The sequence below is a fragment of the Carassius auratus genome, chromosome 26 (genome assembly GCF_003368295.1).
Source record: "Carassius auratus strain Wakin chromosome 26, ASM336829v1, whole genome shotgun sequence".
In the NCBI taxonomy this organism is placed as follows: Eukaryota; Metazoa; Chordata; class Actinopteri; order Cypriniformes; family Cyprinidae; genus Carassius; species Carassius auratus.
The window spans coordinates 2247748-2319836 of record NC_039268.1 but is presented as its reverse complement, the minus strand read 5'-3'; the positions used below and the strand labels follow the sequence as shown (position 1 = coordinate 2319836).

General features: G+C 37.3%; 3 protein-coding genes across 4 annotated transcripts; 1 reads left to right on the top strand and 2 right to left on the bottom strand.

Annotated features, from left to right (window-relative positions):
• Positions 1 to 19503: 19503 nt before the first annotated feature.
• On the bottom strand, positions 19504 to 22329 carry LOC113044068 (C-X-C motif chemokine 10-like). Its single transcript, XM_026203661.1, has 5 exons — positions 22138 to 22329; positions 21933 to 21965; positions 21635 to 21758; positions 21144 to 21242; positions 19504 to 20909 (listed from the first exon to the last, which is right to left on the bottom strand). The coding sequence occupies exons 1-5, from the start codon at positions 22202 to 22204 to the stop codon at positions 20849 to 20851; spliced, it is 384 nt and encodes a 127-aa protein (XP_026059446.1). The 5' UTR covers positions 22205 to 22329; the 3' UTR covers positions 19504 to 20848.
• A 7110-nt stretch (positions 22330 to 29439) lies between these two features.
• Positions 29440 to 30968, bottom strand: LOC113044067 (C-X-C motif chemokine 10-like). Its single transcript, XM_026203660.1, has 4 exons — positions 30776 to 30968; positions 30456 to 30579; positions 30224 to 30322; positions 29440 to 29994 (listed from the first exon to the last, which is right to left on the bottom strand). The coding sequence occupies exons 1-4, from the start codon at positions 30840 to 30842 to the stop codon at positions 29940 to 29942; spliced, it is 345 nt and encodes a 114-aa protein (XP_026059445.1). The 5' UTR covers positions 30843 to 30968; the 3' UTR covers positions 29440 to 29939.
• A 21287-nt stretch (positions 30969 to 52255) lies between these two features.
• On the top strand, positions 52256 to 60507 carry LOC113044066 (neuronal vesicle trafficking-associated protein 1-like). Of its 2 annotated transcripts, none has more exons than XM_026203659.1 (5): positions 52256 to 52363; positions 54554 to 54684; positions 56643 to 56759; positions 56889 to 57002; positions 59108 to 60507. In XM_026203659.1, exons 2-5 carry the CDS (start codon positions 54556 to 54558, stop codon positions 59276 to 59278), a joined length of 531 nt encoding a protein of 176 aa, XP_026059444.1. In that variant the 5' UTR covers positions 52256 to 52363; positions 54554 to 54555; the 3' UTR covers positions 59279 to 60507. The 2 variants fall into 2 exon arrangements, with proteins under 2 accessions (XP_026059444.1, XP_026059443.1); XM_026203658.1 differs by lacking the exon at positions 52256 to 52363 and adding an exon at positions 52472 to 52611.
• The last annotated feature ends 11582 nt before the right edge of the window (positions 60508 to 72089 follow it).

Sequence of the window (72089 nt, the reverse complement as noted above, 5' to 3'; positions counted from 1 at the left end):
AGTGCTTAACAATGTCTAGAAAAGAAAACTAGAGAGTCACATACAAATAAAACAAATACAGTAAAAACATACCAATGTCACAGCTCAGCTTGATATAAAAGCCAAGGAATACAAGTGTGTCTTAAGAAATGACTTAAAAATTCCAACAGTCTGAGCAGTTCTTATGTGTACAGGTAAACTATTCCACAAATTAGGTGCCACCACTGAAAAAGCCCGGTCACCTTTATTTTTTAACTTAGTTCTTGGAACACTGAGGAGCACCTGACTGGATGACCTCAATGCTTTAACGGGGGCATGGACATGTAAAAGCTCTGATAAATACGCAGGCGCCAACCCATTTAAGATCTTAAAAACAAACAATAAAATCTTAAAATCAATCCTGAAGCGGACAGGAAGCCAGTGTAGTGAAGCTAGGACAGGGCTAATGTGCTCATACTTTTTAGTCCCAGTCAAAAGCCGAGCTGCTGCATTTTGGACTAACTGTAAGCGTTGAAGAGATGACTTATCCAGACCAACATATAAAGAGTTACAGTAGTCTAGTCTTGATGTTATAAAAGCATGAATTACACTTTCAAACTCCTTACGTGGCAGGTAGGGCTTGACTTTAGCTAACAGTCTTAGTTGAAAGAAACTGGCTTTTACAACAGAACTAATCTGTTTTTCAAATTTAAAAGCACTGTCAAAAATCACACCGAGATTCTTGGTAAATGGACGAACAAATAACCCTAAATTACCAAGTGCATCTACACAAGCACTTAAATCCCCAGGACGACCAAACACAACAATCTCAGTCTTATTTTCATTAAGACAAAGAAAGTTCTGATCCAACCATATTTTTAAATCTTTCAGGCAATTCAGTAATGAAAGAAACGAAGCTTTGTTATTAGTATTGACAGGCAAATAAATCTGTACATCATCTGCATAACAGTGAAAAGTGATATTGTGCTTTCTAAAAATATACCCCAAGGGCAGCATATACAAAGAAAACAACATAGGGCCCAATACTGACCCTTGAGGGACGCCACAAAAAAGAGGGTGGGCAGATGATGAAAATTCACCAAGGTGAACAGAAAAACTTCTGTCTGTCAAATATGACTGAAACCATTTAAGGGCTATGCCCTTAATACCGACACAGTGTTCAAGTCTAGATAAAAGAATAGAATGATTGACCGTATCAAAGGCCGCAGTAAAATCCAAAAGGACTAAAACAGCAGAGTTACCAGAGTCCACAGTTAAAAGAAGATCATTAGAAACTCTTAAAAGAGCAGTTTCTGTACTGTGACGGGGCTTAAAACCAGACTGAAAATTTTCATATATACTAAATTCATCAATAAATGACTGAAGTTGATTAAAAACAACTCTCTCCAAGACTTTCGATAAAAAGGGGAGTTTAGATATAGGTCTAAAATATGATGGCAGAGATCAAAGGTCTATCTAGGCACTTTTTAGCATGCATGCATCTGGCGTTTCTCTGAAGTTTCCATTCTGTCAGACAAACTCTATTTTAAATGTTGGTTAAACTAATAAAGAAAAAGTTTAGCTAAAGCTGACTTTTAGGCCTTTGGTGTGAGCAATCGAAAATCGTAAACAGCAGGACCATGCCATATCAAGTTTGGTGGTGAAGGAAGAAGTGACAGGCGCTTGAGCGAGCTCAGTTTGATCACTGATTCTCAGTCTTTAAAATAAAACTTGAGGGAGAATAATTTCCCTCTTGCTTATCATAACCGGTATTGGGACTATCCAGGTTTGGATGGCTATCTGATTAATTACATGTTGGTATTTAATGCATAATGTAATTATGTTACTTTGTAAAAAAAAAAATTTTCACTGTCAAGTAAATTTCATTGTTTTTACTTTATTAGTGCAAGATTTTTTTTCTTGTATGTTCCCATTTTCCCAAAATATGAATTATATTGATGCTGGATGTATTATTGAATCATTTGTGTGTGATTCTCCCATGGCTTCAGTTCTCCCATCTTAAATGGCAAGAAAGAATGATTTTCTGAGGCAGTCTTGGAAGGCGTGAAGGCAAAATTTGAAAATCCTCAAATGACTTTTGGCCTAAAATGGATTGATCATTTATGCATCCTATATGTGATATATTTAAATCTGTAGTGTGTGTTTTAGTGTGTTTCTTATATGCCGTTTACATTGAAGGCATTATTGATTTCTCCAAACAAAACAAAAAAAATTCTGTTCCAGTGCACCTGTTTTATTGATTTCACATAATACTCTGTCCACATATCGTTTTATTAGTTCTTTTTCATAGCTTTTCTCTTTATATTGAGTATCCATGCAATGAAAGTTTATTGCCAACATTATTGTTAAAACTGTGTGTGTGGCTTCATCCACAAGTCTCATTTCACGATATGGTCAGTGACATCCTCTATTAATATCATGTCTTTCAGCCATCGTTAGCTTTTGATGCACTCATGGACTAAAGCCATGAGTTCATTGGGAGTTCTCAATGGCAACAAAGTGGAGACAGTGCGTACGCATTGTACCAAGTAATTGTTGGAACTCAAATGTGGCTGGAGCTGAAAGTCTAATGCAATTATTACATTATTTAAAGCATGAAGTGTTAAATGGAGTTGACCCCCAAGGGAACAGAGAGTGGCTAAGCAATTACATCTTAATTGAACATGATCTTGCACACATTAAACACATCAGCCAAGTGAATTACATCAATTTCTATTATTCTGACCTTAGAACTTCTGATTCACGAGTTTGATTGTAGAAAACCGTGCATGTGTCTAATTAAGTCTACAGAATGTGTAATACACCAAAATTACACATTTTTTATTCATTATATATATATTTCATCATATATATGTTTTTTCTGCTGTGTTTTGAAATGTATATGATGCATGCATATTTATTTAAAAGATAGATTTTGTATACATAAATGGAATTGTCTACATGGATGTGATACAACTAGCAAGATCACATTGACCGTTCTGATCCTAGCAAATGAGTTTGTAAATTAGCTAGTGTCAAGACAGTCAACAGATTCATTGGAATAGCAAACAGAGAAGCCTTATTTGTATGCTTGAAGGTATTTTCAAAGGATTATCATTTTAATAATGCCTCTCCGTCAAGGAGTTACAATCTGTAGTTACAGAGCCATGTGTCTAGTCTCCTGTGCGTCGTACTAATTTGCCACCGACAGGGATTAAAGCGTTCACCAATGAAAGAGCCTGTGGCCATTAGCTTAAAATGACCAATCAAGCGGATATTATCAGGTACAGAGGGTGTCTGACACATGCAGCCAGAATCAAAACAGTGACTCATAGATACACCAGGTGTCTGTTTGAAGTCTTTCTGCTTTTCATACATTCTAGAGTTGTTAAGAAGTCATTTTCTGTGAAGTCTAGTTTGAATAAATTGGTTTAGAGTTAGACATTCACTTGAAATTAACTGGATATTAATTTGTGATGGCATAGGTTTAATTTGTATGTTTCAAACATTAATTTGAAAATCTTACACCGGTGACTTCCACAAGATGCAACAAATGAGGTTGGTATATAAAAGCAGGAGTTTGTTCTGAAAGAAAGAGTGGCACAATAGTGCAGACACAACACTCAATTTTTTTTCATAGAAAGGAGCAAAAGATCTGAATGTTTAGTGAAAAAAAAACAGGGCATCCTCCAGTGAAAAAGTCCATCCCCTGCAAACCAAAATCCACCAACATATTTGTTAAAACTGTTTGCGACTGATTCATTAAAAAGATTGAAAGCAATATTATGGATAGAGGACTAGCATTTTTAATGATGGATTAGTTTCCAAAAAAAACACAGCTTTTCATTTCATAAGAAAATAAGTGGTGTGGATTATAGTGATGTGTTTTAATCAGCTGTTGGGACTCCTGGCACCCATTTCCTGCCAGGATTCATTTAAGGGCAAGTGATGTCATGCTAAATTTAACCAAATCCATTCCTATTAAGAAACAAAATCATCTTGGATGTGCCTGTTGGTGAGTATATTTTCAGCAAATATTCATTTTTGATTGAATTATTCCTTTCATGAGCAATTGCAATCCCTTTTTTGTTTTATATTCCAAGTGTTTTATTTTCAAGTTTTGTAAAAGTAAATTAAATTTAATTGAAGTTGAATGCATTTAAATATCAATTCCTTTCGAAACATCCTACTCGAATGGGTCAAAGTCAATTCAAATGTGGCCTTATATTTGTGTAGGCCATGTGGCTTCTTAACTTAAGTTTTGTGCTGAAGAAATAAAATCCACCTTTTGTCAGTCATTGATTGACTTGGTTCTGCTTTGTGGCCTTTTTTATTCAACAAGGTGGCACGAGCAACCTTCTGAGGTTCCTTTAGTGTCTCCTTTGGTTGTAAACTAGAGGGGGGAAAAGAATAAGCAGAGAAAGAAGGAATGAAACAAGTAAAGTTTTATATTGTGCCTTTTGTTAAAGTGCCAAAGCAGCCTCAGTTTTGAAAAGCCCAGCACAAAGCATATTCCTTTATAAACAATGCAAAGTATGCTGGGGTGAAGCAGAAAAGTGCTAAATCCTCTCAAAGAGGGGATGAATCTTTCATGAATGAGACACACTTCCCTTCTTAAAAGAGCAGAGTGGAACACGCTCACACATGAACACACACATCTGCGCACACTCGACACTTATAAATAAGACGCAACCCGCACTGCCACGCTCAGACAACAAAACGCGAAGCTGTTTGGATTTCTCCCACTAACGATGTGAATTATAAATGAGACTCTGTAATTTGGAGGAAGTTGTGAGCTTGTGATTGCTTATCAAGCCTCAGTTTCCACTGAACTCTTGAGTGAAAATAAAAGACTGTTTTAGGGGAAGGAGTCATTTTGATCTTTTATATTCAGTGTGGCATACACTCACTGGCCACAATATTATGTACACTTTCCTGGTACTGGGTTGGACCTGCTTCTTAACTCATTGTGGCATAGATTCAGCAAGGTGCTGGAAACAATCTTTAGAGATTTTAGTCCAAAGCATCACACAGTTGCTGCAGAATCGAGCGTTTCACAACATCCCAAAGGTGCTCTATTGGGTTGAGATCTAGCGACATGTTCAAGAAACCAGTCTGAGATGATTTGAGCTTTGTAAAAGCATGGTACATTATCCTGCTGGAATTAGCCACACTGTGATCATAAAGCAACGGAAAAGGTCAACAACAATACTCAGGTACGCTGTGGTGGTTAAACAATGCTCAGTTGGTACTGAAGGGCCAAAATGCGCCAAGAAAATATCCCCCACAACATTACACCACCAGCAGCAGCCTGATCCATTGATACAAAACAGGATGGATCCTTTCATGTTGTTTACTCCAAATTCTGCTCCTACCATCTGAATGTTGCAGCAGAAATCGAGACTCATTAGACCAGGGAACCATTTTCCAATCTCCTATTGTCCAATTTTGCTGAGCCCGTGCAATTTGTAGCCCCAGTTTCCTGTTCTTAGCTGACAGGAGCGGCACCCAGTGTGCTGCTGTAGCCCATCTGCTTCAAGATTAGACTTAAAAAACACATTTTTATATATGAAGGTAAGTAAATAATAATCTGTATACCATACGTACAATCAAAGCCATGACAGATTACTTGAGGAAAGCTTTATTCGTCTAATTTACGCCACCTGCAGAAGCACATTTGCTGTGCGCGACACCCACATCCACTGGAGCTGCGTAATTCTTATGAGGTGCTGTGGTAACCTTTTCTGTTTTCAGTATTTTTGTATGGTGCACTTACAGCTAATTTCACAGTTGCATGGATACGGGGGAATTTAATTTGAACAGGTAAATCAATTTCAACTCCCTGATCCACTGTATTTTAGAGTAGGACCATGAAAAAAGGCTTGATTTGACTCATGTCTTGGGGTGTCTGCAATGTTGTTATTATTTATTGAGATGGGGGGGGGGTGTTTGACTTAATGCCCTAGGTTAAATAACACATTTACATTAATTATTGTAAACATTGCAACTCACTGACTGATTAAAGAATTCTTTTTATCTGGTTTTGTCTGCTTATTAGGAGCAAATTGATTTCACAAGTGGAGGATTGTAATAATGTTCCTACCGAAAAAGATTAAGAAAAACGCTGCAGCAACAACCCAAAATAAAATGGCTGTCACAAGGTATTGTAGACACCCAACATCCACTAAGCAACCAAACTAATAAAGAAATGACAAAAAAAACACAGAAGACGTGAGGGATCAAAAGAAGGAAAATTATATTACCATATACCGCAGGGAGGAAAGATTCTTAGAGGACTATATTGCATGTGGTTAGCCAAGCCCTGCTGTGTTCTGAGTCTTCACACTAGCTCAAGAGATTTCCAACCAGCTTCTACAGCAGTACAGCTGAAAACAATCAGAACTGTACGCAGGTGATCCAAAGGTTTTTCAACTTTTGATGCCAGGGACCCCCAAATATGACGGCCCCTTTATTAAGCTAAAATGACAGCAATACTACCATTTATAAGTTTGGGTAAGTGAGATTTTTTAATGATTCTGAAAGATCTGATCTCATGCTTAGCAAAGCATTATATAATATAAATATATATAAATGCATCATGCATTCATTTGGGCAACTTTAAAGGTGATTTTCTCAATATCTTGAAATTTATTTATTTACACCCTCAGATTCCAGATTTTCAAATAGTTGTCCCTCAGCCAAATATTGTCCTGTTGTATCCTAACAAACCATACATCAATGGTAAGCTTATTTATTCATCTTTCAGAAAAATGTACCCTTATGACTGGTTTTATGCTCCTGTGTCACATGTTAGAAAGATATTTTGAAGCATTATCGCTATATATATATCAACTATATATATATATCAACAATACAGTTATCAAACTAAATGGTGTACATTTAAAAATATGAAAGCCTGATCATCAGTTCAAGCAATGTGGTATCCTCAAAAAGAGCAGATTTATTTCCTAAAAAGATTATTTAATAAGTACTCAATAAGTCAACTTATTGAATTTCATCATCAGTTGTATTTGTAAATGCATTTTCTGGCATATATTGCATGACCACGTTGATTCAGGAGGAGAGAGATAATGTCCAGCTGCAGAAAGCCATGTAAGAGGGGGAGCAGAAGAACCTGCTCAATGCAATCAAAATGTGGGCACTCTATCCCTGCCTCTTTCATTTTTTATTTGTCCCTACATGTATTTTGTCTCACAATTCCCACCTCTCTGGTTTGAAATTTACATTTCCTCTTGCCCACTGGGCTGCTGATGGATGCAAAGTGGCATCTGAAGACACCGGCGGCTCTGAGAGCTGCCCAACTAGAGAGCAGACAGTAGTGCAAGGCACTGAGCCATAGCTTGGAGAATCACTTCATGGAGAGAAACAGGTGGATTAATACAAATGCATTATTAATTATATAATAATCTAGATTTGTATAGGGATCAAATTGAAATTAAAGTCATTATTCAGAAGTAACATTTTCAACGGTAGCTCTTAAATGTCATTCATGTTTACTCATTTAAATTTGAAGAGCTGCAGGTATACAGTATGAGACGAGAACTATGTGTGTTTTGGGTTATTGACATAGTCAGTGCAAAAAAAGAAAATCACAGGGTTTGAAAAGTGTTATTTGATGTTATTGAAAATTTTCACTGTGAATATTTTAAATGTTTTTAAGAAATTTTAAGTTCTACATTTTGGGGGAGACATCGAGAAACACTGGATGCTGTAACTTGACACAAACAAAGAAAATTGTGAAAAAATATAGAATAAAAATATGGGCATAGATTAAATTGAACAAAGTTTACACTGTTACAGAATTTGTGTGTGTGTGTGTGTGTGTGTGTGTGTGTGTGTGTGTGTGTGTGTGCGCGCGTGTGTGTGTGTGTGTGTGTGTAGTTTTTAACATTTTATTCATCAATTAAACCTGCAATCAAATGTATAACAGTTTTAATCAAATATATGTTAAGCAGCCCAAGCATTTTTGACACTAATAATAAAAAGAAATCAAATCATCATAATAATGATTTCTGAAGGATCATGTTTCAGCTTTTTTATTGCAGCAATACATACAATTTAAAATATTTCCAAACAGAAAACACATCTTTTAAATTGTAATTATTTTCACAAAATGATTGTTTTTACTGTATATCTAACCATACATACAGTATGCAGCCCTTGGTGAGCATAAGAGACTTTAAAACATTACCTATCCAAACTTTTCAATAATAGTGTTTGGCTTCTGAAAGTATGGAATCTTCCACTGTCATAATGTCAAAATGAATCAACCAATGTATTTTGTGTTTTGTGAAGAAGAAGAAAAGAAACAACGTATGGGTTTGGAATGACATGCAGTTGAGTAAATAATGTGACCATTTTCATTCACTTAAGCAACATGAAGTTTAAGTATCTCCTTAAACAGGCTTGATAACCTCAATGGAGTGCAAACAGATAGAAGAGGCAATGGTTTTCATCAATTATACCATTAGGCTGCTAGTCTGACTACATCCTTTATGCTCTTTCCCAGGTACACAATTAGCACTGTTAGCTGTCCTACAAACATGCTCTAACACTAAGATACTTTACCCTCTGATGTATTGGTACTTGACTGAATAAAATCAACGGCAGCAGGTGCTTTGTGGTCAAAAGCATACAATCTTCCATTGTTTTACACAATTGTATGACTTTGGCAGCATTCTTTGAGGACATAATGAGGACAAGTGGGCTGTTTTATCAAACTATCACTTTGAAAGCTTTCAGCCTTGAAAAACTGGGAAGCCAATGTCCTGGCAACAACTTCAAATTACATCCATAACATTTTACATAAAGCGATAAGTCCCTTGAGATATTTCTTAAATATCTTTAAATTGGTCATTGAGTGATGTGTGCCATTTTCTCTGGCCCTATTCCCTTTCTCCGCTATAGCCATATTTTTCTGTGTTGTCTAAGTAGCATCTTCAGCAAAGTCTAGATGCAGTCGCCAGTGGAGCATTGCGAGTCGACAGCGGCATTCAGCCGAAACAATTAGAGGCCAGTATGTGACGATCTCCGCAACTCAGAGGAAAAAAATAACCAGAGCCAGTCCCACAGTGCACCAAAATAAGCTCAAAAGGGCCAGGCAATAAGCTACTGTATATCCCTTTATATTATGAAAATGGCATTCTCTCAGAACAGTTGTGTTGAAAAACTGAAATAAAAGCCAAGCTGTGTTTACTAGCTGTACACATTTTTGCTTTATAGCAGTGTGAGGTGTGTCCTGTTGAGGGAACAGAGGTGTTGTGAAACGGCTTTCACAGTGAAAATGATTTGCAAGCGATAAAGTCACTGGACATCATTTTTCAATGTAAGCACAATTTTATTTTATTTTTTACATTGGTTTCTAGATTGAGGATAAGCAACAAAAACACACACAATTGGAAAACATAATGTGTCAAGCCTTAAAGGGGGGGTGAAATGCTATTTCATGCATACTGAGTTTTTTACACTGTTGAAGAGTTGGATTCCCATGCTAAACATGGACAAAGTTTCAAAAATTAAGTTGTACGTTTGAAGGAGTATTTCGGTTCCAAAAAAACTCCTTCCGGCTTGTCACAAGTTTCTGAAAATTTTTTTCGAGTATGGGTCTGTGTGACGTTAGATGGAGCGGAATTTCCTTATATGGGTCCTAAGGGCACGTTTGCCGGAAGAGCGCGCGCTCCCGTATAGCAAAGTATTGAGAGGCTGAGCACAGACATTCACTGATCAGAGCGAGAGCATCGCGAAAAGTCACAAAAGGAGTGTGTTTTTGGTTGCCAGGGCAAGACAACCCTGCACAGATTACCAAAGAAAAAACAGCATTAAGGGACCAGTGGATGGAGTTTATTTTTACAGAGGATCAACGGAGTTGTGCAAGTGTTTTTGTTTGTTTCCTGCATTTCGAAGATGCTTGTTTTACAAACAAGGCCCAGTTTGACGACGGATTTGCACATCGTTTATTTCTTAAGGATAATGCAGTCCCAATGAAAAGGGTCGCGATCGTGTGTTGGAACCACATGCGGTGAGTAAAACTGCTTCAAATATCTCTGTGTTGTTAACTTAGCTATCGGCGTGTAAGCACATCAAGTAAACAACATGCGATGTTGTCATCAAACTGCACTTTCCACAGGTACAGCTTAAAAAAATAAAATAAAATAAAAAAGAAGACAAAGTGGAAATTAGTCATTTTCCAAAACCGCTAAGCAAATATATACAGTTTCAGTAACGTACATACCACATAGAGATGTCGTTGCTGATGCTGCTCTTGTTAAAGTTCAGCCTCTGGATCTGATTCTGGATCATAAATATACGCAGAATCTGACTGCTAGCCATGGTTTGTTTTGGACGCTCTCAACGCAAAAGCCTACTGGCGCTCGTGATTCTTTAGCTCCGCCCACACGTCACGCCTCCAGCCGGTCGTGTTTTTCCGGGAAAAATCGGTACAGACTATCTTTCTCTTATGAATATAATAAAACTAAAGACTTTTTGAAGTTATGAAGGATGCAGTACTACTCTACAGGTACTCAAGATTAACAGGATATTGAGTGAAAACGAGCATTTCACCCCCCCTTTAAGCCCTGTTTGCACCAAGGAAAATAACTATAAAGATAACGATAAATATATAGTTCTCTAAATCTCTCAATTTAAAAAAATTCCTAATTTAAAAAAATAGCAGAGTCCACACCACAGCGGGCACAGAGAAAAAATATCCCTGGACTCACTTTCGGTGTGATTTTTTTCCCAGCTGATGAACAATAAAAACATTGACAACCAATTAAAAAGAGACAAACCCATGTGCACTGTATGTGTATATACCTCTGGTGTGGACGCTAATATATGTTATCTTTATGGTTACACTGTTACACAAGTTGATGTGCTGATTTATCCATATTTTAATATGACTCTGGGCATAGAGTTATTTAGATGGATGCTTAAGTTTTTAAGTTAGGTAGAATTTGCAATCTCTGACCCTGGCTTCCATGTATGCAACAAGCTTCTTTTTCCAACAGCTTGCAACCCTGGTTTTTGAAATACTATTGGGTAAATTGGCAGTGGGTGGAATAATGTGAGCCAAAACAGAACTAGACATTCTGATACGAAACATACTTTTCAATGCAGAATATCAGGCTGTAGCATTGTTTTCAGAGGAAGAACTATGTGAACATTTTTTTTTATTTCAGTAATGTACTAGTAAATGTTGAAACATCAAAGTTAACATTAAAGTTGAAACATTAAAATGTATGCTTTAGAACTATGCTTTTGTTAGTTTGTTTACCAACTAATTTTAACAACTGAAACCAATATTTATTCTAGATATTAATTGTACTATTTTTACTAAAAACAGATCTGTGTTTGCATATTGCCATTTCAGCGTTATTTGCTAGCCCATCACTATGCTCTTGTAGAAAGAAATTGCCAGATGCTGTAATCAAGTGCTCCACACTCACTTTGACCCGGTCATTCACCAGATGCTGACAGTTTTCCACTTCACAGCTCCTAGCGTTCAAGCCTTCAGTCTTGCCTCATTGGACGGCAGATCAATATTGAGATTGTAGTCCTTCAGTGGTGATCGGCCTGTAAGTAAGGACAGTCTGGACACAGCCGCTGTCCTGCACATGCACTTGTGAAACTTAGGGCTCAACCAGCATCAAGTACTACGAGTCAGCATTATTCTGGTAAAATCTTCAGTAAATACCTGATTAAATGTTTAGATGTGAAAATTTAGTTTGATAAACAGTGTGTGTATACATACTGTATATACAGTGTGTGTGTGTGTGTGTGTGTGTGTGCTAATTTATTATATCTAAAATATATATGTATGTATATATATATATATATATATATATATATATATATATATATATATATATATTTTTTTTTTTTTTTTTTTTTTTTTTTAAGAATTTTAACTTGCACTTTATATTTCTGCTTTTAGATAAGCACCACCTACTCTCAAAATGAAATGGTATTTTCATTCAGCCTGTCAGCCATTTTTGTGCATAAACCGACAAATCACATGTAAAAAACAACACAATTTTCATGCTGAACGCATGTGTTGGATTGAACAGGCCTTAAAGTGCAGAAGAAATGTATAGACTATGTGATCATTGGGTATAAAATCACCACAAACCTTGCAAACTTACTACAAATTAAACTTTATTATAAACTTGGTATTTGGCAGAAAATGTGTTAATTTAAAATGGAAGCAAGCAAGCCAGCTCTTCTGATATTTCTCTGTTCAATGTCCAGTGTAATTTTGGTGGTCATATTGCGCCTCATTCAACATTCACCTGGCTTTGAATTAGTCTTCACCACTGCCACCCTGGGGCTGACCAGCACAACTGATGTAGAGAAAGCAAAGGCTGACACTGCTCAGATCTGACTCTTTGTCAGTTTCAACCCCAGTCGACAGAGGTCTGCACGTGCTACAGTGAGGCCAGAGCTAAATGTGCATCATTCAGGGATTGGAGACGTCAGTCCATGCATTTAATGCTGGACTAACCAGCTTTATGTCAGTTCTGCTTTGATCTTTTTTCTCTGGAGAACCCCCAAGGTAAAACTATGTTAGCAGAAACTTTCAGGGTCAATAGGAGACCTACAATAGCTTCAGGTGAGTTCTGACGTCCTGCTGGTGTTGAACATCACGTCCAACCGGCCTTTGACGTCAGTGGAGATTTTTGTCATTCTGAGACTGAAAATACCCTTCAGAGGTTCTTGTCTGAACAATAAAGTTAGTGCTTCTCTGCCCACCATGAACAGAACCACATGGTTAAAAACATTTAAAGGGGCCAGTAATCATTTATGTTTTCATTTCGACTCTTTCTCCGTCTCTTTCTCCAGTTTCTACCATTTGTTCATCCTATCGTAATCTAATTTGAATTCAATTTTAACTTCCTGTGGTGTCCATGTGCTACCTGCTTTAGTAGTATTGGTTTTAATGCTGATAACAGTCCTGCAGGTCACATTTGGGTTACCTAAGTAGGTGTTGATGGTTTGTTATTGGTCATGATCATTTGGTCAGATGTATTCAGTATTTCATTGCAGCTAAGTTTTAATGTTCTCTTCGGACAGTGGAGGAAGTTTTGAGTTCTGAAAGTTACGAAACGTGTTCACTGTATACTTTTATTTGAAAAGATCAAGGCAAATTTGATACCTCATATTGAAAAGATCAAGGCAAATTTGATACCTCACAATATGACCCCTTTAAGGTACGAAACCGGAGAAGGTCGAGATGCCCTGTATAACTTTACACCGGGTATCTCTCAGGTTGTTCTTTGACATTTCTCCTCCAGAGCTATTTAGCGCTCTCCAGGCACACCCCTATCTCAGTTCTCCTTATAAAAGTCGATTTCCTTCTGTCTCTCAGTGACCGTAAATCTCTGATCCAATGCCTTGGGTCATGTTGGTACATTCTCATTTTCCCTGACCCTTTCTTACCTTCATCTCCTGTCCGTTTCTTCCTTCCTCATTAGGGGCTTTCCATCTGCTGAAACAGGGCTTTGAGATCTCCGCTCTCCTGCCTTCGAAACTTCTCTCTCTCTCTCTCTTCTCTATTCCCTGTTGTGATGTTCAATCTCTCTCGTAGCTTGGTGAGGGCCTTCCTCCATCGGTACTATCTCCCTTTTTGCCCTTTTAATTCTCCTTGATCTGCCATCTCTCTGCTTTTAATAAGCATGATCACTCAATTTCTTATGGAAGAAAAACCTTGGAGTCATTTAAGAGTTACTCGACACTGGTGGGAGTATGTCACGGTTTGGCAGTGTTCAGCTTGTCATGTAGCGGTTTGGTTTCTGTTCCTTTTGTTGTGGTGGCTTGCGTCTTGTTTTCTCTCTCTTTTGGATCTTCAGAGCGCTCTAGAATTCTTTATGTTTGCTGAGGAGAAAGACGGTGGGGGAAGGTTTTCTGAAGGATGCATGTTGCAAACATTCACACACAAAAAAACATTCTCAGACTTCTTTGGTGTATTTTTGTGCACGACTTAAGATGTGAAAAGTCTGTGCCCGACAGTATATGTCAAACATCACCAGGAACAAAGACGCCGCTTTTGAAATCTGAACCTTATTTGGGAATCAAAGTAACGCTCCATGATGAATTGGACAGAGTTTTGTTCACAGTTTCATGTCATGCGACAATTGCATGTACAGATGCAACAATGCATGTTCCCTCAGGAATTTCCTATTTTATTTATCTATTTATTTATTTATTTTTCCGGCAACTAATGCAAGTGATTAAAATATCTATGAACAAATGTTCTATTATAGAGTCATGCAATATTGTTTTAACATGGTACCAGATACCAATTATTTTAGTATTTGGAGTTCAACCAATATGCAAAACATAATTTCATTTAATTTTTTTAAATTCTTTTTTTGTTACATATTTATATAATTTGCATACTTGTTGTATTGTTCTTTGCTTTTGGCATAGCAATGATAAATCATGATATTTTAATTCATTTTAATGTTTCTTTATTGTATTTAATCATACAAAATATTTTACATTGTGAAGATTTTTGATAATGTTCAGAGTTTCTTACTTGGGTTCTATTATAAATCAAATGTGATTTTCATATTATTCATTATAATAATGAATGCAACATTATTAAACCATATTTCAATGAATAATTTTAAATATTATTATTATTTGTAGTAGTGTTGTTTTTATTATTAGTATTAGTAGTAGTAGTAGTAGTAGTAGTAGTAGTAGTAGTATCAGTAATAATTCTAGTGTGTAAAAATAACAGAATTAAATAAAAATAACATTAGCTTTATTATTAAATTATTATTACTAGTAGTAGTAGTAATGTTAATAATATTTTAAATGGTTAATAAAAATAATAATAATAATAATAATAATAATAATAATAATAATAATAATAATAATAATAATAATAATAAATACTATGTGTGACAATTATAAAACATAAGACATATGACTGACGATAACATAATTATTTTATATTAAAAAAAAAAATATATATATATATATATATATATATATATATATATATATATATATATATATATATATATATATATATATATATATATATATATTTGCATTAATAATAATATATGATTAATTTATGGAAATAAAATGAAACACGTGACGTGATGACTTCCTGATGACTATATATAAATATTGTGCAAAAGCATTACTTTAATTAATAAATCAAATACATTGACTGTGAACCAGAAAAAAAAACTGTTATTTATGATAAACGACAAACTGATAATATAAAAGCTGAAAACATTCATTTATATAAAACTGCACAAGTGCAAAGTTCGACACATTAAATGCAGATTATACAATTTTATTCAGATAAAATATTAGAATGCCTTACAATACTGTTTCCAGACCTCTACTCCGTTGCATTACTTGAAAGCTCTTCTTTTTACTGGCACCAATGTCAGTAACAATGTGACACTGTGTGTTGCTCAATTTGAAAGTGAACTACAGGAGCCAGTTTTGACGCAAATCGCCTTTGAAAACTTACAAGAGCTGGAAAGCTATCAAAGGCCTCTGTGGCACATAATTGTCGCCATGCTCAAAAACTTTCATACAATTTGTCGCCTGTCCGGAACCGGGATATCAGTTTAGGGGTCACTCTGCAACAGTGTGCAGGGTGAAGCCCTTATAGGCTCTGAGTGGGCCTGTGAATAACTAAGAGTCTTATTCGCGATGACACCTCTTAGATGGGGACAAATGGGGGGCTGGGCCCTCCGCTTGCTTCCCCTGGCCCTTGACACAATTCCTTTTGTGGTGCTGCAAGGGGTGGGTCACCTGTGTTTTTTCAGAGGGAACCAGATTAAAAGGTTAATGGATTCAGTTCAGTAGAACTGCCAATCCTTTACAGTGGGCACACCAGGGAGAGAGCAGATTTGTTCGGCATATTGATGCAGCGGAGAACGGTTTTGAAGGTGCCTCTGCTGCCCCCTCTGGGCGATTAAGCATCATTACATGCTCAATACATTAAAATGGAGTTACAGATTTATTGTTACATTGTTCTTACATAGTTTAGTGGTTTATGGTTGACTTCTTGTTAAACCAGGATTTGTAAAAAATGTTAAAAGAAATGTTTCATTATATTGTGAAATATTATTTCAAAAAGTACCTTATTCCTGTGTAACAAAGTTGAATTTTCATCATCATTACTCTGTCTTCAGTGTCACATGATCCTTCAGAAATCATTTTTATATGCTGATTTGATGCAAAAGAAACATTTCTGATTATTATAAGTTTTAAAAATCAGTTAATATTTTTTGGGGAGAATGTGATACTTTTTTCAGGATTCTTTGATGGGGATTTACTAAAAAATAGATTTTTTTTACTGTCTTTGCTGTTACATTTAATCAAATAATTTCATCCTTACTGTATAAAAGTATTAATTACTGTATTTAAAATGACTAGTGTAGATGTGAAGGTGGTTCCTGTTTTAATAATACATCATAAATGTAACATGATTTTTGCAGAAGAATATATATTTTCTTCTCTAAAGCATAACAGGTGAAGAGATGGTTCACTACTAATATTGCTCATATTTATTATATTTTCAGCCCAAAGCTTAGTGATAAGACATATGGTTTTCACTGGAAAGACAATAAAATGGACATAAAATCCCATCAATTCCCACTGACACCCATATCTAGAGGATCAGATCATCACAGAGGCCTGAGGGTGGGCTCTTTCAACTCTGGACAGTAAGAAACCGCTCAGAACACCCGCTCTAGATACCACACATCAATGGATTAGCAAGTACTGGGAAAGTTTTCAGATAACATTTTTTAAGAATGTACTTTTCTAACAGGGTGTGTGTGTGTGTGTGTGTGTGTGTGTGTGTGTGTGTGTGTGTGTGTGTGTGTGTGTGTGTGTGTGTGTGTGTGTGTGTGCGTGTGTGCGCGTGCGCGTGTGTGTGTGCTTTTGTGTTTTTGTATGCGTAACAGTTCTCCATCTGAATGTCCACGTTGGGCATCTGGACTAAAGAACCCAAGTCAGTGACCAGAAACAATGTTCAGACTGTTCCAGCTTATTTCCTGCAGGCAATCTTTCACCTCAACACACAGCTGACTGGAGCGCTGCACAAGGCCACACTTAAGGTCTGCATCTTTTCAAAATTAGCAAGTAAAATTAGCAGTACGATTGTGTATTACTATGAATTTTTTTTTTTTAATGTTAATATTATATAAAAAAAAATTAAACAAAGAAACATAGCTTATAATAATAATCATAATCATATTCATAATTCATTGGGATATGTGATATCAAAAACTTCATAATGTACATCTGTTTTGCTGTAATTTATAATTACATGATGACTGTCTGTCAAGTTTAAAGCAGTAGTTTAGAAAACGTTACTTGAAATATTCAGTTTAATATATGAGTTGTATTATGTGATAGCTAGATATTTAAAAAGATATCTCCCCGTTAAGTTGCTTTAATGCATTGGCTTTGTTAATAGCTTGTAGCTTGTTCTTACTTTTTCCAAACAGCAGCTTGACTGTAGTTGATCTACTTTATGTCATGAACTCAATAAGCTTCGGTTTCAAAGTAACTTCCTGACATTGGTCCATGAGCGAGTGATTGGCAAGATGGGATATTATATCTCGCTTTAACCCAAGAGGATGTGTGAAACATAAAAAACATAGTCCTTCACTCGGAGATAAATCGGAGAGAGGTGTCACTGTAGAACCGTTTTCTGAGAGCCAGCCTCCTGATTGATGTAGCATGTTTTCCTGCCCTGTGAGGACTTTTTTTTTTTATTCTTGTCATCAGCTGCTTTAATTAAAGTCCAGCATTATTTACAGCTCGCCCCACTGAACCCTGCGGAGAGTGTGTGAAAGCGGTATAAACTGTGGCACATGAATATTGCATGAAAGTGGACGTGATATGATTTACTGTTTCCTTTGTTCTGACAGTGACATCAACGATAACTGGGTTCTGTTTCATCATCATAAATAAAATATTTGCAGATCTAACAAACAGTATGTGTTTGCGGGATGCATAGTTGCATGGGAGGGATATATTCAACGAGAAATCTCTAGAAGCTATATGTCAAATCACCAGGAGCATCATATAGGAGTAACTGACTTCAAAAGAGCTGCGTTTTCTGATAGCATGGTTTACTTGCATGATCTTTAGTGCATTGCTGTAGCTTTCGGTTCACTAAAGGAGTTAAACAAACACTGAACAGCACTCTGTAAGGCAGAAAAAAAAAAAATATATATATATATATAAATATTTTATTAATTTAATTTATTATTTATATGATATTAATGTATACATTTTTTATAATGTAACTTCATTTATTTATTAAATTGGTCGATATATGGGAAATATACAGTATATATATATATATATATATATATATATATATATATATATATATATATATATATATATATATTTAACGCGCACACAGTACTGTAATGCTTTATACTTGTGTTTGATTTATGATAGAAATTTGATGCTACATAGACATTTTTTAGCCCCAAACTTTAACATTAACCACTGTGTAGCAACATAAAATGACCCAGAATGCTCCAGGTTGTTTGCTCCTACACAGTGTACTAAAAGTCACTTTAGATAAAAGCATCTGCCAAGTAAACACAATTCTTAATATACCATCATTGAATTTCAGTAATCTGATAAGTCTTAAAAATATGGAAACTGTCCCCGGTGGCATGTTCAGGAGTGCTATTACTTTTTTGAAAGCCATTTTTTGTGCCATATTGCCAGCAACCGTCCATTGCTAGAGCTGCAGATTGACCTTTTGAAGAATTGAGTTAAGTAAGGAAGAGTAAATACTACATTATTGACAATTTGATATTTTTTGAGAGAACACAGAAGGACCACTGCAAGGTTTCTTTGCAAAGAGATGTTTTCATTTCAAAAAAAAAATTCACACATTCTGTGACTGAAGACAGGCAGCTTCAGCATTAACACTCCTTATGTGCAAGCTTACAAAAAAAACCTTCAGACTTCACTGAATGGACACATTAAAAGGGGTTCTGAGTGTTCAGGTATCATGCTGAGATCTCAGTTCATGAAAAATCTCTTTGATATTTTGTGCCCCTTTATTCGGCATTCTTCTATATGTGTATGCGTGAGAAGTTAAGGACATATTGTATATTTAAACTTCAACTATAAAAACAGAGACATAATATTTTATGGGCATTTTTCATTTTTATTTGTGAACTTATTTATTTACTTATTCATTTTTTTTTTGCATATATTCTTGACAATTAAGCACATTTCTGCCCTAACTCTCATCACTGTAACGGTAAAAAGAACAGAAAAAACTAACAAACAAACAAAGGAATAAATACATAAATAAATAGTTTTGTGGAAATGTTATTAAGGAAATTTATTTCGGAAAATAATGCAAAATATAATGTACAAATCAGGCAATTTGTATTTGACTGTTATTTGATTTATTTGTTTATTTATTCAGTCATTCATGTGTTATTGTTATTTTGCTGAGAATTATAACCTGAATATTCACCTGTGCATACATTTGTGTAGAATATTTTTTTATTTTTATTTTTATTTTCTTATCTAAATATAAATGGCTTAGGTTTAGGGATCTTTTTATTATTTAACTCTATTCAAGCCTCAAGCCATCCCTGTTTTGAGTTGAGGCGCAAAACTTAATTTTGCTGCTTCTCTGAAGAGATATGAATTAAAGGAAAGAGACAGAGGGAGACAAAGCGTTAACACGACTGACAGTGTGGAAATTTATTGAGTATCTATTCTTCTCTTGAAACCCTCTTAGTTAAACCCAGAGAAAAGCTTTGATTTCCCCTGAGACAAGGGAAAGGAGAACACACACACACACACACACACACACACACACACACACAGAGAGAGAAACCTTTCGGGCAAGTTTGCGTCCTCCCCGAGCAAAGACTTGCTCCGCTGAACTTTACAAAAGTAAAGTTACAGTATATGATAAAATGAATGATGGCATAATTGGATGAAAGCTAAACGAAAACACCTTTTAAAAAATATTTTATTACTTGTATATATTTTCTGCTTTCAAATAAATGACTTTTATTTTAAAATAAAATAAGCAATGTTTTTCCCCTGCTTATTTCATTCAGTTTTCTAACAGCATGTAAATATATATTGAGATGTGTGATGATGAATGAATTCAATTGTATTTTAATTTAATTCAGATGTATTTTAAATTCAATTCATTGACATAGGGGTAAAGGTCTGGGCTGGAAGCCAAAAAGGTTCGAAGCACACACCATTAAAAAAAGATAAACGCATCTGCTAAATAATTATTTTGTCAATCATTAAACTTTAAGGCATTTTTAGTGTACATTTATAGGCATGACCAGAAGATGGAGCTCATGTAAAATCTACACATAAAAAGTCTTGCAAATAGATCGACATCTATTATCTATGCAATACTGCTACATGTTTCCTATACAATTAACCATATCAAGAGGAAAATATAATGGATTTGGAAAATAAATGTGTAAAATAACATCACATGTTATATATGACATTAAAAGGCCTTGTCAGACAAAAATAATAAAACACATTTTAACTTTTGACATTATAAAATAAGATTCATTATAAAACCATTTAAATGTAGCCATTGAAACATTGGAGTAATCATTGGAGTAATGATACATGCAGTACTTCAGTTATACAGCAAGTGAATACTAATCCAAATGCTTTTGTCAACAACATCTGCGTCCGGCGGTTACTGGCAGTGCTCAGTGTGTTCTCAGCTCAGGTCTTCTGTGATTTCCCATCAGCTGTTTGAGGCCAAAATTCAAAACCCCGGATTCTGATTGGCCAGTGAATGTCCGCCCCCACCCCCCACCCCTTCTGTCCTCTTGTGCTTTTCTGCAACTTTCATTTATGGCTTTATCTGGAAGCAGCTGGATATCTTTAAAGTGGGACTGTTGTTGATGTTCTTGCTGTTGCAAATTAAACAACAAAAAAAAGTGCACACATTAATCTAATGCCTAATATCCAGTATTCTATGCATGAACATTATTTTGTGGATACAAGTGCATTAAGAAAATTAACTAATTAATTATTATGTTATTTTTATGTGTACCATAAAATATAAGATTTGTTGCTAACATTGTTTAGTATCAGTTCATTATTACTGATTGAGAAATGCAAGTGACATAATAAAATGTCCTTACTTTTTCCAGCAAGTCTGCAGGTTAATTCCTTGTTTTGTTTCTGGACTCAAGCAGCGCTGGATGCCTTCAGGTGAGTTATTCACAGGTTTTAGTGTCAGTCTGCAGACATTAAAAATGCATCAAATTAATTAGATTCAGTCTAGCTTATAGGACAAAGTTTGCATACAGAAACCATAAGTTTTAAATGAGTCTAACTGAGCCTTTTCTGTAGTGAAGTGTATTAAACATGTTAAAAACTCATAATATATTATGCAGTGTTGCTTCAAATGGAATAGAACTTAAAATAGACCTGTAATATATATAAAATATATGTATATATATATATATATATATATATATATATATATATATATATATATATATATCCTTGTTTTGTTTCTAGACTCAAACAAATACACACAGCCTGTTTACAGAATTATAGTGTCAAAGGATGTCACAATAAATATAATATGTAGTATTTATTATATGCAGATTAAGAGACTGACACTTACATGATTTCAACCTTGTCACAATTTGATCTTCGGGGGAAAATAGAGAACTCTTCAATTTCTTCTTTTGGGACATATCTGTTCAAACTGTTCAAACACCAGCACCTGTCAATTCCTTTATTACTGGCTGTTAACATAGAAAAGCATAGAAGGTTCATTTAAAATGCATGATTCTAACAAAAGATAGTAATAAATAAATAAAAAAACTATTTTTCACTTATATATATAGCCAGTTTGTAATAATGTCACTATAAATATAATATGTAACATTTTATATGCAGGTTAAGAGATTTACACTTACTTGATTCAAACAGTGTCACATCTGGTTCTTCAGCTAGTATTATTACCATAGAAAAGCATAGAAAGATTCATTTAAAATGTATGATTCTGACAGAAGATAGTTCACCAGCATAGAAAGCTCTCTGCATCATGTGAAAAAAGCATTCAAAAAAGCATCAAATTCCTGCAATACCTGACTATTAAAAGCAATGTTAAAGTGTCATTACCTCCACTCAGTTGAATACAAACTTCTGCAAGCAGCAGCAGAAGAAGGGCTCTGGGTAAAAATGCCATGACAAATTTGCTAGTGTAATAGGAAAGAAACACAAAAAGATCAGCTGCAGTGGTTTGCTGAGCTTTCAGAGAATGTAGTAAGTCCTAGTGGAGCTGTAGTGAAAGAGTGAGGAGCAAAGCCTCTCCTTAGTCTTTTATAGGGATCCGAAGACCCAAAACATTTCCCAGCAATCATGTCGTTTGCTACACTGGAATTTGAGATGGCTATAATGCGTGGTTTAAACCGCTATGAGAAAGTATGATGAGTCAGTTGTTATGACTTATTTTTGTGGAAGAAGTAAGAGACAAAAATGTGGAGAGGAGGCACATGTTGTCCTAAATTGCTGCAGTTGTCACTTAACACCATATACCACTTACTAATTGTTAGAACAACAAGCTTTATTTGTTGTTTCGTATTTATTTTTTGGTTACATTTCATTCATCTGTATAATTACACTATGGTTCAATAGTTTTTCTTTTTGAAAATTAGTTTTATTTACTAAATTGCTTTAAACTGATTAAAGTGACATTAAAGACATGTAGAATGTTACTGGATAGAGTGGTGTAAAAAAGGGTTTGGCCTCTTTCCATTTTTTTTCTTTTTTTTTTTTCTTTTGCATTTGCCACACTTGAATGATTCAGATCAAACTAATTTTAATATTGCACAAAGATAACCCAATTAAAACAAAATGCAGCTTTGAAATAATGATTTCATTTATTAAGGGGAAAAAAGCTCTCCAAACCTGCCTGGCACGGCGTGAAAAAGTAATTGCCCCCAGTCTAATAACTGGTTCTACTACCCTTAGCAGTAACAACTGCATTCAAGCGTTTGCAATACCTGGCAATGAGTCTCACATCGCTGTGGAGGAATTTTATCCCACTCTTCTTTGCAGAATTCTTTTAATTCAGCCACATTGGAGAGTTTGAGCTTGAATGGACTGTTCAAGGTCATGCCACAATATCTCAATCAGATTTAAGTCCAGACTTTGACTTGGCCACACCAAAACCTTAGATTTGTTTTTGAGCCGTTCAAAGGTGGACTTGCTGGTGTGTTTGGGATTATTGTCCTGCTGCAAAACCCAAGTGCGCTTGAGGCCACAAACTGACGGCTGGACATTCTCCTTCAGGATTTTGTGATTGAGTGCAGAATTCATTGTTCCATCAATTATGGCAAGACAGCCAGGTCCTGAAGCAGCCCCAGACCATCACACTACCACAATGTTTGACTGTTGGTATGATATTCTTTTTATGAAATGCTGTGTTGGTTTTACGCCAGAACACAGTACACACACTTTCCAAAAAGTTGAACTTTTGTTGCGTTCCATCAGTCCACAGAATATACTGAAGATGGACAAAATCTCTGATCTTTCTCCACGTCTATTATCTATGCAGTACTGCAACATGTTTCCTATACGATATGTCATACACATATTCCTATATCAAGAGGAAAAATAATGGATTTGAAAAATAAATGGGCAAAACTTGAAATTGGCTTTTATTACAAAACTGTATAAAGTAGCTTCCATTATGAAAATATGTTGTTTGGTAGCCTCAAAATGTATTGCATGTTTTATAAAATGTAATGTCAAAGGAACTTTTGACATTATAAAATAAGTTAAGTTATAAAACCATTTAAATATAGTAATTGAAATATGTTTGGAGTAATATTATAATTTGTGCTTCAGTTATACAGCAAGATAATTAATCCAAATGCTTTTGTTGACAACCCTGCTCCGGCTGTTACAGGCAGTGCTCAGGGTGTTTTTAGGTCTATATTTGCTCAAAAGTCTTGGGCATAATCAAGATTTTCTTTTGCAAATGTGAGACTAGCCCTTGTGTTATTTTTGGTCAGCAAAGGCTTGCCTTGGAACTCTCCCATGGATTGCCATTTTCTCTTTTTGATTGTTGAATCATGAACACTGACCTTAACTGATCACAGTTCTTTAGATGTTGTTTTGGGTTCTTTTATGACCCCCCTGGATGAGTTGTTGTTGCGCTCCTGGAGTCTTTTTGGTACTTCTGGGATAGTTCACCAGTGTTCCAGGATTTCTCCATTTGTGGATAATGGCTCTGAACGTGGTTTGCTCGAGTCCCAAAGCATTACATATGGCTTTAAGTCAAGTCAAGTCAAGTTGAGCTTTATTGTCATTCCGTTACATGTGTGGACATACAGGTTTATCTCAATTAATTAGAATGTCATGGAAAAGTTCATTTATTTCAGTAATTCAACTCAAATTGTGAAACTCATGTATTAAATCAATTAAATGCACACAGACTGAAGTAGTTTAAGTCTTTGGTTCTTTTAATTGTGATGATTTCGGTTCACATTTAACAATAACCTACCCATTCACTATCCCAGCAAATTAGAATATGACCAATCATGGAAATGAGGGAAACAAGTCGGTTCTGGGGCATTTTTAATTATTCACAGATTCTGAAAGTGTAGTCTCCAAGCTTTCCAACGATGTGTACCACATGGAAATCTGATAATATTTGAAGAAGTTGTGGCCATTTGTATGTAGGAACTCAAAAAAGCTCAAAAGGGAGAAAATGGCCTCTAAAGATTGTGCAGTTCCCTATCTGTCGGTCACTTAGTTATGTACTCACCCTCTGCCCCCTTCGGTACCAAGGTCAGTGAATTTGCGCTGGGGCTTTGGGAAGGTTACGACCTTAAGCGTAACTTTTGTGGCACGCCATGTCTTGCCGACAATTGCAGCGCCACAGGGTTATGACGGTGTTCAGGTTGTGGCGTATTCCATAGGACCCCATATGTCGTTCGACATAACTCGTAGGGACCGACAGATAGGGAACGTCTCGGTTACGTACGTAACCCTCATTCCATGATGGAGGGAACGGAGACGTTATGTCCCCATGCCACAACCTTGAACCGATCGCTGTTGTCGGGACATGTTCTCGGCTCTTCAGGGTAAAACCTAATGAGTGGATGCACCTGTCGCTCTATTTATAGCCGCTGGCACGGGGGGTGGCTCAGGTATGTTAAATCCACTAGTCAATTTTCATTGGCGTTTTCTTTAATATAATATATAATTTGCATGTCCCACCACTCTTATTCCGCAGCTAAAGAATCCAGCTGTATGTTGTACATAATGTCTGGAGAAAGCTTATGGCTACAGGACTTTCTCCTCTGATATCTTATGGCCCAACTCGTCTGACGCCAGTCCGATACATTCTTCCTCGTCTTCATCTTCACTCAGTTGTAGATTAGGGATATTATTCAGTCTTATTTGCCGCTTTCATCGTCGCTCAGATTGCCTTCAGAATCAGTGATCGTTTGTTCATAAGCATTCCGTTTGCTGGCTAGAGCGCTGAATAATAAGTAGCCACACTTCCCTTGGAGGGTGGGGGCAATAACAAAATACGGGTCATATATGTTGACATGCCAAACAGCTAATCAACTCAAAAGAGCTGTAAAGGTTTCCTGAACCTTCAAAATGTTCTCTCAGTTTGGTTCACTATGCTACACAATCATGGGGAAGACAGCTGATCTGACAGTTGTCCAGAAGACAATTGTTGACACCCTTCACAAGGAGGGTAAGCCACAGGCATTTATTGCAAAAGAAGCTGGCTGTTTACAGACTGCTGTATCCAAGCATGTTAACAGAAGGTTGAGTGGAAGGAAAAAGTGTGGAAAGTGTGGTCCAAAGTCCTCTTTTTAGATGAGAGCAAGTTTTGTATTTCATTTGGAAACCAAGGTCTTAGAGTCTGGGGCAGAGTATGTGAGCGGAGCGGAGTGGGAGTGGAGCGTGGAGTGGAGCGGTGTGATTTTGACATGAGCGAGGAGCGGATTTTTTAAAAGTCGGAGCGTTGTGGTTTTCACTCGCTCCAAGAGCGCTCCACCACTGCTCCATCACGAGTACAATTCATGCCAACGGCCCGTAATATAACTGCATATTTAGCAAGTATTCACGTTAAACATATCTGGTATCACTGAGCGCGGAGTGGAGCGGGAGCGGGAAATTGTGAACCCGGAGCGGAGCTGGAGCGGAGTGATTATTAAATGCTCTGAGCGCAGAGGGGAAATTGTTGCCGCTCCACTCCGCTCACATACTCTGGTCTGGGGAAAGGATGGAGAAACTCATAGTCCAAGTTGCTTGAAGTCAAGTGTTACATTTTCACAGTCTGTGATGATTTGTGGTGCAATGTCATCTGCTGGTGTTGATCCATTGCGTTTTTTGAAAACCGAAGTCATTGTACCCATTTACTAAGAAATTTTGGAGAACTTTATGCTTCCTTCTGCTGACCAACTTTTTGAAGATGCTGATTTCATTTTCCAGGATTTTGCCCCTCACCACACTGCCAAAAGCACCAAAAGTTGGTTAACTTGGTTAACTTGGTTGGTTAAGCTGTTAGGGTATTAGCAGTTGCATTTGGCAGTTGCAGTTGCTGCAGTTGGCAGCAACAAATTAAAAGTTATGGCCAATTTGAAAATTTATGTGCTCGAATCCCCAATGTCCAACTGCAGTGAATGAGTGTCACGCTGTCTGGTCTCTGTTTCCCTGAGTCTCCACTAGTGGTCTCACTTCCCCATAGGCACCTCACCGTAGGCACTACAATTCCCACAAAGCCTTGTCCCTTCATCACAGTAATAGCACTCCTGTTAATTGCACTCAGGTGTCTTCACTTGATAGTCATTACCCTGCCTATATTGACCGGTCTTTTTCTGTTTGTCTTCAGGGAGTCCTTTCATTCCGTCACCCAGTTTCCTCGCCTTCTTTGCCCCAGCCACTCCTGTCTCTCCAGGTGGGATGTCCGATTCTGGACCGGGGTCTGCTAACAGGAGGTCCGCCAACCCAGCACCACTGCACAGTATGGTCGCCAGCCCAGCGCCACAGCACAAGATGGCCGCCAGCCCAGCGCCACAGCACAAGGTGGTCACCAGCCCAGCACCACAGCACAAGTTGGCCACCAACCCAGCGCCACTGCACAAGATGGCCACCAGCCCTGTATCATGGCACAAGATGAAAGCCACAGTTGACCCTCCAGAGTCGAGTCAGGTTCCCGTTGATCTTTCTGAATCCAGTCTAAACACCACGGAATTACCAGAGTCTCTCCACGCCTCTGCGGAACTACCAGAGCCTCCCCATCTCTCTGCTGAACTACTAGAGCCTCTCCTCATCTCGGCTGAACTACCAGAGCCACTCCTCGTTTCTGCGGAACTTCCAGAGCCTCGTCACGTCTCAGCCGAACTCTACTGATCCTGTCGTGGCCATGGAGGCCACCCTTAACTTGTTCATGTTCTCTGTTTCAGACTTGCCTAACCAGAATTGCTCTCCTGTGTCATCGATCCCACTGTGGTGGTCTTCTGTGCTGCCCGGGTGGACTTCTGTCTCAACCGCACAGATGTGGTGGTCTTCTGCGCCGCCTGGGTGGGCTTCTGTCTCGACCGCACGGAGGCGGTGGTCTTGGCGGTGAAAGGGTGGAGAAACTCATAGTCTAAGTTGCTTGAAGTCAAGTGTTACATTTTCACAGTCTGTGACGATTTGTGGTGCAATGTCATCTGCTGGTGTTGATCCATTGCGTTTTTTGAAAACCGAAGTCATTGTACCCATTTACTAAGAAATTTTGGAGAACTTTATGCTTCCTTCTGCTGACCAACTTTTTGAAGATGCTGATTTCATTTTCCAGCAGGATTTTGCCCCTCACCACACTGCCAAAAGCACCAAAAGTTGGTTAACTTGGTTAACTTGGTTGGTTAAGCTGTTAGGGTATTAGCAGTTGCATTTGGCAGTTGCAGTTGCTGCAGTTGGCAGCAACAAATTAAAAGTTATGGCCAATTTGAAAAGCGCGAATCCCCAATGTCCAACTGCAGTGAATGAGTGTCATGCTGTCTGGAGACTCTGAGTCTCCACTAGTGGTCTCACTTCCCCATAGGCACCTCACCTTTAGGCACTACAATTCCCACAAAGCCTTGTCCCTTCATCACAGTAATAGCACTCCTGTTAATTGCACTCAGGTGTCTTCACTTGATAGTCATTACCCTGCCTATATTGACCGGTCTTTTCCTGTTTGTCTTCAGGGAGTCCTTTCATTCCGTCACCCAGTTTCCTCGCCTTCTGATTTTCCTCATCTTCCGAGTTTCCTGTTCCCGTTCCTGTTACTTTCCTGTTTGTTTGTTGTTGGATGGATTTATGGTTTTGACCCCTGCTTGTTGATTTCTGATTTGGATTACCCATTAAATACCACTCTCTCTCGTCTCCTGCATTTCTCTGGGTTCCAATCGTAACAATGAGCCAGCACGAGAGGACCCCAGAGCAGCAAGAGGCTGACTGGTTTAGAAAACTTTACAGTGGTGTAGTCTACTACGTGATACTACCCACTTTTAAAAAGCCTGAATGGCTTGCCACAGGCTCCTTGTGTCTCTGCTGTTTGTGAAGTGATTGTTGATTATTATTTGAGCAGATGACGGTTTTGCATTTTTTTTATTGCATAGGACAGATTGCTTTATCTCCTGACATGAATGTTTCATTTCTGGTCTTTAGCAGCCCACAAACCTCTGCTGTCATCCATGGCTTTTGGTTTGCATGTATAGGGATTTATAACCCTTTCCAAACTTATACGTGTCAACTATTTTGTTTCTCATCTTCTCTTGAGTTTCTTTATATTTTTGCATGATGTGTTGCTCTTTAAGCATGTTTAACTTTGTCAGACAGGTTCTGTTTAAGTGATTTCATGATTCAACAGGTCTAGCAGTAATCAGGCCTGGGTGTGTCTTGTGAAATTTCACTCAACTTTCTAAAATAATGTGGTTAATCACAGTTCATTCATGATTTAAAAGAAGTGGGCAATTAAATTCAGTATTCTAACAACACGTAAATAAATTAGCTGTAAGTTGTGTGATGATGTGAAATTGTGTGGTCATTGGCTTTCCTTGAATTTTTCCTCGGTATCTACTGTATATGAACATATTTTAAATTCAGTTCATTGACATAGGGATAAAGGTCTGGGCTGGAAGCAAAAAAAGTTTGAACCACAGACCCTTAAAGACACTTGGATGAATGCATCTGCTAAATAGACCTTTTTAGTGTAAATTTATAGACATGACCAGTAGATGGTGCTTATGTAAAATCTACATATAAAAAGTCTGCAAATAGTGTAAAGATACTAAAGAAGGAAAAAAAAACTCTGATCTTCCTTCACATCTATTATTTATGCAATACTGCTACATGTTTCCTATACAATTAATCATACAAATATTCCCATATCAAGAGGAAAATATAAAGGGTTTGGAAAATAAATGTGCAAAACTTTAAATTGGCTTTTATTACAAAACTGTACAATGAAATGTCCATTGTGAAAATGTTTCATGTGTTATAACATTTCATGTCAAAGAAACATTATATATTACATAAAAGGGCCTGGTCAGACAAAAATAGTAAAACACATTTTAACTTTTGACATTATAAAATAAGTTAAGTTATAAAACCATTTAAATATAGTATTTGAAATAAGTTTGGAGTAATAATACGTTCAGTGCTTCAGCTATACAACAAGTGAAATCTAATCCAAATGCTTTTGTCGACAACATCTGCGTCCGGCGGTTACTGGCAATGCTCGGGGTGTTTTCAGGTCTTCTGTGATTTCCCATGAGCTGTTTTAGGCAAAAATCAAAACCTAGGATTCTGATTGGCCAGTGAATGAGCATATGGCAGCATGCCATTCCACTCACAGGGTTTCTAGAGTTTCCAGATCCCCCCTTCTGTCCTCTCGTGCTCTTCTGCAACTTTCATTTATGGCTTTATATCTGGAAGCAGCTGGATATCTTTAAAGTGGGACTGTTGTTGATGTTCTTGCTGTTGCAAATCAAACGATAAAAAAAGTGCACACATTAATCTAATGCCTAATATTTACCTTGTGGATACAAGTGCATTAAGAAAATTAACAAATTGATTCTTATCCTTATTAAAAATAGTAGTTATTTTTATGTATACCATAAAATATAAGATTTGTGGCTAATATTGTTTAGTATGAGTTCATTATTACTGATTAAGAAATGCAAGAGACATAACAAAATGTCCTTACTTTTTCCAGCAAGTCTGCAGGTTAATTCCTTGTTTTGTTTCTGGACTCAAGCAGCGCTGGATGCCTTCAGGTGAGTTATTCACAGGTTTTAGTGTCAGTCTGCAGACATTAAAAATGCATCAGATGAATAAGATTCAGTCTAGCTTATAGGATTTCATGCAAACAAAGTTTACATACAGATGTATACAGATTTAACATGTTAAAAACTCATAATAAAAACTCATAAACTCACATGATTTCAACCTTTTCACACTTTGATCTTCGGGGGAAAATAGAGAACTCTTCAATTTCTTCTTTTGGGACATATCTGTTCAAACTGTTCAAACACCAGCACCTGTCAATTGCTTCACCTCTGGCTGTTAACATAGAAAAGCATAGAAAGATTTATTTAAAATGCATGATTCTGACAGAAGATATTAATTCTGCATAAAAATCTCTCTGCATCATGAAAAAATTACAATAATAATAATAATTTAAAAAACATAAAAAGCACCAAATTCCTGCAATATCTGACTATGAATAAGCAATATTAAAGTGTCACCAATGTCTTACCTCCACTCAGTTGAATACAAACTACTGCAGACAGCAGCAGAAGAATGGCTCTGGGTAAAAATGCCATTACTAATTTGCTATTGTAGTAAATATGTACAAAATACAAAAAGATCAGCTGCAGTGGTTTGCTGAGCTTTTAAGAAAGTAGTAAGTCCTAGTGGAGCTGTAGTGAAAGAGTGAGGAGCAAAGCCTCTCGTCTGTCTTTATATAGGGCAGGAAAGGGTCATTTCCCAGCAATCATGCTGTTTGGAATTTCCAAATATCTCCCTGTCGAGTAGAGGGAGGGGTGTAAGTAAAGGGAAAAGTAGGGAAAGTGAGAGAACTAAGTGAACTAAATAATTCCAAACAAATGCAGGCTAGTAATAAAATAAATAAATTGCTGACTGCACATATGTATTTAAAAAGTGAGATTTGACCAAATTATTTATTATATATTTACACAATAGCTCTGTGTGAAAATGTGTTATATGGCTATTTATGCTGAATTTTTGTTTCAAGTAAACAATTTGTCTTGTTCAAGTAAAAAAAAAAAAAAAAGTTCCCCTTAAAACATTTTTATACATATCACACGCATTATGCATTTAGTTAAACTCAAAATATATAGAAAATCTAATCTAAGTATTTGCATACAACCCTTTTAAATCAAAGGATTTTTAGATATTGCAAAAAAAACAAAAAAAAAAAACAGTCCAAACATTTGATTCATTGTGTCTCTTAGAGATAAGAAGGTTTATTTTCCCTGTATCACTTCTGTTATGTGCATCTCATTTACCAGAACCAGTGACTCAACATCCAAGCGGATAACATTCAGCAGCCCGATGATGCCTATCAATGTCAGAACATGCAACCGCTGCTACTGTCTGACATGTTGAGGCAGATCTCAATATCATCAAGTCTGACAGAAGTCTGGAGTCTGACCATTGCCCAATTTTCATGGGATTTTGTCATTTCTCCCTGTTTCATTAATGGCAAAATGCACATAGCCTATAGGGACACATTTAGTCCTGAATCAGTGTCTTTATTATGTCTTATGTTTCGGTATCATTGGCTCACTAGATCTTAGACCCTAGACAGGCTTTGCTAACATAATGGTAGTTAACTTTGTTGATATAATGTTAAATTGTGAATTGAAGGGATAATTACCCCAAAACCAAGTAGGTAATTTATCTTACTAACCAAATAGTTTCTGTTGCATTGAAAATACAGAAAAAAAATGTTCCGAACGAAATGAGGGTGAATAAATAAAATGACAATCTTTTTTTTTTTGGGGGGGGGGTGCTCATTTGAGAGAAACAGTGAAGAATGTTAATGCCGATGCCCAACAGAGATGGCTATAATGTGAGGTTTAAACCTCTATGAGAAAGCATGATGAGTCAGTTGTTTTGACCTATTTTCAAAATTTTTTGGGATGAAGTAAGAGACAGAAAAGCAGAGAGGAGGCACATGTTGTCCTACATTGCTGCAATTGTCACTTAAACCATATACAACTTTTTAATTGCTATTTTTTTCCCTTACATTTCTTTCCTCTGTAATTATACACCACAGTTCAATAGAATGTTTTTTGTTTTTTGGTGAAAGAATTACTTTTATCTATAAAATTGCATTAATAATAAAGTAATAATTACGAAATAATTTTACGTAAAGACGTAAAATGAAAATAGATAGGTGTGAAAGCTTTTGCCCCTTACTGTTTTTATACAATTTTTATAATTTAACTTTTTGCATGTTTGTCACAATTCTGATCAAACTAATTTTAATATTACACAAAGATAATCCAAATAAATAAAAATGCAGTTTTGAAATAATGATTTCATTTATTAAGGGCAAAAAAGCTGTCCAAACCTGCCTGACACGGCGTGAAAAAGTAATTGCCCCCAGTCTAATAACTGGTTCTACTACCCTTAGCAGTAACAACTGCACTCAAGCGTTTGCAATACCTGGCAATGAGTCTCACATCGCTGTGGAGGAATGTTATCCCACTCTTCTTTGCAGAATTATTTTAATTCAGCCACATTGGAGAGTTTGAGCTTGAATGGACTGTTCAAGGTCATGCCACAATATCTCAATCAGATTTAAGTCCAGACTTTGATTTGGCTACTCCAAAACTTTAGTTTGTTTTATCTTGAGCCATTCAAAGGTGGACTTGCAGGTGTGTTTGGGATTATTGTCCTGCTGCATAAGTGTGCTTTGAGGTAACAAACCAACGGCCGGACATTCTCCTTGAGGATTTTCTGATCAAGTGCAGAATACATGGTTCCATCAATCATGGCAAGTCATCCAGGTCCTGAAGCAGCAAGCCAGCCCCAGACCATCACACTACCACAATGTTTGACTGTTTACGAAATGCTGTGTTGGTTTAACATCAGAACACAGTGCACACACCTTCCAAAAAATTCATTTGCAAATTTTGTTGCATCAGTCCACAGAATATTTGCCCAGAAGTCTTGGGGATAATCCAGATATTTATTGTAAAATGTGAAACGAACCTTTGTGGGGTTTTTTGGTCAGCAATGGCTTTTTCAATGGAACCCTCCCACGGATACTGTTTTTGCTCAGTCTCTTTCTTATTGTTGAATCATGAACACTGATCTTAATTGAGGAAAGTGAGGTCTGGGTTCTTTTATGACCTCCTTGATGAATCGTCATTGCACCCTTGGAATAATTTTGGTAGGCTGGCCACTTCTGGGAAGGTTCACCACTGTTCCAAGTTTTCTCCATTTGTGGATAATGGCTCTGACCATGGTTAGCTGGAATCCCAAAGCCTTACAAATGGTTTCATAGCCATTTCCAGACTGATACGTTGACTATTTTGTTTCTCGTCTGTTCTTGAATTTCTTTAGATGGAGTTATGATGTGTTGATCTTTAAGCAAACTTGACTTTGTCAGACAATTTATTTTTAAGCGATTTCTTGATTCAACATCGCTGGCAGTAATCAAGCCTCTGTGTGGCTAGTGAATTTTCACTCAGCTTTCTAAAATAATGTGGTTAATCACAGTTCTTTCATGATTTAACAGAAGGGCTAATTAATTTTTCACATATGGCCAGGAAGGAAATTAAATCATCATTTAAAAACAGCATTTTATGTTTACTTGCATTATTTTTGTGTAATATTACATTTTGTTACATGATTTGAATCATTAAAGTGTGACAAATATGAAAAAAAGATAGATAGATAGATGGCCATTAAAAATTTCTATACTATACAAATTAATTTGCCCCCAAAAATAGTGGGGGACGAATTTTTGTCTTATTTTGACTTAACAAAGAGTTGTTTACTTAACTTTTTTAATAAGTCTTTCCATTAATGCCATTATTTTGTTCCTTCAGATTCGTGAATGTGCACAAACACAAGAGGCGAGATTTATCACATAAATAGGGGGTCTGTTCAAACTCAATGGGCTCAGGGTAGGCAAGAGAAATGCACAGTCCCACTGTAGCTTTACCTGATGATATAGCTGTTAATGTTTCCTTAGGAAAAAAAGAGTGAACTCAGGAACTCGTGCTGTGTCAGAAACGCTATGGGGAACGTGTTTAACATGAGCGACTCTGAATATCGTGTATAATCTGTCCAATGGAAGAGACGGTCCCGTCTTTCAGCAAGAGCTCTGTGTGTGAATGTTCTCAGTTTGTCTTGTGAGTCTTATTTACTGTTGTCTGTCCCAGTTAAAAGAGCAAGGTGAAAACCAAGCATTTAAAAGGCGAATCCAGATCACGTTTCAGGCTGTGTGTTCCTCCCTGCCCATGATATATAATGAATGGGGATACACACAGTCTCTCAGCATGCTGAGTCGGCTCTCGAGGGGGCCGACTGTCCGCATTGTGAATGATTGCCAATGCGGTTGCTTCGATCCCGAAGGGCTCTCTTCGAGGAGGGAGCCTTCGCAAGGTGCTGGCCCCGCTTCTGCTGAGGCAGAATGGCAGCTGCACTCATGAAAGTGAAAGTGAAAGTGAAGTGACATTCAGCCAAGTATGGTGACCCATACTCAGAATTTGTGCTCTGCATTTAACCCATCCGAAATGCACACACACAGAGCAGTGAACACACACACACACACTGTGAGCACACACCCGGAGCAGTGGGCAGCCATTTATGCTGCGGCGCCCGGGGAGCAGTTGGGGGTTCGATGCCTTGCTCAAGGGCACCTAAGTCGTGGTATTGAAGGTGGAGAGAGATCTGTACATGCACTCCCCCCACCCACAATTCCGTCCGGCCCGAGACTAGAACCCACAACCCTTCGATTGGGAGTCCAACCCTCTAACCATTAGGCCACGGGTTCACAAGTGGATCTGGCAGAGGGAGAGTCCCTATCTCCTTCAACTTCGGCCAGATCTGGTGCCCAATCCCAGAGAGAGGGATTGACACTCCGCCTCTCTTCCTCTGAGGAGGTTGACGTGGAGACTGTCGGCAGGGATTCGCCACCCCACTCACCACAATATGAGGAGATTTTAGAGGTGGTTACTCGCGCGATGGCCAAACTCAACATTGACTGGCCCGCCAGAAAACATCTGAACCACAGAAAAGCAAGCTTGATGAGTGCTTTCTGCGGGCGAGTTAACAACCTCCTAGCCAGGGCCTTCCCTTTTTTCCTGATCTGCACAAAGAAATAGCCAGATCGTGGAAACACCCGTTCTCACCCCGCCTTTACATCCCCTCTTCTGATTATTATGGCAACATGGTGGGGATGGGAGAGCATGGCTATAGAGCGATGCAACCGGTGGAACAGACGCTCGTGAGCTATCTGTTCCCAGGAGCTGCATTGTCTCTGAAGGCCCTGGTATTGCCCTCCAAGCCGTTTAGAACAACCTTGGCTTTGGTGGGCAAAGGGTATGCGGCAGCAGGTCAGGCTGGTGCATGTCTGCATGCGTTCCAAGCCAACCTGCTAAAAGAGCTAGATGAGGGAGAGGAGATCAAGTCCAAAGATATATAAGAGCTAAGGCGGACCGCTGATCTCTCCCTCCATGCCACCAAGAAGACTGACCGAGCGATTGGGCGGTCTATGGAAGCTATGGTGGCCACAGAGAAACATTTATGGTTGACCCTGTCCGAAATGAAAGAGAAGGACAGGTTCTGCCTTATGGATGCCATGCTTCAGCCTTCTGGCCTGTCTGATGACGCTGTCAACTCAGTCGCCGACAGGTTTCAGGAGGCATGTAAACAAGCTACAGCATTCCATAAGATCATCCCATGTCATTCTCTTGGGGAATCTGGGTGGTAGATTCCCCAGCTGCATGCCACCTCCTCATATAGAGAGGCTCAAAAACAGAGTTTTTGACTCTCGGTCGGGGACTTCTAAGTCCAAACAAGATCTTAGGGCAGTGATCGAAGTCCTCGGCCAAGAAGTCCTGATGCCAGGGGCAAGCTACTGCCAAATGTATCTCAATGGGTCTTGCGCAGAGTAGAGAAAGTCTACCATATTCAGTTCGGCTCTCCATCGCCGAGATTCAACAGGGTTACTCCGATGCTAGTCAGCCCCGAGCAGGCTCTGGTAATGGATTAAGAAGTGAATACACTATTAGGGAAGGAGGCTATCGAGATGATCCCTCCTCAAGACAAGGAGGTTTTACAGCCAGTATTTCATAGTTTCAAAGAAGGATTGGGGGTTGCGTCTGATCATATATCTACATGTTCTAATCAATCAGTTATGACACTGAAGTTCAAAATGCTCACAATCACGCATGTTGTAGCTCAAATCAGATCCGAGGACTGGTTTGTCACAATAGATCTCAAAGATGCATACTTCCACTTCTCCATCCTTTCACAACACAGGAAGTTTCTGAGGTTCGCTTTTGGGGGCGAAGCTTACCAATATGGAGTACTTCCCTTTGGCCTTGCACTGTCACCCCGCACGTTCATATGAATTGTGTAGATGCGGCTCTGGTTCCTCTGCGTATGGAGGGCATCCGCATTCTCAATTATATATGATCCGGTCTCTCAACCGAGGTTGTTGAAACCATCCTCCAATCCAGAGCTCCCTCAATGAGGAAACTGTACCCCCTGAGGTGGAAACTCTTCACCTCATGGTGCAGAGACCGTCAGCTTGACCCAGCTAACTGCCCATTTGGTACAGCTCTGGAGTTTCTGCAAGCCAGGTTTTATGCAGGGTTGACCCACTCCAGGCTGAAGGTTTACGTGGCAGCCATTGCGGCCTACCATGTCCCTCTCGGTGGTCAGTCTTTGGGAAGAAACCCCCAAGTTACACGTTTCCTGCACGGTGTGCTGAGGCCTCCAGTACGGTCCTGTTTTCCCCCCTGGGACTTTGTTGTGGTGTTAGAGGCTCTTCGTAAACCTCCATTTGAGCCAATACAATATATATCAGACAGACATCTGACCCTTAAAACTACCTTTCTGTTGGCTTTCACCTCTCTGAGGAGAGTTGGAGATCTTCATGCCCTCTCAGTGGCCCCTACTTATCTCAACTTTGCACCCATTATGGCCAAAGCGTTCATATACCCTCGAGCAGGTTATGTTCCTAAAGTTCCCTCTGTCATGCCACAACCTGTAGTGCTGCGGGCCTTCAGCCCTCCTCCCTCTTGGGAGCCTGACCAAGAGAAGCTAAATTATATGTGTCCAGTTCGAGCGAGTCCACAGAGCTGCCCTGTGGAGAAAATTGGACCAATTGCTAGTGTGCTATGGTCCCCCCAAAAGGGACTTTCCTGCATTTAAGGCAGACTCTTAGCCATTGGAGAGTCGGGGCTAACAACGTGTGTGTCCATGCTGGAAATCTGCAACGCTACATGGTGGTCCACGCCCTCCACATTTGCAAGATTATATGGCCTAGATGTGCCAGTTACTCCAGGCACTTCTGTTCTCTCCTCAAGTTGTGCTCTTCAGATAAACACTAGGCAGGGATTTGGTAGTCTGGCAGCATGGGCACCTCGTTTCCCCATAGCGTTTCCGACGCAGCTCGAGTTCCTTAAGAGGAACATCTCAAGGTTACTCATGTCATTCGATGCCATACCCCTGGCACACCTGTCCCTGACACCCCTGACACCAGCTGCGTGGCACATGCTCTTACAGCTTCCTGGTTGCTTACGCCACCCCGCATGTGACGTCAAGCTCTTCCATTGGACAGATTACACGTTATATTCAGAGTCGCTCACGCTAAATGCGTTCCCCATAGCATTTGGGATGTAGCGTCTCGTTCCCTTGAGGAACCATAGTTACATACGTAACCTTGAAACGTTGTTGTGCAACATTTATTTTTCTTTTGAGGAGGCACTGCCTCCCTTGTCTCTTTGGAGGAAACTCCCCTGATGTATATACAAAGACAAATAGATAGCCTACAGATACAGTAGATATGATATTTGTTTATTTATTTGTTTATTTTTTGTGTTTATTCATCAAGTATCCAAGGGAAAGTATCACAGATTCCACTAAAAACAAAGTTACATAGCAAATTGTTTTCAACAATGATAATAATAAGAAATGTTTCTTGAGCAGCATATCAGCATATTAGAATGATTTCTGAAGGATCATGTGACACTGAAGGATAGAGTAATGATGCTGAAAATTCAGCTTTGCATCACAGGAATGAAATACACCTAAAATATATATTTAAATAGAAAACATATATTTAAAATTATAGTAAGAAACCGCTTACTCAAAGCTACTCATCTACCCCTTTATGAAATGCACTGCTGCAGGAATTTCCCATTGCAGCGGTGTGGCATGGCGCTTAATGATCTGAATTTGTGCAGGAAAGTTTGTAAGGTTTAAGTGAAAGTCGTGACATGACCAGGGCCAGCGCTTCGCACACGCACATCACGCACTGCGCGTAGGGCACCAAGTGCTTGGGGGGGGCACCAAAAAATCTGGGTCGTGAAAAAATCATCACAGTAGGCTACTAGTATAAATAACAAATAAAATATTTCTAAAAGCATGTTAATATACAAAAGCAATACAAAAGTAATATAGGCCTAGACCAAATTAGTCGAGAAAAAGGTGAATCTCTGTGCTAGTCTCCCTCTGGTGCCCCCCCCCCCCCCCCCTTCCCCACCTCCCAGTGGTCTGTTCGATTATGCCTCAATCAATGTCAAATATGGCAGAAACCGACCTCAGACATGGCCTCGAAAAGGCACCAACAGTCGGGGGCGGAAAAAAGAAGAAACAGCGGGATGATGCTCGCGCGTCGCTTGCAGGTAAGACAATGTTTCAAATAAAAATTTTAGTTTTAAAAGAACGGCGTTAGGTAACGACGTTATTTTTTCAGTAACGCGGTAATCTAACTAATTACTTTTCCCGTCGTTACAATGCCGTTAACGTTACTGAACGTTAAATGCGGTGCGTTACTATGCATTCATTTAATAAACTATGCAATCCGAACGCACCCCTGGCTCACAGAGCGAGTGAGCAGGTGGGTTAATGACGAGATAAGCGGTTGTGATTGGCTAAGGCAGAGTCATGTGTCATGAAAAGTTGTCATTTTCAAGGTGAAGATATAAGCACTACTTCAAATTCATTGTGGTCAAAGGCAAGAACGTGCATGTAATGTGTACATGCAATGTGTGACATGCATCTACAAAGCTAGTGGCCAAAAACACCCTTTCTTACAAAGATAATACTTGAAGTGCAGGATAAAACTCTGCTGTCTGTTGACGTGCAATAATATTGAAAGTTATGTAGGCTACCTGTCTGTTCTACTCATTTCAACTGACTTGTGAAAACTGCAAAAAAAAAAAAAAAAGTACAAATTCTCTGACATGTAGCAACTTTTTTTCTTTTTTTACAGTAACGAGGTTTTTCCCTGGTAACGAGTTACTTTTATTATAGAGTAATTCAGTTACTAACTTTTTGGAACAAGTAGTGAGTAACTATAACTAATTACTTTTTTTAAGTAACGTTCCCAACACTGCTGATAGCTGATTTTGCAGCTAGGAAATGTAGGCGTGTGCCTCTGTAGGGCCTCTGACAACTGATGGTAGAGAAATGTTTAAAGGGGGGTGAAATGCTCGTTTTCACTCAATATCCTGTTAATCTTGAGTACCTATAGAGTAGTACTGTATCCTTCATAACTCCAAAAAGTCTTTAGTTTTATTATATTCATAAGAGAAAGATAGTCTGTATCGATTTTTCCCGGAAAAACACGACCGGCTGGAGGCGTGACATGTGGGCGGAGCTAAAGAATCACGAGCGCCAGTAGGCTTTTGCGTTGAGCGCGTCTGAAAGCTGTGACATTACCGTGAGGAAAAACAAACCAAAACAAAACCATGGCTAGCAGTCAGATTCTGCGTATATTTATGATCCAGAATCAGATCCAGAGGCTGAAATTGAACAAGAGCAGCATCAGCAATGACATCTCTATGTGGTACGTACTGAAACTGTATATATTTGCTTAGCGGTTTTGGAAAATGACTAAGTTACACTTTGTCGTCTTTTTTTTTTTTTTAAGCTGTACATGTGGAAAGTGCAGTTTGATGACAACATCGCATGTTGTTTACTTGATGTGCTTACGCGCCGATAGCTAAGTTAACAACACAGAGATATTTGAAGCAGTTTTACTCACCGCCTGCGGTTCCAACACACGATCGTGACCCTTTTTCGTTGGGACTGCATTATCCTTAAGAAATAAACGATGTGCAAATCCGGCGTCAAACTGGGCCTTGTTTGTAAAACAAGCATCTTCGAAATGCAGGGAACAAACACAAACACTTGCACAACTCTGTTGATGCTCTGTAAAAATAAACTCCATCCACTGGTCCCTTAATGCTGTTTCTCTTTTGGTAATCTGTGCAGGGTTGTCTTGCCCTGGCAACCAAAAACACACTCCTTTTGTGACATTTCGCGACGCTCTCGCTCTGATCAGTGATTGTCTGTGCTCAGCCTCTCAATGCTCTGCTATACGGGAGCGCGCGCTCTTCCGGCAAACGTGTCCTTAGGACCCATATAAGGAAATTCCGCTCCATCTAACGTCACACAGACCCATACTCGAAAAAAACTTTCCGAAACTTGTGACAAACTGGAAGGAGTATTTTTGGAACAGAAATACTCCTACAAAAGTACACCTTTTTTTTTGGAACTTTGTCCATGTTTAGCATGGGAATCCAACTCTTTAACAGTGTAAAAAACTCAGTATGCATGAAATAGCATTTCACCCCCCCTTTAATATAGTTCTATAGAATAGCAGAATGGTCTCTTTATAGAGATGTAGTCCCTCTGTTGAGTAATTTCTACTGTGCAGTTATGCATGGTTATTTGCAGTTTAAAATGTGCACTTTACAATTCATACTTCATAAAATTCATACAATTATACGGTTATTTGCACTAAACTTTTTTTGCACTTTTAACTTTCTGTGTTTACATTGTTCAGTTCCAATTATTAATTTGCAGCAGTTATTTTGGAAGTAAAGAGAACCTAACTAAGAAATTCTGAATGGTAGCTATTTCTTTGGTTGGTGGGTGGGTGGTTGGGGAGGGGCGGCACCGCCAAGCATTTGTGCATATGGGCACCCAAATGGCTAGCACCGGCCCTGGACATGACATTTGCCAATTATGGTTACCCATACTCGGAATTGGTGCTCTGCATTTAACCCATCCAAGTGCACACACACACAGCAGTGAGAAGTGAACACACACCCAGAGCAATGGGCAGCTATATATAAAGCATTCAGTGCCTTGCTCAAGGGCACTTCAGCCAAGGGTATTGAGGGTGGAAGAGAGCACTGTTCATTCACTCCCTATCACCTACAACTCCTGCCAGCACCAAGACTCGAACCAGCAACCTTCTGGTTACTTGTCCAGCTCTCTAACCATTAGGCTGCCCAACCCTGCTCCTGACGATCGACTGTCCTGCAAAGTTTGGCTCCGACCCTAATCAAAAAACACCTGCCTTTAATTTTTAAGTGAGCCTGAAGACCTTAATTAGTTGCTTCAAATGTGTTTGATTAGGATTGGAGCTAAACTTTCCAGAACAGTCGATCGCCAGAAGCAGGGTTGGGCACCCCTGCATAAGGCCATAGCTGCCCCCATTAAACCCATTAAGTGATCTGTTAGGTTTCATGGTTTTAATTAGCTTTAAATAAGTGCCTGTAAAATAACAATTATATCTGGAAAAGCCTTAGATGGAAAAGGAGGATTATGCCATTGCCACATCAAAATCAAGAACTGGGAAGGATGCCCTTTTTCAGACATACTGGATAAGTTGTCATCAACTCATTCGTCCAGTATGCAGACTTATTTTTTTATTTTATTTTTTGCCATTGATGCAGAGATCCAGTAAGTCAAAACAGAGATATCGATCGGCTGATAAAAGAAAAACTTAGCAAAAATGAGACCAGACCGACATGTTTGCAGCTAAATGTTTTGTATTTAGTTAGATTAAGGTTTTCTCTCCTCTTTGTTTTTTTGGAGCACAGCTCAACGGAAAGCACCAGATTGCGAAATATCTTGGCTGTCTAAATATTCTCTTTGACCTTTGAGCTCTATGATAGCAAGCTTAATTTACTTTAAAACCTTTTCTAAGAGAACTAAATTGTGTTTACATTATCAGTACCTTTATGCAAACTCGGAACTCTTAGCACTAGACAGTGTATTTGCAGTGTGTATTACAGTCATTTGCTCGAGCAGTTTTGTGCACGTTGTGTAAAGCTGTTTGGCAGCAAGACAACATTCTTTTTTGGTTAAGTAAATCATGCCCAGTGTGTCTGAGAACCTTAGTGGTTTAGAGGAAAACGAAACCTAACTATTTTTTTGTCTTCTGTTATTACGTTTAGTCCATTTAGTATTTTAATGCAAAGCTGCAATTATGTTTTATTTTTTTATTTTACATGCATCAGTATAGTCTTCAGATCATTCAACACATTTACATTTGTTAAACATAATATTAAATAGCATAATTCAAACAGAAAAACGATTTTTTTTAAGTCTGTTTCAATGCTGTATTTGTTTGACCAATAAATGCAATCAAAATCACTGTTTTTTTTATTTTAATACATTTTTAAATGTAATTAATTCCTCTTCTGCAAAGCTGATTGCCAAGCATCCCATCATTACTTCAGTCTTCAGTGTCATTTGATCCTTCAGATCTCATTTTAATATGCTGATTTGCTGCTCAGCAAGGATCTCTTTTATTATTAATGTTGTGCTGGTTAATGTTTTTTTGTGGAAAGCAGGACGCTTTTTTTCTCTCAGGAATATTTGATGAATAGAAATTCAAAACAATAGAAATCTTTGCTAAATAGAAGTATTAATTTATTTCAAGACATATTTCTAACCCCAAACATCAAACTCTGAATTGCTATAACAACAAAAACAGAAATGTCCATCCATTTGGATAAAATAGTCCCTGATATTCATTAAACCTATGTTTTTAGCCTGTGTGACAACTAGTCCCTATTTCTTATCTCAAAAATCATACTATTTAATACACTGGAAATAAAATAATTAATTGCAACGTTTATGATTATTGCAACATATTCCCGAGGCTGTTTGTCCTCATCATTTTTGTCTCCATCAGAGCCAGTACAGAGGGTCCTGATTTGAACATGCCGTGCTCTTCGAGTCTGTCGAGTTTAGTAATACATTGTCAGGTCCAGAGAGAGCCCTGGGCTTGTGTGCCAGGACTGAACCTGTGGTGGCCAAAGACATGCTGGGGTTTTTGGCCATGCGCAGCGGGGACAGATGGGAGCCCCGGAGGGGTCCACTAAAAGGGTAGGTGGGTTGGGACTCGTAGTCCAAGTAGTCATCCAGACTCTGACTCTCCTGGAGCTCGAGAATTGTAAGTGGGACGATCTACAGAGGTCAGAAGCCACCTCGGCTTCATGCTGGAACTGACAGAGTAAGAGATAAAAACACTTGATCCATCCCCGATTTATTTCAAATGAATCACATTTTCTTAAAACATTCTTATGGCATCAGTATTGAATCAAATCAGCTGTTAATATTCATATCACCAGTGTTTTGGTCTGTTCTATGCTCCTTGGAATTTAAGGCCTCTTATCTTTTTGTTTTAGCTTTTTTTATGATTTGATTTTGCCAAGTTATTTCTCTTTTATATGATTGTGTGTGTTTTGGTCAGAACATATTTATCTGTAAGTTACACAACCCTCTTATCTACTGTATTTATGCATGCATTTTATATAATTTTACTTGTACACTCAGTATTTAACTTCATATTAAGTGTTGTGCAATATTTGTTGAGACTTCAATCTTTAGATTTATAGTATGCTTGTTTCGAGTTACAGCTTGACATAACAGTTGACTGAACTTGGCTCTAGACTGAACAAATAAGATGGAAGATATTCATATTTTTACAGCGATTAACGAATTGCGAAACTCGCTCCTGAATTTGTGCCATCTCTCTTTCGTCACTCAGACATATTCCCACAGAGCAAACAATTGATCCTTGGTTCACATGATTAAAGACACGTGAGAGTTATCTATATTCCTTCATGGTTTCATACCTTTTGAATAAGTAAACAGATAAGGTTACAAGATTTCTCACACCCTTTACTCAAAAAAAAAAAAAAAAAAAAAAAAATATTTGATTGTTGCATAACATAAGCCATTAAGAAATGAGAGAAATAATAAAAATATATTCACTGCTCATGATCTTCAAAAAAAACTCATAACCATTGTTATGCAATGTGTCTTTTTATTTATCTATTATTTGCTTAGAACAAATGTCAATAGTACACAACGTTTAGTTAATTGTTTGAAAATTAATATCACTTATAGGGTTGTCAACTAATTAAAAAACGAACTGAATTAATTAAATTATATGCTAATTGAATGATTATTCATTAAAACTTACTTTTCAAGATATATTCTGTTTAATTTTTAAATGCTAGAATGCATCTTGTGGGTGCATCTTGTTCTTGTAATTGTACTCAATTAATGGTCATTTAAATTAATTAGTCATTTTTCTACTGTACTTATTATTTTACTTGTTATATGTATTTATAGTTGCACAGCCTATAGTTTATTTATATACTTTTTTAAATGCCTTGACAATTCAGTTTAATAATGGCTTGAGAGGTCAAAGAGCATAAAAATAATCTGTCTAGTGCTTAGTAACACAATAACTGTGACCTCTATACTTTATCTCTATTTGGACCGAATTGAGACAGGAAAAGGAAATTACCAATCCTGATTAGACCATGGATGATGAAAACATTCAAATATATGTACAGTCAAATGGAGAAATATTCAGAAACGGGAAGCAGACAAATGATTAATCCATGACACCTGGAACTGACGCAACACAGCATGCGCAGAGCCAAGATCTTTTCTTTTACTGTATCTTAAGAATGAGAGGGATGAGAATATCCAGTATTCTGTGGAAATTCACTGAGCTCAAGTCCCTGAACACTATACGCTTCTCGCTAAAGCTAAATCATGAAGAACCAGTCAGTAATGAGCAGGCAGCATTCCTCTGGTGAACATCTGGTAATTTACAGCAGGCCTTGGTGCTCATATTCCTTCCCTTTATTATGATTAATCTCCATGGAATGTTTTAGGGAAAGCATAACCTTCAACATACTTTCACAAGGAAACCTCACTCAGGCTACATAACTAAAATGTCATTTTGGGACTGCGGTTCAGCTTTTCATTCCAGAAGATTTAGTAATTCTAAAGCTACAATAATGTTTATAGTTGACATTTTAGGTTTATTTTATTATTCATTTATTTATTTCTTTTTTATGTATAATTTATATTATAATATATTGCATTTTATAAACAGCTTTATAATAATATAATATAATATAATATAATATAATATAATATAATATAATATAATATAATATAATAATTATCAGAACCACTTCTTGTGATATGAATCACAAGCATACTGGTCCTAAAATAATATAATATTTAACCAATATCAAGCAAATGTCAGCCAATTCAAAATACAGCATGAATGTATGATAACCCTTGTAAACAGCAGCTAAATGAACAAAAATTTAATACATATACATTTACATTTAGTTATTTTACAGATGCTTTTATCCAAAGTGACTTACAATTGGGGGATTCGTGAAGCGATTCTTCTTAAAGAGGCAAACAGACACATGAAGTGCTTGTAATACCAAGTTTTAGGCATTATTCGAATAAGTACAAGCTAGAAAGAGAAGGAATTAATAAAGGGAAAGGTTTTTTTATGATGAATTCAAGTAGCTTTGAAAAAGATGAGTTTTCAGCTGTCGCTTGAAAATTGCCAAGGATGCAGCATTCCGGATAGGGATTGGAAGATCATTCCACCAGCCAGGAATGGTGAACGAGAATGTTCTTGAAAGTGATTTTTAGCCTCTCCGTGATGGTACCACGACGTGTCGCTCACTAGCATATCTCGGAGGGGATGTAGATTTTCAAGTGACCACAACTAGGGAAGTCGTGGCCTAGTGGTTAGAGAGTTTGAATCCTAACCCTACGTTGTGGGTTCAAGTCTCGAGCTGGCAATTCCATGACTTAGGTGCCCTTGAGCAAGGCACTGAACTCCCAACTGCTCCCTGTGTGCATGTGTGCGTGTGTGCGTGCATGCGTCTGTGCACCTGGAGGCAGCTGTGGCCTAATGGTTAGAGAGCCGGACTAGTTACCAGAAAGGAGTGGTTCGAGTCTCGTGCTGGCAGGAGTTGTAGGTGGGAGGGAGTTAATGAACAGTGCTCTCTTCCACCCTCAATACCCTTCCTGGGCGCTGGATCTATAGCTGCTTACTGCTATGGGTGTGTTCACTTCTCACTGCTGTGTGTGTCCACTTGGATGGGTTAAATACAGATCACCAATTCCAAGTATGGGTAACCATACTTGGCAAATGTAATTACTTTTTCACTTTCACTTTGGATGGGTTAAATCCAGAGCACGAATTCTGAGTATGGGTCACCATACATGGCTGAACATCACGTCACTTTAAGACTCATAGTAGTGAGTGGAAGTAGGCAGGTGCTGAGCCTGTGGCTGTTCTATATCCAAGCATCAATGTCTTGAACTAAATGCGAGCCGCAACTGGAACCCAGCGCAAGGAGATAAAGAGAGGTGGAGACCAGTCGTGCCGCTGCATTCTGAATCATTTTTAGAGGTTTGATTGTGCTTGATGGAAGTCAAGCCAGAAGAGCATTGCAGTAGTCCAGCCTAGAAATGACATTGGCCTGGACAAAAAGTTGTGCAGCATGCTGCATTAGAAAGGGCATGATCTTCCTGATGTTAAGAAATTATGATTTAGAATCAACTTTTGCAACCTGTAGGGCTTCAGTGACTGACAGTAGCACAGTCTCACATGAATGAGCACTTCTGAAACTTGACCAGTTAGCATCCAGTTTGTTGTGCTGTGAAATAAACTATGATGGCTGGTTGAAAATAACTCTTTCGCTATGAATTGAAGGAGAGAGACAGGTCTGTAACTATCTGTAAGTGAAGTGTTAAATGTAGTTCCCTTTCGAAAGGGAACTCCATGCTGCATCCTCTAGAGGGCGTTTCCATAGCGCCCTCTAGAGGACGCAGCGTCTCGTTCCCTATTCTCAGGGAACCATGATTACATGCGTAACCTGAGAAATGTTTTTGAGCACTGGGGTTACACGAGCCTGGTTGAATGATGTGGGGAAGGTGCCTGTGAAGAGAGATGTGTTCATGATGTGTTAGAGTGCTGGTAAACGTGTAAGAGAGATTGCTTGGAGAAGGTGTGAGAAGATTGGATCTAGAGGGCATGTTGTTAAGATGGCAACAACTCAGCAATAATTCCCGGATCGCTAGATTTTGCACTTTCATACTGCCAGTGATTACCCGGAATATGTGCGTGCGTTCACACACAACCCGTAAAGGTCCCATAAAGACATGTGATGTCAGGATGTGACGTGTAATGTATGAGTCGAAAACGCTAGACACTTTAACTTTCACTTAAGCTGTCAAACGATCTCAGCCTCAGCGCGGAAAGTGAGGAACTAACTGATCTCTGCTTCATTACAGTTTTTAAAAAAAAAAATTTTGTTGCGAACATTTTGCAAACATCTTCCTTGAAAACACCTGGTAAAAGAGTTTCGCTATGACGTGCGTCATCACTATGACACGGCATGTGTTCTGGCTTTTCTTCACACAACGCTCGTTCCGGGACTGAACCCGGCAAAGTTAATAGGTCCCGGAATCAATCCCCGGGATGTGTTTGCATTCACACAGGAGAAGAATGCGGCAAAATCATCAGCTGTTGTAGAAGTGGTGGGAGGTGGTGGAGAGGGACATAGGAGATAATTTAATCATACTGAGTAACAAGTATTTCAGAAACAGTATAGTCAACTGCTTTTACTGGTTTTGCTACTGTAACAAAAGTAGCTCCAAACAAAGCCTTAGTAAAACCTGCCTCTTTCTACTTTGTTCCTAAGTCTATAGAGTTACTGAAATAATTGTTTGAGTAATTGAATGACTCACTAAATTGTTTCATTCTTATAGGAATGAGCATGTTTGAACAAATCAGTTGAAGGAATGATGCTTTAATCATAAAATCAGTCTAATGTTTCTTCCTGAATGAACCAGTCTTTGTGAACAAATTGTTTGAGTGAATGACTTAACGACTCACTAGCCTGCTTCTTCGAATTAGCATTTGTAACTAATTTAGTTCCAGAATGAGTGTTTTTGAATGAATTGTGGGCCTATCCAATTTTTTTTGCAATGTGAAAGTAAGGTAATGTGTCCCAGAAATAGGCACTGTTACCTTGTGTCAATACCATCATTTGGAACCCAAGGCCCGGAGTCTGTTTATAGTGACAGCTATGATATTAGTCCTGCCCAAACTCCCGCAAACTCAATCTCAAGCACACAAACACCACGCCACAGCCGATTTTTATAGCATAAAATAGCTAAAACAATAAAAAAAATGCTTGAACATACAATAGTATGATAATAACACAGAAACAACAACATTAATTTGATATTTTAGTTTGGCTCACATCCCATTCTTTTTTTACATGAGGGAGGGGTTTCTAACCTGTACTGCAGGCAGCCACCAGGGGGTGGAATGTTCTGGGATGCATTTCCCAAAAGCACTGTAAACCGATGGAGCGATGATCAACTACGGCTTACGATGCTTTTGGGAAGCGCAGCCCTGGTCACGCAGGACGCGTGCGGCTGGTGCGACCCACTTGTGATAGACAGTCAATTGCTGCCACCTACTGGCATAATATGTAAATTACAAAAAAATAGTATTATATAAAAAATATAGTATTATATTATCGTACTTCTGACATATAAACATAAACTTGCAGTTCGCACTTATTTATTTTTTATTTTCTTTAATTGGCACTCATGTAAAACATGATTGTTGATTGAATGATAGAATGAGCATACCCTACAGGGAGGAGAAGAAAGTGCAGGGTTGGAAGGAATGCCTACAGTTTTATCTTCACCATGTGGAGTTGTATAAACCTGGAACATTCAAATGGACAAATCAGTAGAGCAGAGAATACATAGACCAGTGTAGAATATAAATATTACATGAAGCAGCCAGCAACATACGAACATGTCAATCCACAGGCTTTGATCTCCATCTGCTGCTTTGTAGTAACAGAAATACCAAACGCTTTTGCTTAGACGGAGGAGGTTGTAACCGAAGGAGGAATACTTCTGATTTTATTCCTATCGCCACAGTCCAGACTCCATCTGCACGGAAAGAGATTTCGTTTCTGAGACATCATTAGACATAAAACGACTACTGCTATAATTGTGTGTTTGTGATTCATAAAACGACTACTGCTATAATTGTGTGTTTGTGATTCATAAAACGACTACTGCTATAATTGTGTGTTTGTGATTCTTGCACAGGCATTTGATGCGCAGATGAGATGAATGTGGCCTTTGTCTATCTAAGCAACATTAATCACAGACAAACAACACGGCTGCTGTTGCAACTGGTACTTTCCAAACTTTTACAGCTGAACTTATTCAAACATGTTTCTTTTTTAATGAGAAGGAGTTAAATGTTCATCCTAACTTAGGAACAATAATACTTCTGAAATGTTTAGTTGGACATTTGTCTAACATTTTTTTTTTTTTTATGTTAGGCTTAATTGTTTCAGAAAATACAGAGAACATTCAAAAGCAAGGTACCCGTAATGTTTGCAAAATTATAAAATGGCATGTTTCCTGAACTTTAATATAATTAAGATAAAAAAGTATATTAAAAAAAAACTAGACATTTTGACCATTCAAACAACATTCAGAAATAACTTTATAATATTTATGGTGTTACATAATTTATTATGTTTTTATTCCCTTTTATTTGGGGTGAGTGACTTTTGGAGTTTGGAAGTATCTTCAGTGTTGCTTATGTTTCTGCAGTCTGGAGTGTCAAAGGCCTCTCTGAATTCGTCCTTCCCACATCCCATAATTAACCAAACCACACCTGACCTTTAGAGTTACAGCAAAAGAGGGCAAATTAGTTCAGGTGATTATCTGATGCCAACATTTTCAGTAATTGGGAGTCTATTACATGAATGATGAGGAACAACTGTGAACAAACACACACACACACACTTACACACACACACTTAATTTGACATTATGCTCTTATCCTCACTGACCTTTATAATTACAGGAAAGTTTAGTTTTGATTTAATACCTCTAGATTAGACATGCTTTGTTGGGGTTTAGATAAAAAAAAGGGGTATTTTCTTTCACACTTTGCCAAGTATTCAGTGATGTGAACATAAATTTGATCATGTTTACATTGAGGAAGATACATGGAAAATTGCAAAATGTTGATTAATATTTCTTACCCGTTCATCTTGAGAAACAAGAATACTATTAAAAAACACATCATAAGCAATTCAAATGAGCATGTTTTGTTTTGGAAAAGAGTACATATTCACCCATCGTCCAGATGTTCCCAGCTTCCCACGTAGGAAATGAAAGTTAGGGTGCTTTGTGTGCTTGGGAAGGACAGTTTGGGAAGAAGCTGGCTCAAAAGCACTCAGTTCCAAAGAAAAACTATTTATCAGCTCTCAGGGGCGCACTCAAGGCTGTCAAATGATTTCTGTGCCTTACCAGCAGCTGTGGTTTTGTTTGAGCATGTGCTTGATATTAAAACATTTAATAGTTAACACAGTACTAAATACCAAAAACATCTACTAACTCATCTCTGTACATTTGGTAACTCTATATATTATAGTTTTCAGGCTTGTGTAAATATATATAAATGTTTAACATTTAGTGTTGCTTATAAATTTATCCCGTGACTGGCATTTCCCAACATAGGCTTCCTTTAGATTACTTGTGGCATTAAAGCAGTCACCAGCAGGATAAGGGTCACTTCAGTCCCAGTTACTGTAAATACTGTAAGTGGTGGAAAGTTTCCAGGACTGACCTGGGATTATCCCCTCAACATCCGTGATAAATCTGGAAAGAGCAGTTCAGTAGTTTGGCATGTGGCCTTTCATTTCGTGTGGAATTTGGGGTAGGAATAAGATGGAGAGTCGTGTTTAAAACAAATTAATTATTTTAAAAGCCACACTGCCATCTAGTGACAACTTAGACACAGTGAAATCCTGAATACATAAAATGGCCGAAAAATAAAATGGTAAAAATAAAAAGGATTTGTTCAGCTGTCTTAAAGTTTAGTCAGACTTGGCCAGATGACCTTTGACGTCTGAATTAAAAAAAAAAAAAAAATCATCATCCACTTGAATACTACAACTATATATACACTCAGAAAATATTCATAATCATAAGGAATCAAACTACAGTAAACCTGGTATAAATATGCAGATCTGAAGGACTAGATGAATGAGTTGGCAAAATAAATTCATTAAGTTTGGTAAATTCACAGCACGTCTCCTGCAGAGAGGTGGTAAAATGTTCAGGGTTGAGTCTGATAGCAGAGAGAATTAATGTACTAAATAACCAAAGTGTGTGTGTGTGTGTGTGTGTGTGTGTGTGTGTGTGTGTGTGTGTGTGTGTGTGTGTGTGTGTGTGTGTGTGTGTGTGTGTGTGTGTGTGTGTGTGTGTGTGTTTGTGTGTGTTTGTGTGTGTGTGTGTGTGTGTGTGTGTGGAGAGTCCCCACAAGTATAGCTGACCAGACATGTGTGTGTGTGTGTGTGTTTGGTCTGACCTAAAGAAAAGACATCTTGGTTATTTAGTTTACTTTAATGTAAATCTTTGTAAAACTTTTGCTTCTTAATTAACTTTTTTGTGACAAGTAGCACCATATGTACGTTTAACTAATTTGCCTTTAATCTAACATCTAATAGGCTAAAAAAAATTCAACGTTGATATTCTAGATGAGACGTACTCAATTACTGCTAAATATCACTTTTGTCTCAAACGTAGCTACTTTACACATATTGTCACAATTAATAATGTAGGCTAATTTAAATTCCACTTGCTTTAAAAAAATCGTTTTGATCCGCGTAAGCACGAAGGATTATTTTTGCTGCATATCTGACATTTTTACTGTCCTTTCCTTCACATAAATCACCGAGCACACATGCTCAAAGTAATTGTGGATATGTGTAGAATGGGATTTGTCACATTGATCAGCCAGTTATCTGCTGCGATACCGCTGACATCAAACAGCAGCGACGGGAGCGCGCTTCAGTCAATCACACACACACACACACCGCCATAATAACAGTAGCTCTCCATCAGCATCAACAACACATCCGCAGGGGAAGCAGTGAGTATCTCTTCTGCATTCATTTCCGACGGAAAAAAAATCGTATGCTGTGTTATTCAAAACTGTATATCGTTTATTCTCTGCCGTTTCCAAGCGGATAAGACAAGAGAAATGCGAGATAGAAACGTAGAATTGATCGAAAATTCGCTTTATCCCTCAGTACATCATAAGAAAGAAAAACATCCATCATTATTTTGACGTATGATGCCTCACTGAAACGCACAGCTGTTGCGTAATAATGGTACAAGGTGAGCGCGTAATGACGTGTGATGAATTACAAATTACGCTGAAATGCTTACGTTTGTCTTGTCCGTGTGTTTGATAATGAATTCTGATTTGATAAGCGTCCAGTGATGCTGTATTGGTCTGTGGACAGCGCAGACATCATCTGGACGCCTCACACATGCTGATGTGCTGCTGTTCAATGTGGGCATCTCGGATAACCTTGATAGAGCAAATAAGGTGTTCTGTGGAAGAGCCAATGAAACACGCCTGTTCCGTGGCCTCCGGTGTCTTCCACGTGAAGTGATTGTATCTGAAAAGGAACGTGCAATTATTTATTTTAATACAGCTTCAAATATAATGCATTGTCAAAATAGCATTAATGGCGTCTTTAACAATAATAATAATAAATAAATAATAAAAAAGGGCTTATTACATTTACATCATTTGGTATTAAAACTACAAATAGATACACATTTCAACAACCAAAATGTCAAATACAAAAAAGCAAGTGATCCATGATTAGTGAGTTAATGTCTATCAGACAGCCTTTTCACATCTAAATCAGCTGTTTTTGTTTGAGTAATCTCTAGGCCTATATGAAGATTTTTTGATTTGCAAAGAACAGTCTGTTTTAAAGAACATTTTCAAAAATCATGTTTTTTTTTTTTTTAATCCTGCATTCCAATATCAATCAAACTCCAGTTGGGTATTTTGATTAAATAATAATAACTAATATATATATATATATATATATATATATATATATATATATATATATATATATATATATATATATATATATATATATATATATATATATATGATAAAAAAAAATGATTTATGCAAACTGACTTTTGCAAATAAACTCATCATAATGCACCAAAAAAAAAAAAAAAATAACTTGCTATTCGGAGCTGATCTCCACCTAAAATCCACTCAAAAATCATTTTAAATAAGAATAGCTGCAATTATGGAAATGTCTAATCAGTTAAGCTTTTATTGGCCGGTGCCGACAATCTCAAAATGGCTTAATGTGGGCTGAGGTGTCCATCTATCACTAGTGATTGTTGTGTTTATGTGTTTTGTATTCTGGAGAGGGCTCTGTAATAGCCTATTAGCTTGGAGAAAGATAATTAGAGAGAGCTGTAACCTATCAGATGTTTTCCTTAGTCGGCTAATGAGTAAGACATGAGACAGTGTGTGTGTTGGTGAATTAGCATGCACAGACGCGAGTGTGTGTACACGCACACTCAGTCATAATGACATGGAGAGAGATTCACAGTAACTGAGTAACAACATCAGAACCCTCAGAGACAGACTTAATGGAGAGATATTTACTGTCTAACTAGTTCTAAATGGAAAACATCAACCAACAGATGCATTATTATCAGAGTTACAAATCCTCTCTGGTGAACGATGGCATGGAATGATGAAATTATGCAATAACATCAATTAGTAACTGTGACTCTTAATTTCTCTTAAGAAATATATTTAGTTCAACCGAAATACATATACACACACACACACACTTGTGTGTATGTGTGTGTATGTATATATATTATGTAAAATAAGTGTGTTTATATATGTGTGTGTGTGTGTGTGTGTGTGTGTGTATACATACGTATATTACATTAAATTATATTGCACCAATAATATAAAAACTGTCACAAACTACTTAGAAAAAACACAGCAAAAGGATAGGAATCCAGGTCCAAAAACCTCTCCAAGCAAGTAATTCAAATGATTTATTGAACATAAAAACTGCTTTCAGATGCAAACATCACAATAAACCAAAATAAAAATAAAAAATCCTGTTATAACACAAAATTGCTAAGTAATGAAAAGTAAGACACTTAATGAAAGGAAATTGTTTAAGTATTTGTTTGAATATATTGAGGTCATTTGCATTTTTTTTTTTTTTTTTTTTTGCTGAATGTAGGATCTAATCATTCATGTTTGCTTCAGATATGGTGAAATTAGGCAGTAACCTGGTGGACAAGATGGAGAGACAGCCGTCGGAGGAGGACGGTTTTGACAACATCCCCCTCATCACTCCACTGGAGGTGGGCCAGTTACAGCAGCCTTTCCCTGATAAGGTAATTACCATTCATGCATTAGAGAGCAGAACCCACACATAGCACCATATTAAAGACAGCAGCGCACCTCTGTTACTCATTACTCTGCATAAAACTTCATTAAGGGGAAGAATGTCATAGGAGACCGGAGGTGGACCGGCAGACATCCAGTACCACTGATACCATCAAAGACATTGTGGAAACCAACCCGATAGATCCCAGCGGATAGCCTGGCATGAAAGAAAGAATTCATGTGACACCATCAAGATTCGTTGTCACCGAAAGTCTTTGCAAAAACCATCTGATCTTGCAAATGCACGCAAGCTAATTTCAGGACTCTCACAGATGGCTTATATCGATTCTAAGCTCTGTAAGAGGAAAGTGCAACGGATGGAAACGCACAGCAGAGTTTGGATTTAACTTTGCAGTGACTCATCTAAAAGATGACTAATGATATAGTAGTATGTGTTTGCTCTCTGCATTTTTAATGTGCTGAAGTAACATCTTGTGTATCCTACAACCTACACTGTTTGAAAAACCTGCTTCTACCTATGTTTTTCCCAAACATATCTATACACACAATTCACTGTGGTTTCCAGCAGAAATGACCACTAGTGGCAGAAAAGCATTGATTTGTATTCCTTTTCATGCAAATTATGATTACAAGGGCAGAGCGTTCATTGATAAGACTCATTATCCCACATCTCTTTGCACAATACTATGTTATAACCTCAACAAACAGCCAAGTGCATGATTTGTAAACTAGCATAATACATTTTGATGTTTGCATCACATTACCAGCTCTACAATTATGGCTTTTCTGACATAGTAAACTTGCTCGGTAGCACACCTGGTACAACACTGCACTTTCAGCGAGGAGCTAAAATGTCAAGGTTGCTTAAGCAAATGTGTTTTATCTTATGTTTGCTTTTGTTAAAGCTAGGGCTGTGCAAAATATCGAATGCGATTTTCATGCACATCTCATCAGTAAAGACGCTCCTGTATTAGAAGTATCATCTCCAGCACGTGTGTTCAGATCAGGGTTGCCAGGTTTTCACAACAAATCCTGCCATTAGTTCAGGTGGAGCGGCAGTTACTACACAAGAGTCGTAGTCTACTGACAACTAACACAAAATCGCTTTCAAAATCGACAAAGAATCGCCACCGATTTTAAAATCGATTTTGTGTAGATTGTCAGTGAATTACGGCTCTGTGTAGTAAATGCCAACCAATGTTGCCAAGTCTGTGGTTATTTTTCATGTCCGTGGGTCGAATCGACAATACCAATAACGTGATATTTAGACCCTAAAATGCGAATTTTACCAAGGCAACCATGCCATAAAACTTACATTTTAACCCCGGAAAGCAATTTTTATCGGGGAACCTCCTGGAAACGCGATTTTGGACTAGTTTCGAGAAGCAACTTGGCAGGATTTGTTGTGAAAACCAGGCAACCCTGATCTGAACGCACATGCTGGAGATATACTTCTAATTACAGGAGCGTCTTTACTGATGAGATGTGCATGAAAATCGCGTTCAATTTTTTTTTGCACAGCCCTAGTTAAAGCTATCGGTTAGGTTTAGGAGTGGGTCCTACATTTCTAAATCCTAAATTGGGCTTCAATCAGAGCACATAAGACTTGGTTGGGATGTAATGTTGACTTGACTTGACTGTCCCAATAATTCCAAAAAGCCTCATTGTTGTGTGTCACTCAGTTGTGCGCAAACTGGTAGACCATATTGGACTAACAACAATCCACCTTAACATAGTCAAGATGTTCCTTGGAACATAATATCTTGTCGACCATTTAGAAACTTTTGAAAACACAGCTACTTGCTTCAGCTTGTTTTCCATTAGGGTTTCTAATGCTAACTCTGAAAGCAGCGAGCCCATTCTTGTGGTTTCTACCCAGCCCCCTCTCATCTTGTTCTTAGTTTGGACTATTTTAATAGTTCATTCTTTCTCTGTGACTCTATAGGTGATTGTGAAAACCACAGCGGAGTATCAGCTGAAGGAGAAGAAGAGGAAGCTGTACGTTCCGAGCATCAAGAAGCTAAACATAAACCTTTACGATGAGATGTCCGAGAAGCTGAAGGTAAATAAAGACGAGGCCAGATTGCCCAGCCTACTTAGATCTTGCATTTGTCTCTGTTAGTGAGGGAAATGCAAGTATGAATAAAAAATGGAAGGCATAAATAGGTGTGTGAATGTCTGTGTTTTCCAGCTGACTGGGTTGATTATTATCACCTTGGCGTTCCTGGCGTGTCTGCTGCTGTTGGTCATGTATAAAGCGCTGTGGTACGATCAGCTCGGCTGCCCTGAGGGCTTCGTTCTCCAGGTACTCCGTATAGCACAAACACACCATGCTGAGAACATTTGTGGGCTACTTTACAAACCGTTTTATCTCTGAAATGTAGATGAGAAATCACACTTCTGTAAACAAATGTCTCATTTGTGGCTCTAGTGAAAATTAGCCAGTGGTTGCCACCGGTATGACATCTCAAAATCATTTTCACCTCAAAACATATCCTTCTTTCTTTCATTGTGAATGAATCATCTGTGAATGGTGGTAGATAGCCACTAGATGAATAATAGTTTATACAGCAGCCTGTTTATTAGTAGTTTTGATTTTTAAGTTGCGTTGTAACTCCGGCAAGTGGTGCCAAGTGACTTATGAGTGACTTTATGCATGACTCACTGAATCATTCATTCAACTCATTTGTTCAAAATTGCTGATTCATCCAGGAACAAAACATTTGAATTCAGTCAAATGATGATTCAAATTTAATTCACAATGTATTGAATTAAATTTGATTTGAAATTGAATTCAATACATTTCAGTTGATTTTTCCTTGTGCTCCATGTCAGGAACTTAATTAGTTTGATGCACAATGTTTTTGTTTCAAGTTACCCACCTATGAAAGTCTTATTTCTGTTAGGATAGGCAGCAGGGCAGCTTACTAGGTTTTGGAGCCGAGCAATTAAGTATTAACTGCATCTTTTGTTGGTGTGGTATTCGTTTAAATGTACTTTGTTTGCAGCTCAGCAAAGCTTAGCTGCAGATCTTCAGTCTGCGGACAGCATCTGAAGCGGTGCATTAGCTTTGGTGGAGTGTGAGAATGTCTTTAATTAGTCTTAACCATGACTAAACTGTGATTAAGGCCTGCAGGGGTTTCCACCTCACCCCCTTTGATGCAGATACCACTGCCATAATTAGCATGCCACAGTAATGTAGCCTTGCTAACTTGAAGAGCGGGAAAATTGCCTCTTGTTAAGATGGAATGAGGTTTATGGAAGCTTTGGCATGTTGACGTCCCTTGATTGACGTCTTTCAGTCGCAAAACACTTTTTTTTTTTTGTCTTTTTTCTTTTTTGTGGTATGTGTAAAGTGTCACTGTTTTACAAATTGGAAAAATAATAAATATTTCATAGTTTGCATTCCTAAAATAGTTTATCACTGTTTACGCTATGTAATCAGTTTTCATTTAAATTTAAGAACGTTGGCATTTTAAGATATATCGCTACAGGTTCTGTAAGTTTACATTTGTTTTATATAAATTGTGCTTATGTAACTTTCCAAATAAATATATACTAAGATGTTATTCTAACTAGAAATACTTCTTTCTACATTTTGCTTAAAACTTAACGTGTTTGTTCCATGCATAATATTATGTAGATGGTACATTTCTTTTTTTCTGTATTGTATAAGATGATTAGGTTGTTTACATGCTCTTGTTAAGAATAACATATTACCACAGCAATCTTAATTTTGTGGCAGAATATAGTATGTGTATATTTTGCAGAGTATACAAACTGTCTATATGAAATTTACTCAAATGAGAATTTTGCACCAGAGCACATTACATATTCATTGCATATTGATGGATTAAAATAGTTAATATCATCTATTATATTATTATTATTATTATTATTTATTTGATATACACTAACAGAAACAATTTTATATTTTTGTTTTTATGATTATAAATGACCACTCATTTAATTAAACATGCACCATAATGAGATTTCGTCAAAAATCGTACTTTTGTTGTTGTTTGTTTTGCTTGCTACACACACACACACACACACACACATATAACGAACAATATATTTTAACACTTCAGGTCATTGATTTTTACAGACATGTATTTTTTGTTGATGTTTGCTGACAATGTGCTAAGCTTCACGTCATCTCAACACATTTAGTTAAAATATTGATTTCCCTAATTTATGCTTGTGCGTAAATGGAAGTGGCAGGATTGTTGTTTCAGAGGCAGTTTTCAGCAGTTTGGCCGCTCTACCGATGCTATATCAACAGGAATGCAGCGCTGCATGACATTCACCTTTATGTTTGATTTATTACAGAACCTGCCTGACCTTCTCCATTCTAGTTAATGTATTCCTATATAACCTTTATTTGCAAACGTCTGCTTTCTAATCTAGCACAGACACTGCACCCCGTCGGCTCTGGAGATGTACTACCCTGAGCAGAACTCCAGGGGCAGCTTGTACACCGCCATGACCCACCTCAACCAGGCCAAGAAGAACATCCCAGACCTGTCTCCTCCCTGGCTGCCAGTCATGAAGGACAAGGTGAACCACTCCGAGAAATAAGGGCGAGAAGGGGTCACTGTATTTTCCCTTTAGAGAGTTTGAGGATGAAATTCAGATAATGTTGATGGTCAAGTCAATCGGAAGGCATTTATGTGTGTATTTCGTGTTTAAAATGGGAATTTTGATGGGAAAGGTTCTTCTGCAATACAAATGCTTTAAAAGAAATCTACTCCATACTTGACTAGAAGAGATCTAGACTCTGAAGCTCATCCGAACGTGTTATAAATGTCACCACGCTGCTTTTCGACGGCACGTCTCACTGTGGCATTGCAGAATTAGTCGTGCTGCTTGTAATTCTGCAAAATTTGTTCACCGTTAGTTCTCACTTATGGTTTCATATGAAGTCATTTAGCTTAGTGTAATGAAGTGCGTGTCGGCTGTGAATTGTGTTCTAATGAACTGCAATGCAACTGAGAAATGAATGCATTTACTAGAAAAACTATTCCAAAAACTCTGATCATTTTCCCTTAAATAAACTCTAACTACTGATTGTTGTCTTAAAGCAATGTGTATTTGATTTACAAAGAGAAAAGCGATTATTACACTTTTTCTGTACATTTTACTAAATGAGGTAATCTGATATTTTTTTTTCTTTTGGTTTAAAAAGTACATTTTATACACATTTGCATGCTTGAAAATATCCTAGAATTGAAATTAAAGATGTGAAAACCAATTCATTTGAATGTAAATAGGAGTAACAGTAAACTATTTTAGGTATTAGAAACAGTCATTTGTGTTTGTTTGTGTGCTGAAACATTTACACACAAAGCACCAGCAGCCATTTAAATGTTTATTAATGTTGTGGATCGTTTAAAAAGTTTGAGAATGTGATAACACCTCGTGAAGGTGAGTGACCTTTGAATTTTTTTTGTGGACATTTATCACTTCTACAGCAAATCTGTCCCAGCTGAAGGTATAAACTTTCAAACGCAGATTGAAACATGTTTCCCACTTTATGTTGCCAGTTTTTATTTATTATTATTATTGTGCTTTATATATATTTATTGTGATCTGATTTTTATTTTCAATTGCTAAATGTAAAGTTCTAATGTGCATTAATTTATGTATTTCTCTTATTCATTTGACTGGTGCTGGAAGTGAGAATTGAAGTTCTTGTAAGGTGCTGCAGGTGAAATCCTAAAGCCTGCAGTATTAGTTATTTCTGTGTGTGACAAACATTTGTTCATCCTCAGTGGATAATGACACAATAAAGGTTTCAGTATTCACCAGCGTGGGGTTCTATCATTGCGCTGGAGTTTCTACAACTGCAGTTGGAGTCCATATAATGATGAATAGGTTGTATTATTCAGAAAAATCCAGAGCGGTGGTGCTGTAAATTTATAACACTTAATTCATAAACATTTAATTTATTATTTGTAGTGTTAATATTATTTAAAAATGGTGATGATGATGATAGCAATAATAACGATTATTATAGAACATAAATTAAATAAATAGGATTGAATAAAAACGTATTTACACTGGAATAATAAACTAATAATAATAATAATAGCAATCATGTGTTATAAGTTTGAAAAGGATTGAATAAAATTGTAGTTAAATAAAAAATGGCAATAATGATGACAATTAGATCATAAATTCATTAAAACTGGTTGGATTAAAAACTTAAGTTGGATTCTAGAATTATTATTATAGATCATAAATTCATTAAAAAGCATGGAGTTAAATTATATGAACAATTTTATGAAAGAGAAAACAACCAAATTAGATGTAAAAGTTAAATTGATTATGCATGCTACATTTGTGAAGTATTAGTCTAAATATAAATATGACTAATATTCAACTGAGAATATTTAATCTATAGGTAAACATTTTCACACAATCACACAAACAGGATTTCACACCATGTTCCTTCTAGTCCTCTGTGTAATTAATATAATATCCATTCCTTGCATTGTTCTGTACTGTATGTCAGGCACTGAACCCAATAAAGTGTTAAAGTAATTATTAGAGAACAGCACAGTCAGCTCACAGCAGGTGTTGTCAGAGGAAAGGGCGTTCATTTGAGTGAGGGTGGAAAGTGGTTGTGGGTCAAGCCCTGTTTGAGGGGTGTGTGTGTGTGTGTGTGTGCGCGCACGTCTCAGTAGGATCTCCTGAATACTGGCGCCAGCAGAGAATGCCTTTCATTACAGATACCCCCCTCTCTCTCTCTCTCTCTCTCTCTCTCTCTCTCTCTCACACACACACACACACACACTCTCACACACACACACTGTATCTCTTTTACTCTCTCTCTCACACACACACAGACACAGATACAGATTAAATAAAGTGTCTCAATTCAGCTCGACTCAGATTGACAGCCGACCCAGTGGACTCTCTAAACAAACGTTCTTCTGAATCCTGCACAGATACCTCTCAATGCAAACAAGGACATCCCCACTCATTCTTTATTATTACTACTTTTACAATAATAGTAAAGTGGTGAAAACTATGAAATACCAGCAAGAACATTTTGAACATTTGCATCGCTTATATAGTGAGTGAGTAATTTTACTGATATGTTACTTTCACTGAATGAAAAGAATGACTTGCTTATACTTGATTTGACTGTTCCTCACTACTACAACATTACTGTGGCCTGTTATATGTTACACAGCTCAGAAAGATAAATCAGACAACCTTCACAAAGATAGTCACTGTGAAAACTCGCTTTTTTTTCTCTCAAAGGAGTGTATACAGTGCCACCGTCAGGTCACTATACTAAGGCCTTCAGCTATTGCACTGTATTAGCGGACATGCTTGTTTTTTTTTTCTTCTTCTTTTCAATTACTTCTTTTTTTTCACCCCAGCATTTTTTTTTCTTTTCTTTATCTGGTTTTGAGAACAATCCTTTTTGTTTTGTGCTTGTTTTATGGTCTGTTTTTGTCGTGACCATGAGAGTTTCTTTAATGAACTTCTGTCATTGTATTAGCTGACTTGTTATGGATTTATTCTGCTTGGGATTTGACATGGCAGTTTCTTCAATTGAGTACATTTTTCTCACCCCATTATTTTTGTGTGTGTTTAAAGAACAGTCCTCCTTTTCATTTTGTGTATTGTGCTTGTTTTATGTTTTGTTTGAATTCTTTTTATGTATTTATTTATTTATTTATTTATTGGTTTGTTTTTATTTTATTTTTATTTATTTAGTTTACTATGAGAGTTTGTGCATTTACGTTTCAAAGTATGCCTTTGTTTTTGTTTGTTTTTTTGTCCCCTTTTTAATTTCTCAGATTTATGCTTAATAATAAGAAACTGCATTGGCTAATAAAAATCGACTTAAATCTAGATATATTCTCTGAAGATGAAAACATATATAAAAAAGGCTTTTCTGCACATACATTCTGCAAAAGCAGTAGTCGCATATGATAATCGTGGTTTTGAAAGAGTCATTAAAAATAAACCAAATACATTCGTTTTAATTTACAATACAACTAAGTGTATAAATAAACGTCCCCATCCTGTGTGTAGCATCTATGTTTAAGTGAGGCTGTAAAACCACTTTAAATTGAGAAGTGTTGACAGCCTCTGGTTTTTCGTTGACTTTCTGCTTCTATAAATGTTCAAACTGCGTAAAAAGTGTGTTCTCGTTTTAGCACTACGACGGGGAGTTTATTGCTATAACACAAGAACCTCCTGACCCTTACAGGCCAAGAAAAAACTCTGTCATACGTCATTTACTTACCTAGTCCTCTGTGTTTGATCATTTGCCCTTCATGTTAATAAGGCCATATTGCAGTCATAAAGGGATCAATGAGAAATCAAGTGACTTACAACTGTCAAAGCATAATAACAGCTGGCAGGCCTTCCGTGACGCTGGGCAAGAGCCAGTGTACAGTGTGTGTGCTCTGTGTTTTTATTGAATGTAGGATCTGTTTTGAATGACTGTCTGAATGAATGTATTTAGCTGTTTAAGGGCAGCGTTTAGTCCTTGATTTATTCGTTTAGGAACCGCTTGGCGTGGAATCTTTTTCCAAGCTCTGTAGTTTGCAGCAATTTATGCTTCAATGAGGGAGAAACCCGCAGAAACAAATATTTGAGTGTGCTCCGTAATGAAATGGCTATATTTTTTACGGATTAAATTGAGTCATAAGCCCGTTTAAACAAAGCCTGGCTACACAGGCAACAATTTCTATTAAACATCAGACTGGGACTGTCCTAAGGCCAGGATTTGGTCGGCCGTCTAACCTGCGGTCAATGATGTGTGTTTGATCTTTAGTTTGTGATGCTTATATTCAACATGATCCCTTTGTGATGGTTTTTATTTAGTATAATGAATGTAGAGAAGGCATGAGGAGCATGAATTATAGTTTATTTGTTTGTTTTGTCCTGGTGACTTATTTTGTTAAATAATGATTTCATTTCAATTCTTATTCAGTTTTTAAACCAGTTAACGTCATAATTATAGTGTCACCCAGAATCACTGGAGCCATAACGTCATTTTCTTCTTAAAAAATGCAGAATTCAAGGGCAAAATTAGAGGGTAAAAAATGTTAATGACTTACAAATGGGTATGTATCAGGACTTCACATCCACTTACAACCTGTCCCCAATCTCTAATCCAAATTTATGGCAATTACACATGGTGGGGCAAATTCTTAGACGAGTGAATTAGAGGAAGTCTGAAGTCCGGGAATCATGTGTAGTTACCGCATTCACTCTTTTTACATTGTGAGTAATAGATGCCAATTTACAGCCTCACAGACAGAGGAAGTTGTTGTTATTGTATCAAAGTCTTAATTGCATGAACACGAACCATGTGTCTCATGGACAGAATAATTATATGAACAATACTCTGTGAGCGATATGACTCAGAAGACTTTTATGATACATGTGACCTTTTCCATTTCACGAAATTGATTTTGCTATTTTTTTTTAAATAAAGTGAAAGCAGCACACATTATAAAATTATGGTAACTTTGAAAAAGATATAGCATAATCAATTAATTATTAATATTTTATATATATAATGATCACCGGTGTTTATTTTTAGTAGATTTGTGACTTAAAAAAACAAAAATAAAAATGTATCATATTAACTGTTATTGGCCAGAACAATACTATTTTGTTTCAAATACACTATACCGTTCAAAAAATTGGAATAATTAAGATTTAAAATGTTTTGGAAAGTCTCTTATGCTCTCCATGGATGCCTATTTGATGAATACATAACATTTGAAAAACATCTTAACGTTAATTTTACATTTTTACTACTTTTTTTTTTTTTTACTGTTTTTTTCTGTATTTTATATTAAATAAGTTCAGCCTTGGTGAGCATCAGAGATTTATTTAAAGCCTTTATGTGCCTATAATGCATAATAAAAGTAGTTTTAATGCATTAATTATGCACAGCAATACATTGTACAGTCTCATGAACAATTGTAACCACAGTTAACGCATGATAGCACTTATCAATTGATTGTTATGCTATGCATTTTAAATTCAGTTATAATTATTTACAACAAGATTTAATGTATTGCAATGCACATTATGAATAAATATAATGCATTTGCATTATACCCTTTGATAACTTGTTATAATGCTGTAAAGTTTTTCTGAGAATTCTTTCAAAAACATGATATATATATATATATATATATATATATATATATATATATATATATATATATATATATATATATATATATATATTGTAAACGTTTGATTGATAATATATATTAGCCTCTTCTGGCAACATACCCCATCACAGGAGACACTGGCCAAAATATTTTTTTTATTAAGCTTATACAATTATGAAGCATGAAACACCAGAAAATACAGAAGAGGTAATGAATAATAACTAAATAAAAAATGGCAAAATGTAAAAAAAAGTGTGACAACTTGCCCCAGACACCACTATTGTTTCAATAAAAAATGTCCAATACTAAGTTGTGAACTATTTCCTGTTGTCTGAGACAAATCATTTTGTTTTTACCAACTTCTAAATGTTGTCAATCAGGTAATATTAGCATACTCTTCAGGAAGACCTGCAATTCATAACCAACCCAGAGATAAGGTCACAAAGTCCCAGTGGAGATCTCATAATACTTCTAGTCCTCCATCATATCCATCATTTCCCAGGCTCTCTCCACCCCACCCCCCCCCCCCCCTCACACTCTTCTCTCTCGCTCTCTCTATTATGTCAGTGTCACCGCAGTCATTGTTCCTCTGTGTTGAAACTGAAGAAAGCTTGGGGAGTGTTTCTGATGTTGGCACCAGCTCTTGCCTGCTCAGCAGGTTTGTGTGTATGTGTGATGGCCCTCTCCCGCTAAGAAACACTGAGTACTCACTGACAGCTCTATCACTCGTCCTCAATGGGGTGTAATTTGTGAGAGCCTGGCTGTGCAGGGGATGATGGGTAATTAAGAAGGTGAGTCAGGCCACTGAGGCCGAGCGTTGACAGCGTTTAGCCAACTGCTAAAGTTCACTGTGTTCAGAGTGTCTCCAAGGGTCTGGCATACAAAGTGTCCCAAAACAAGATGTTTTAATGGACTCAGAAGAGCTCAGGAGGTCAGAAGAGAATGACATGAACAACAATCTCAGCATTATTCAGGTTATATTAAATCATCATTTATTATTGTGTTTGATGGGTTAAATGCAGAGCATGAATTCTGAGTATGGGTCACCATACTTGGCTGAATGTCACGTCAATATCAATTTGCCTCAGCCATTTTTCTCTTCCTGACATGCTTAAAAACTAGAAAGTCTGGATTTCTTACTCATGGAGGTGGTGTTGGAATGAACTCATCTTATCATTCTGACATGATTAAGGCAGCATTAATGAGATTTTTTGTCTTCGATGAGCCCAGTTTCATCTTTTCAGTGTGACATCTGGTTGTCTCTTTGAACGTGTCAAATTTTTTTGTTAAACAAACCAGTGTCAGGTTATATTTTGAATGCTTAAGATGCCTTGTAAATTAAGTGCACTGGTGACTCCAATAAAATTACTTAAAAGCAACATGCATGTAAAATCATCTTGACAGCAGACTATAAATTTAGTCAGTTTCTGAAAGCATTATTAATATAAATCAAAGTTGTCACTCTCGGAAATCAGTTGCAAGTTTTATATTCCTTCATCTTTTTACATTGTTCACTTCGGGGCCCCAAAGTTCTCTAATAATGCTTATTATGTATTTTTATGCAATCATGGACATTCAGGTCATTTATTGGAGGCAAGCCTTTGTTTATTTCTTAGCATGACCTCATGTTTTCATCATGTACTGGAGCTTAGTCGGCACTGCCACTCCAACCAACTACAATCAGCTTATAATACTGTTTTAGTTAAATAGATAAAAAATGATAATAATATGAAGCCTATTTACTCTCCTTCATGTCATTCCAAACCCATAGGCTATTTAAAAATAGAGAAAATAGAGAGACTGAGAATAAAAGCAATTAAAAGTTTTCTGAAGTGCAATATTTACGCTAACCGTCAGATCAAATATAGAATAGATATTTCAAATACGTCAAATGTCATAACACTTGTTGCTACAAGAGTCCAATTGAGGAGCGAGTTCATCCGTCAAATTTTAATTAACCGACAAAGCCATTAATAGTGGAGACCGGGGTCACGCACGCGTGATTGAATTGCACAAGCTTCAGTCTGGATCCAGCTCTTATAAAAACCTGAGATGAACGAACACCCGAGAAGAGATGATACTAACCTCCCAGAAGCCATCAGATGTTGCCAATCCTCAGACATCATACAAAACTTTGCATCGTGAAAAGCGCTATACAAATAAACTTGAATTGAATTAAATATAACAAGACAAACAACTTTTTTCTTGTACATTCACGTAGACACTTGTCACATATTGTTATCACTCTATAACCGAACGGTGTGTGAACGTAAGAACAGGACCCCAAAACAACATGACTGACCCGGAAGACCAGTCCCACTCCACTGACAGACCTCTCACAAGAACTGTGTTCACTTGTGTCTTTTTCTTTTCTTTTTTCAATGGTGCATGAGCCTTGTGGTCCTTTTATTTGCTTTTTCCATTAATTGACGCACACCTCCATTTATGTCAAAAAAAAAAAATTCATATAAAGTCCATGTAGCATATAGCGTAACATATGTGATCATTATAAACTAATGTTGTTGTAAGAAAAAGAAAAGCGCTATTTGGAATTTGTCTTTCTGAACTGCAGAAAAAAACTGCGTATGGGCTGGAATGTCATGAGAGTGAGTAGATAATGATAGAAACTATCCCGACATAAGATAAGATCTTTTTGTTGCATGTACTATCGACTCACATCTGTAGACTGAAAGTCATCAGAAAAGAAAATACCAAAATGTTCCTTTTCCATGGTGAACTAATTTGTTCATATTAAATGTGAAGCAGCGGTTCTCTTTCCTTCTCTCAGTTCATCTATCTATGCCATGCTCATGAGCCGACAGCAAGAGAAAGAAAGATATGAACGTCTCTCTCTAATTGATAAAACCATAATATGAGCCATTTCTCCACCATCTGCTAATTAGAACCATGAAGGGGAAGAGATTGGATGTCTGGAGACGGGGTCTGTCGTCTGAGGGGGTCTTTGATCTTCTGACTTGTCTGCCATGCTGTTTTCCTTCAAGCTTTCCTGCGTGGCTTGAACAGACCGCGGCCTCCACTCTTGGGGATAGGAGCACTTATGGATCGCTTGAAGAGACCTTTTGCTTTACGACTGGGGCTAAGCAGTTTCAGCTGGTCTGAGGCCAGTGGCTGCACAGTTCATGAAGTGCTTTGTCTGATAACCCCACTGGGAATAACAGTTGGCCTTCTCCAGAACCAGGCATGACAGGATCTGAAAAAAAAAAAGAAAGAAAGACAATCAAGCCACTTTTGAGTGGTCTGAAATTCCAGAACACACCGTGGAATTCCAGCAGTCTGGGAGAACATTTTCAAAAAACACAATTTTGTAGCAAATCAAATGACTGAAATGCAAGTAAATTGCCGTTGCCGGGCTCTCTTTGCATTACGTCCGTGTGACGCTGACGGCCGTGATTGTTGATTATGTGTGACCGCGCGGCGTTCCGTCGGATCATTTTGATGAGGACAATCAAAGAATAACGGCCCAGCTGTTTTTAATATAAAGCCTAATCCTCCCGTCCCCAACAGTCTAACGCAATCATGTTGTGCTGAACGAGGCTAATAATAAAAATGTATTTGGATGTTGTTTAGACACAAGTCATGTCGATTACGAAGCATTTACTTTACGTGTGACATTTCGGGAAGGAAATAGAATGAGCCATTTGTCTTTAAAAAAAAAATGAAGGGGTCATCAGAACCGCTTTTTTTTGATGGAGTCGTAAATATATCCAATAGCATGTGTTTCAAATTGCCCATTGGTTATGGATTGCTTTACGAGAGCTGCTTGTTAGTGGCCCGGTGGCTTTAGCCTCTGTTGATTGACCCCCAGGGAACCAGGGGTCAATTAGTCAGACACACAGAGGATCCTGTTCTTCAGATGCTCGGCTTTCAGTCTCAGAGCAGCTTCGGAGGAGGACAGCAGGGTTTGTGCAGGAGACACTGGTTCCAGAGCGGCCCGTCATCTTACTTGATTCCTGCTGTTATGAAAATGAGTTTGTCATGGCTTTGATGTAGCATAAGAGTTTCAATACACATTGTGGAAATAATTTAACATTATAGAAGGGGCTCTCACACGTACTATGTTATCAACTCAGTAATCGTAGGGTAATAAGTCCACTTAGTTGCATAGAAAACTCTCTTATGGGTAAATGGTGCTTGAATTTATATTTTTGGGCACACCATCTTTTCCATTTGCTGTTGAAGCCTTTTTCTGCCTCTGTATAATATTTGTGAGATATAAAGTGTTTAAAAGAATAAATGAGATATTGTTTAAATTAAGAAGGGACATTGTGTGATATAAAAAAAAATATTTGAAACTAAATCACACTTGTGACAAAGTCTCATTGTGAGATATGTAAATCACAATTATGAGGAAGTCACACTGTGAGATTTAAAGATTGAATATAATAAAATGAAATAAGTTAAAAAAAATAAGTTATTTACATAAATTCTGTTGTAGGGACTAAAGTCACAACTGTGAGATATATAATATAATATATATATATATTTTTTTTTTTTTTTTTTTTAAATAAATAAACAATTCTGGGACAGAAATGGCACATATAACATTAAAAAATTCTGAAAAGCTGACTTTGTCTCAGCTCACATAAGGAGGCCTAGCTACAATCGTTGCATTAGCTCACAGAAAGTGTGTTTATCTGCTGGTGCATTGTGTTGTTTATGTCTTTACAGCCTCATCAGTACTCACTGCACTCTCATCTGGCAGTTAATTTGACTTTTACACCTCTGTTTTCACGTCATTACTGTACATAACGCAGCCATGTGGCATGTTAAAAACCTATGATGAATTGAAAAAGCAATTTTAGCCTTACTGTCCAAGTTGCCTTACTTGTCTGAATGTTAGGTTTCAGATATCAAATATAGATTTCTGGTCTGGTTTTATTTTAAAATGCTATTATTATTCTTCTGTGCCCTGTTGCAATTGCATGCTCTGACTACTGCATAATCAAAAAACTGGCTTTAACCGGAAAATGCCTGCTGTGAGATAATTACATTCAAACAAATTGAAATGTATTAGTTTACTGTTGTAGCATTAGCTCATATTGTTTCTTTGTTGATCTATCCATGTTTTATTGCCACAGAAGCGCTGCAATTTGTGCATTTAGGGCCATTTTTTGCAAGAAAATTACTTTTGGCATCAATTATTATGCTAAATTGCTGTGGCAGTCTACAGAGCAATTCCACATCAGCATGTTTTAATAGAAACAACCGATGTTTTTCTGTTTGCCTACCACACTGAAAATGTGATTTCCTATTCCGATCAAGGATATTTGGAATAAAAATGAAAGTTTTGAAGATCTATGCATGCAACACATTCATAAGGATAATTGATATTTCAAAACAAACAAAGATAGCAGAACTGACTGCATATGTAGTATTATTGAACTGTGCTGGAGACACAGTTTGAGAGAATAAAAGTAGGATGAGCTCCATATAACCTCAAACAACATGATTATGGGCTTGGAGTACCCACAGACAATAGAGCAGCCCAAACACCCCAGCTCCTATTGTTCTGAGTGTTTATATTGTTTTCAGGCCCAAGAGAAGAAATTACTTCCACTACAGAAAAACTTGTTCTGAAAACAGGGAATGAGAGAAAGTATTTTTTAAAAGTCTTAGGAAATCCCCACTGGAGAGAGAAAAAAAAGAAATATATTACCAGACAGATAGATATTTGTATCTCATTTTAAGTTATAGGCCATATCAGTTGTTTTTCTGTTTAAGGTTTAAATTTGTTAAGCATAAAGAAAGTTTGTTTATATTTTTAAAAAAACTGTTACAGCAGTTTTGAGCATATTTCAGGAGTTTTTCAATTTACTCAAACTAAACTAAAGATAAAACAGTTTGCCATCATTTACAGAAACATGCTTTTATTTCTTTCTTGGAACAGCATCATTATTATATTATCACTGATGTAAAATCTGGATAAGCGCATATGATATGTTCATGGCAGACTTCAATTTCTTTGAATCGTCTGGTTACTGTAGACTTTAATTGTCAAGAAAAGCTTTGCGTAAATAATTCAGCTCAACATTTTGTGTTCCATGGAAAAAGAAAGGCATACAGGTTAGTTAAACGACATGGGGACGAATGCATGATGACAGAATTTTCATTTTGGGGTAAACTACATCTTTAAAACACAGCAGGCCTTTGATGTTCTCTGACATCAAGAATTGAATTTACTTCCCTCTTATTGCGAAGCTTTTCGGGTCTTATTTCAGTCATAAATCATTATCTGGCTTTCTCAAAAAATCATCAAGGACGCTTCATTGTTCTTCTCCCAGGGATTCTTTCAGTTTTCTTCAGAGAAAATCCTATGGACTTTAAAGCCTTTCCAGTGAATTACAAAAAAAGCACTGACAGGGTCAAAGAGGAGGCTTGTTAGGGCTTTTGCCCTACTTCATCCAGTATTTTGAGGGATGAAGAAACTGTCTAATGCACACAGTCAGAAAAAAAGCAGAAAGACTGGCTTCATAAACCCCAGAAAAACAGAACCAGGCAAGACTTAAATACTCCCTAATTCCTGTTGTACCATCATGTTATAGTTTGTGTGTCATCTAAGAAACTTGGATGGATTCTGTAAGAAGAAACACAGTGATGAAGATGCACAATGGATGCATATCTAAATGACTTTTTATTACAACATCCTGTGGTGGTTTGAGAGTTCTACTATAATCAACATTGTTTGTTTACTATAATGCTCGTAGTATCTAACTGAATGTCAGATCAGGATGCATCAGTTGCATTCAAACTTAAATGAGTTTGAGGACAAACACACACACATGTACTGTCTACAAGCTTCAAAAGTATCATAAAATCAATTAAATGACATTCTATTGTAAATCTTGCTTAAAAAAAGAAGAAACAAGAAACAGAAATGTACATTCATTCAGTGAGCAGATGCTCTTATCCAAAGCAACTTACAAAAGAGGATAATCATATAAGCAATTAATCATAAAATGTAAGCGATTATTCCCTTTTGAACTTTCCTTGTAATCTTTTAACCACTTCAAATGAATCACTGGGTAAGTGAGTCATTTGAAAAAGATCCGATTTAAAGGAATCAATTTATGATTCAGACATTATCAATTATGATTCTCAATCATGCAGTCATGGCACAATTGACATCTTTTGTTATATTAAAAAGAGTGGACTGGATACAGAGAAAAAAAAATGTTTTCTCTTTTTTATGATCATTATTCTTTTCCTTA

Bases quoted from the DNA above. Each gene is read 5' to 3' on its own strand.
- LOC113044066 (XM_026203658.1), top strand. The intron at 54,685-56,642 runs GTAATTACCATT...GTGACTCTATAG, and splicing joins AGCAGCCTTTCCCTGATAAG to GTGATTGTGAAAACCACAGC. The intron at 57,003-59,107 runs GTACTCCGTATA...TTTCTAATCTAG, and splicing joins CTGAGGGCTTCGTTCTCCAG to CACAGACACTGCACCCCGTC.
- LOC113044067 (XM_026203660.1), bottom strand. From the start codon at position 30,842: ATGGCATTTTTACCCAGAGCCATTCTTCTGCTGCTGTCTGCAGTAGTT. The intron at 30,580-30,775 runs GTAAGACATTGG...CTATGTTAACAG, and splicing joins TTGTATTCAACTGAGTGGAG to CCAGAGGTGAAGCAATTGAC. The intron at 29,995-30,223 runs GTAAGGACATTT...GATTTGCAACAG, and splicing joins CTGCAGACTTGCTGGAAAAA to CAAGAACATCAACAACAGTC.
- LOC113044068 (XM_026203661.1), bottom strand. From the start codon at position 22,204: ATGGCATTTTTACCCAGAGCCCTTCTTCTGCTGCTGCTTGCAGAAGTT. The intron at 21,243-21,634 runs GTAAGTGTCAGT...TAATGTCTGCAG, and splicing joins TGTGACAAGGTTGAAATCAT to ACTGACACTAAAACCTGTGA. The intron at 20,910-21,143 runs GTAAGGACATTT...AATTTGCAACAG, and splicing joins CTGCAGACTTGCTGGAAAAA to CAAGAACATCAACAACAGTC.